Genomic DNA, 60,948 nt, shown 5'->3' on the forward strand with positions numbered 1-60,948 from the left:
CCCAACCCACCCACCCTACCAACCACAACGCTCCTTCCTCACCCCCCTAAACCCCCCCCCCCACACAATAACTACCTCACCCAGCTGACCGACGCCAGATAAAAAGCGGGGGAGGCCGGTGGACGACGACTACTTGGCGCTCCTCTGCCCCTGCGTGAACAACGTAGGTCCCACACACACCCACGTCTACACCCTCACCCTTACCATGCCCGGGTCCCTGCCTCTGTGCCTGCTGGCGGCCGCTGCCCTCCTCCTACCCTCCACCACGGCCTTCTACTACAAGGAGGTCCACCCGCACTGCCCCGTCCACCAGCACGTCAAACTGTTCAACGAGACCGTCCACGTCGGGGAAGTCGTGGTGGTCGTGGAGCCCATAGTCGTCCCTGTCTACCACCTCAGCACCGTCTACCAGACGACCGTCCTGCCCGTCACCAGCCACCTCTTCCACACCGTCACGGCCGAGGCTGTCGGAGTCCAGGTACTGTCTTATCTACCAAGTCCTCTCGAATGTCCACCATTTCCTTATCTATCTTTGCCTATATAGATATATAGATATCCTTATCTACATAGTATCTATATCTTAATTATCTTTTTTTTATCATCAACAGTTCACGGAGACACTGGTCGTGACGACCGCCGTGCACATACCCCTGACCCGGGTGCGAACCCTGACCACCACAGTCACCGACACCGTGGTGCAAGTCTTCACCGACCTCGCCACCAACTACCACAGCGCCTTCGACACCGTGGCCCGGCAGGAGACCCAGCTGGTGGAGGCCACCGAGGTGGAGACGGTCGTGGCGGATGTGACCCAGACGGTGGTGGAGACGCTCCACTCCACCATAGTGGTGACGGAGGTGGAGGAGCGGACCAGCCTGATGGCGGAGGCCTTGAAGGAGGTGGTCACCAGCACCGCCCTCCTCCCTCACCACCACACCAGCACCCACACCCTCACCAAACGGATCACCCAAACCTTCTGCCCCTTGCCGCTTGAGGATATCTAATAAGCTCAGACTACCCTCAGCCCAGGGGCAATATTAAGCTCAGACTACCCTCAGCCCAGGGGCAATATTAAGCTCAGACTACCCTCAGCCCAGGGGCAATATTAAGCTCAGACTACCCTCAGCCCAGGGGCAATATTAAGCTCAGACTACCCTCAGCCCAGGGGCAATATTAAGCTCAGACTACCCTCAGCCCAGGGGCAATATTAAGCTCAGACTAACCTCAGCCCAGGGGCAATATTAAGCTCAGACTACCCTCAGCCCAGGGGCAATATTAAGCTCAGACTAACCTCAGCCCAGGGGCAATATTAAGCTCAGACTAACCTCAGCCCAGGGGCAATATTAAGCTCAGACTACCCTCAGCCCAGGGGCAATATTAAGCTCAGACTAACCTCAGCCCAGGGCAATATTAAGCTCAGACTAACCTCAGCCCAGGGGCAATATCAAGCTCAGACTACCCTCAGCCCAGGGGCAATATTAAGCTCAGACTAACCTCAGCCCAGGGGCAATATTAAGCTCAGACTAACCTCAGCCCAGGGGCAATATTAAGCTCAGACTAACCTCAGCCCAGGGGCAATATTAAGCTCAGACTAACCTCAGCCCAGGGGCAATATTAAGCTCAGACTAACCTCAGCCCAGGGGCAATATTAAGCTCAGACTACCCTCAGCCCAGGGGCAATATTAAGCTCAGACTAACCTCAGCCCAGGGGCAATATTAAGCTCAGACTACCCTCAGCCCAGGGGCAATATTAAGCTCAGACTACCCTCAGCCCAGGGGCAATATTAAGCTCAGACTAACTTCAGCCCAGGGGCAATATTAAGCTCAGACTACCCTCAGCCCAGGGGCAATATTAAGCTCAGACTACCCTCAGCCCAGGGGCAATATTAAGCTCAGACTAACCTCAGCCCAGGGGCAATATTAAGCTCAGACTACCCTCAGCCCAGTAGTCATTTCTAAGCTCAGACTACTACTCTTGGCCTTCAATGTATATATAAAGTGATGTGGATGTGTATGATGGCTTGACGAAATAAACCTATCTAATTCTTTATAGACTTTATCTTAACCGTTTGATTGAGTACATATTCTTTTTTAAAAAACAACTAAGACAAAGCGCTACCTTACTGACGCAGGAGGTGGCGATACTGTTTCTTTTTTAAAAAAACACCGAAGACAAAGCGCTACCTTACTGACGCAGGAGGTGGCGATCCTGTTTACTTTCCATCCGAGAATGGATGAAGGAGAGTCGCACGCCTTCCTTTTCCCCTCTCCATACATCAACTATTCCATTAAGATCCTCGGGAAATAATCACTTACAAAACAAATCTCCCTGTGTCGTATCTCCGGCTTTAGATTCCCTCTCTCGTTTCCCCCCCTGTCAAAGTTTAACTGAATGTCACCAGCTCTGTGTAAGAACAGCCTCTCTGTCTCCCTCCCACCAAACACGTGGGATATAGCTCACATCTACCCTCTGTCTGCTTACTTAGCAGTCGAAGCAAGCGCATGTTACGAATATAAAACAACCACTCACTTATTCTCTTATCATACGTAACACTGACCATTTTGGAGCAGTGTATTATCTGGTTCAAATGAATTGAACAGGCTGGGTGCTTAATGTGCATGTAAAAACACTCGTATCCATGAATATAAAGTATTTGAACACTTCGGGACTGTGTTATATATTCCTGTTTCATTAAAAGGTCTGTTAGTGTGTGCATGGTAATCCTGAAGATCAAAAATCTCTTTCGAAATGGGACTTGTAACAAGAATCATTTCGTCAACAAGCGAGAGAGACGCGTCTAAAAATGATGATGGTGTTTACCATACAGGTCTGTGTCTCTGACCCAGGACCCACAACCACAACAGCACCCCACACCTTCCCCACCACAACAGCACCCCACACCCTCCCCACCACAACAGCACCCCACACCTTCCCCACCACAACAGTACCCCACACCCTCCCCACCACAACAGCACCCCACACCCTCCCCATCACAACAGCACCCCACACCATCCCCATCACACCAGCACCCCATACACTTCCTGGGAGGGTTATTACCTCTGGTTCAGTCGTCTGTTACTGTCTGCAAGCCATCACTCAACAATGGCGAATCTCAAGTAATGTACAAACATACTGTACATTCTAATGCACACATTTTTTTTTCCTCGTTCTTTGGCCATGTTCTTGAGTATCTACAACCCTAATGTCATTATCACCTCTCAATTCTAATCTGTAGCGATCTGAATGCAAAATACATAGACATTAAAAAGTATCAAGTACCCCTTTCCACAGACAACAGGAAGATGTGAGCTCATATACAGTCTTTCAGATGCATTCCGATGCGCGTACCCTCAAAATCTATAGACGAGACAATTAGGCTCACTCGTATATCCTCTTCCACCCGTCTTTCCATTCGTCTCCCCGTCTCTCCCATTTAGAACTCTCCCATTCACTGGGATGAGAGATCCAAACCTTCAACTCAACTCCCTCCCCTCCTCTCCCCATCCCACATGCATTACATTATTCAACTAAGTTCAGAATTTCATAGGAACACACACACATATATATATATATATATATATATATATATATATATATATATATATATATATATATATATATATATATATATTTTTCTTTCTTTCAAACTATTCGCCATTTCCCGCATAAGCAAGGTAGCGTTAAGAACAGAGGACTGGGCCTCTGAGGGAATATCCTCACCTGGCCCCCTTCTCTGTTCCTTCTTTTGGAAAAATTAAAACAAAAAAAAAAACAAGAGGGGAGGATTTCCAGCCCCCCCGCTCCCTCCCCTTTTAGTCGCCTTCTACGACACGCAGGGAATACGTGGGAAGTATTCTTTCTCCCCTATCCCCCAGGGATAATATATATATATATATATATATATATATATATATATATATATATATATATATATATATATATATATATATATATATATATATATATATGTTTGTCTTTTGACTCCGGACACATTAATTCACATTTCTGTTCAACACTACTATGACTAACGAGCCTCATTAGGAAGCAGTGGTTTGTTGTTGTTTGAATTCTGTTATATATATATAAGGTCTTCAAAAGGTGTCTAGACAGAGGAACAAAACATGAAAACAAGCAAAAATCTTGTAAAAAAAAAAAAAAGCATTAAAAGAATAGAGAAATCTTTCATAATGTTAAGAATTATGGATAAATGGAATAAACTACATCAAATCTTTCATAATCTTAAGAATTATGGATAAATGGAATAATAAACTACATGATAATGAAGTTATGATTCAATCTATTCTGACTATCTGGACAACATGCAGAAATATTATGATGTTACATGACAGAGAAAGTCCAAGAGATTGCGCCCCTATGCGTGTAGAACCCCTCGCTCACACACACACACACACACACACACACACACCCTTCTCCCCCGAGCAGGCATTGCAAATTACGTCATTTAGTATTATCATTCTTTATCGTTATCACGTGACCCCTTAAACCCCCTTGATGGGGTTCCTGCAGTTTCGCAAGCTGCGCTACAATCGTCAGCTGGGCAATGATGGATTCCCATTTGAGAGGAGAAAAACTCCGTCCCTCACCAACATCCCACAACCTCCCCACCACCACAACAACACCCTACACTCTCCCCACCACAACACCCCCCTACACCCTCCCCACCACCACAACAACACCCTACACCCTCCCCACCACCACAACAACACCCTACACCCTCCCCACCACCACAACAACACCCTACACCCTCCCCACCACAACAGCACCCTACACCCTCCCCACCACCACAACAACACCCTACACCCTCCCCACCACCACAACAACACCCTACACCCTCCCCACCACAACAACAGCACCCTACACCATCCCCACCACAACAACAACACCCTACACCCTCCCCACCACCACAACATCACCCTACACCCTCCCCACCACCACAACAACACCCTACACCCTCCCCACCACCACAACACCCTACACCCTCCCCACCACAACAACACCCTACACCCTCCCCACCACCAAACATCACCCTACACCTCCCCACCACAACATCACCCTACACCCTCCCCACCACCACAACAACACCCTACACCCTCCCCACCACAACACCCTACACTCTCCCCACCACAACATCACCCTACACCCTCCCCACCACCACAACAACACCCTACACCCTCCCCACCCACAACAACACCCTACACCCTCCCCACCACAACAACAACACCCTACACCCTCCCCACCACATCACCCTACACTCTCCCCACCACAACATCACCCTACACCCTCCCCACCACCACAACAACACCCTACACCCTCCCCACCACAACAACACCCTACACCCTCCCCACCACAACAACACCCTACACCCTCCCCACCACAACAACACCCTACACCCTCCCCACCACCACAACAACACCCTACACCCTCCCCACCACAACAACACCCTACACCCTCCCCACCACCACATCACCCTACACCCTCCCCACCACCACAACACCCTACACCCTCCCCGCCACCACAACACCCTACACCCTCCCCACCACAACACCCTACACCCTCCCCACCACCACAACAACAACCTACACCCTCCCCACCACAACATCACCCTACACTCTCCCCACCACAACATCACCCTACACCCCCCCACCACATCAACACCCACACCCTGACCGCGTTCCTCTGGGGCCTTACAGGCCAATACAACGTCGCCGAAGGCGGAGTCCGGTAACACTGGTATAATATCCTCCCCTCTCGCTTTTAATCTTCCAAAAGAGGGAACAGAGAAGGGGGGCCCAAGTGAGGATATTCCCTCAAACGCTCAGTCTTCTGTTCTTAACGCTACCTCGTTAACGCGGGAAATGGCGACAAAGTATAATAAATAAAAATAAATATATATATATATATATATATATATATATATATATATATATATATATATATATATATATATATATATATTCTCTCTCTCTCTCTCTCTCTCTCTCTCTCTCTCTCTCTCTCTCTCTCTCTCTCTCTCTCTCTCTCTCTCTCTCTCATCGACCAATTTTCCCGAGGGCCCCCTGAGCCCCATCCGACACCCACCCACCCCCTTTTCCAGCAGCATGTCCTTCCTCAATCCCTGTTCCATATTTACATTCTCTCCTGACGTCAGTCCTAGCCAGTCTCTTCCCCGCGACTGTCATTATAACATTCGAAGTTTTTTTCTGTGTCTTTCTTTCTGTTCTTCTAAGTGGCGCCGTCCCCTCCCTCCCCTTCTGTGATGGTGTTCTTTTTGTTCATCATTAAGTCCGTGTGGAACACCTGGCCAAGTTCCCAGAGTTCACTTACGCTTGAGGTCCCGTCCTAATTTCATTATCATTAACAAGCTAGGTTAATTAAAGGTGAGGAGTGTGTGTGTGTGTGTGTGTGTGTGTGTGTGTGTGTGTGTGTGTGTGTGTGTGTGTGTGTTCTTATCTTCCGAGTTATTCATAGTTATTCATTGTTCAAAAGACAACACCGTTCCACTGGTTCATGATTATGGCATCATCTCGGACACAAATACGTTGTTACTTTGAAAAGGAACAAAATTATTGCTGTAATTCCCGCGCCCCTAGCATATATATATATATATATATATATATATATATATATATATATATATATATATATATATATATATATATATATATATATATATTTCATACTATTCGCCATTTCCCACGTTAGCGAGGTAGCATTAAGAACAGAGGACTGGACCTTTGAGGGATTATCCTCACCTGGCCCCCTTCTCTGTTCCTTCTTTTGGAAATCAAAAAAAAAAAAAAAAAAAAAAAATATATATATATATATATATATATATATATATATATATATATATTCCTATGAGTCCACGGGGAAAATGAAACACGATAAGTTCCCAAGTGCACTCTCGTGTAATAATCACATCATCAGGGGAGACACAATCACATGTTTACCAAATGGCGTCCTAGCTTCGTCTCTTCGATGTATATCAACTGACTGTTATATTTCTCTCTTGTGTCTCCCCTGATGATGTGATTATTACACGAGAGTGCACTTGGGAACTTATCGTGTTTCATTTTCCCCGTGGACTCATAGGAATATCTTGATCACGCGCAAAAATTGTGATCCTTTCCTATATATATATATATATATATATATATATATATATATATATATATATATATATATATATATATATATATATATATATATCCGACACTGGCAATGCAGAAAGACAGTGGGAACACGAATAATAAAGTGGACAAGAAGTGAAATTAAATGAATGGCAGTGTAACAGAAATATTCCACGAACGACTATCAATCCGTAAGACTGATATAAACAAATACAGAACGAAAAATCAACAAAGCTTCGAAATGATTCGCTTCGAACACTACCAAACCAGTGGTGGACGAAGGTCACGAATACCTTAAATACTCAGTCAATCACGACCAAGTTAACAAGATGGTCATTATGCACATCTGTTACATTCTCTTAAGGTTGAAAACCCTCAATTTAGAAGAGAATGAATGAATAAATAAATAAATGAATATATATATATATATATATATATATATATATATATATATATATATATATATATATATATATATATATATATAGGGAGCGGGGGGGCTGGAAATCCTCCCTTCTCATTTCTTTTTTTTTAATTTTCCAAAAGAAGGAACAGAGAAGGGGGCCAGGTGAGGATATTCCCTCAAAGGCCCAGTCCTCTGTTCTTAACGCTACCTCGCTAATGCGGGAAATGGCGAACAGTATGAAAGAAAGATATATGTATATATATTTATATTGCTATTGAGTTGGCGACCCAGTGGTCGGGAACACACACACACACACACACATACACAGGTACGGTACGGTACGGTACGGTACGGTGTGGACCACAGTGACGAAGATATAACAAACCATGGCTTAACATTTGGGAAAAGTTGCATGATAATTGATCAAGAGAGATGGGGGACGGGAGGACAAGTCGACCTGACCCCTGACCTGATTCAGGTCGACCTGACCCCCCTCGCCATAGGTCGACCTCACACCTGACCCCACCGTAATCCTAGCCATTACATCATGTCCAGAGTGTGATAAATACTAACCATTGCAACACGTAAATGGCTCGATAAATATTAACTAACAATTATATTATAATACGTAAATACCTCGATAATTACAAACCATTATAACATGTAAATAGCTCTGTAAATACTAACCATTATAACGTGTAAATGGCTCTGTAAATACTAACTATTATAACATGTAAATGGCTCTGCAAATACTAACCATTATAACGCGTAAATAGCTCTGTAAATACTATTTTTTTTTTTCAAACTATTCGCCATTTCCCGCGTTAGCGAGGTAGCGTTAAGAACAGGGGACTGGGCCTTTGAGGGAATATCCTCACCTGGCCCCCTTCTCTGTTCCTTCTTTTGGAAAAAAAAAAAAAAAAAAAAAAAAAAACGAGAGGGGAGGATTTCCAGCCCCCCGCTCCCTTCCCTTTTAGTCGCCTTCTACGACACGCAGGGAATACGTGGGAAGTATTCTTTCTCCCCTATCCCCAGGGAAATACTATTATAACATGTAAATGGCTGTGTAACGCGTAAATAGCTCTGTAAATACTGACCATTATGACATGTAAATAGCTCTTTAAATACTAACCATTATAACATGTAAATGGCTCTGTAAATACTAACCATTATAACATGCAAACAGCTCTGTAAATACTAACCATTATAATGTGTAAATGGCTCTGTAAATACTAACCATTCTAACATGCAAACAGCTCTGTAAATACTAACCATTATAATGTGTAAATGGCTCTGTAAGCACTAACCATTATAACATGTAAATGGCTCTGTAAATACTAACCATTATAATGTGTAAATGGCTCTGTAAGTACTAACTATTATAACATGTAAATGGCTCTGTAAATACTAACCATTATAACGTGTAAATGGCTCGGTATCTCGCTTGCTTTACTGTAATTTCACAACTATGACGAGTGGGTTTTCCAGTTTGCAGAAAATAACATCCACTTTCTCCACCAGAAACATGACTTAGCGAGCGACTGGACATGAATCTAATCAACACTTGTGAAACCCCATGAACAAGGGAGTGGGGGGGGGGAGTCCATTGACAACGTCTTGAACTAAATACGAGAGACGAGGAGAGATACGAGAGGTGGGGAGAGATACGAGAGGTGAGGAGAGATGCGAAAAGTGGGGAGAGAAACGAGAGGTGAAGAGAGATACGAGAGGTGAGGAGAGATACGAGAGAAGAGGAGAGATACGACAGGTGGGGAGAGATACGAGAGACGAGGAGAGATACAAGAGGTGAGGAGAGATACGAGAGGTGGGGGAAAGATAAGACAGTTGGGGAGAGATAAGGGAGGTGATGAAAGATACGAGAGATGAGGAGGCATACGAAAGTTGAGGAGAGATATTCTTAATGTAAAACATAGCCATGAACAGCCTACAGAGACCTCTCAAACTACCAAGCATTTAACAAAACACTCGTTTGCCTTATTCCCAGTCTTTCTAATACACACAGGAGTGTAAACCTTCACAATATGTAAACCGTAGGATATATATATATATATATATATATATATATATATATATATATATATATATATATATATATATATATATATATATGTGTGTGTGTGTGTGTGTGTGTGTGTGTGTGTGTGTGTGTGTGTGTGTGTGTGTGTGTGTGAGAGAGAGAGAGAGAGAGAGAGAGAGAGAGAGAGAGAGAGAGAGAGAGAGAGAGAGAGAGAGAGAGAGAGAGAGAGAGTTGACCCCTCTGACCTCAGCCAGACGTCCTCGGGTTGGTTGGGGTCAGGTGAGAGAGAGAGAGGAGAGGTCATGTCTCCGACTCTAAATCCACTAAAGAATTCTGACCTGAACTTGCGAAGCAGAGAGAGAGAGAGAGAGAGAGAGAGAGAGAGAGAGAGAGAGAGAGAGAGAGAGAGAGAGAGAGAGAGAGACAGACAGACAGACAGACAGGGAGACAGACAGACACAGTCTGTATGCCATCATATAGATAGGCAAAGCAAATGCATTTCCTTCAGTTTGTCCTCACAGGGAAGATCTCCAATGCCAGGGGACCGTTTTCTTTTTTTTTTTTTCGTCATCCTTGTCTGTGTGCCCAGTGCACTGAAGAATGAAAGGAGAGATCTAGACTGGGAATATAACATTTGCACTTCTATTGCCGACATTTCTCAAAACATAAATCCACGTCACGTATTCGTTCTATTTCGGTCGTTTCTACATTGCTGTCTCGTATATCATCTTTTCTGTATTATTTATCATTATTCCCATATCTCTCAAAAAACATACTGACCCCTCAGTAACTACGTTGTTAGAGTAAATACACTGGAACTCCCGTGTTTTCCTCTATCAGTGTAAAGCACTATGTTTATCGGTACATAATGTCCAATTCTTTTTTCTCTCTTTCATTAAGACATTCCTGCAGTATTGTTATCATCTGCTTTCATATCGTCAGCTGATTTTCCGATATCGCTCGCGACACTTGTATTACCAAGTTATTATAAACCAGGAGGTAATTCAGGTCACATGAGACTCATTTTGATCTAGGACTCATCTCTTTTAACCTTTTGTTTCCAGTCAGGTCATAAGTTCCCTCAATCAGGCCACGATTGAAGCCTTACTGAAGTTAAGGTAAAGAAAAAATTTACAAGCCACTCCCGTGAGACAAGATTTCCCCCCCCCCCCCTTTTTTATGTAAATCCAGGCTGTGAATCATTCACTCCAGCAAGTCCATGATGTAGTAAATCATTTACTAAGTTGTGGTGATTTTCGTCTGCTATCATCGCCTCTAGGGACTAGTAGTGACGCTGCAACAGTTGCAAGAACAAAGAATAAATATCTATCACCCTTTTGGAATATTGGAATTACATTTGTCATCTTCCACGATCTATCTATGACTCCCGATGAGAGAGAGAGAGAGAGAGAGAGAGAGAGAGAGAGAGAGAGAGAGAGAGAGAGAGAGAGAGAGAAGTTTGAAGATTAAGCCAGAAGCCATTGGTGTCATTATTTAGCAAACACCTGGCCAGCCGTCAGGATACACATGACCTCACTTACATCAGGCCACTACATCCCCCAGATGGGGTCACCTGACCCCTCATAACGCCCCCCCCCCCCAGCCCACCCCAAGGACAGCAGTTAAATAGCGGCGAGACAAACGTCAGGGCTCAGTTATCCCGAACTGCTGTACGAGTCATACCTACCTCTCGTAATGTTGTGGCTTCTCTTATCCCTGCCCCTTCTTCAGGTGGCTCTTGCCTTTGGCCATTACCCTGCCAAGCTGAAGACCTGCCAGCCAACCCACCACTACATTCCCGCCACCAGGACTGACATCGCCGTGGACCGCCAGTATGTTAAAGGGTTTTCAACAGAAGTGCAGCATGAGTACCTTTACGTCACCAAGCCCTTCGTTAGCCGAGCCCTTCAGTTTCAGACCGTGGTTGTCACGGTATTCCCAGAGCCCTACACCCTAGTGGAGACTTCCTACGTGACGGACATTCATTACCAGATCGACGTGAGCACCGTCCTGGCCACAGCAGTTGTCACCGATACCCAGCATTTCCTCGTGACCGATGTGGTGGTAGAGGAGAAAACCATCACACAGACGAAGGTGCAGGAACAGGTCGTCACGGACACGCTCACACACCGCGACCACAAGACGGTCTTCCGGACCCGTCTCGTCACGGAGACCGAGTTCGTCTTCATCACCCACACGACCAGGGTTCCTCGCGTCATCACACTCACCACTCCACAGGTCGTCGGCCCCCTGGAGACCCTGATCGTCACCAGCTTCGAGGACCAGCTGGTGGACGTCACCGTCACCGTCACAGATAACCTGACTGTCACCTCTTGTTACCCTTCCAGTGTCATCTACAGTCAGTGACCATGCTCAATGTTATGTCACAATGAAGCTTAAATTGATTGTAATGTCCCGAAATGAATCGTGAAAGTAAACTTTCAAAAATTGTCCAACATTTGATTTACTGTCCTGGTGAAATGGTAAATTTACAAATACATATTCCATATTCTGTACAAAAATACAAGCGTATCTAAAGTCTGTAACAGAGAAAAGCAATGAATGAAAAATGAACAGTAGAGTGTTATTCAGTGTAGGAAAACAAAAGCTTACCTAAGCTTAATTCATATAGATTTTCCATTGCTCATTACTCCTACACATTATCTCTACATTCTGCAAAATACATACTTTCATCGCCCTTTCTATCTAGTTGACCTGTTATATATATATATATATATATATATATATATATATATATATATATATATATATATATATATATATATATATATATAGTCTGTGAAGCAACACAACGTAAATTGTGAAATGTATAAAGATAAGTACTGTTAAAACGGAAGGTTGGTAATACAGTACAGGTATACGGAAGGAATGGTTAAAAACTATAAATAAAAAAGACATACATATGTCAGAAGACGACTACAAGATGTGGTTGGGTAACTATGCTTTAAAATCACATACAGGAAGATTTTCGTATACTGGAGAAGCTCATGATGGATTCAATCATTTTCTTTCTTGACAGTTACGATTTCTCAGCTCAACTAAAATATATCACTTAATATGTATGTAATATCTGCAAACCCTACATCTCAAAATTCCATCAGTGGCACTTTTGACGCCGTGAGCCTCGCTTCACTCAAATTGGTGATATAAGTTGATTTGGTTTGGTTAAGTTAAGAGACTTTGTTTGGCTAGACCGTAGATTGTGTTACGTTTTGTTTTAACTAAGATAGGTTGTTAGGTTTGCCATTTTGTGTTAGGTTTGCTAGTTCATGCTTGGATATATTGTTACGTTAGGCTTTGGGTTGCTGAAGTAGATTAATATCGATACGTTGTTTTAGTTAGGCTAGGCTATATTGTTAGGATTGGCAAGGTATACTAATTTCATGCTAGGATATAGTGTTACGTAAGGGTTTTGGTTGCTGAAGTAATTATATCGATACGTTGTTTTAGTTAGGCTATGCTATATTGTTAAGTTTGGCAAGGTATACTAATTTATGCTAGGATATAGTGTTACGTTAGAGGTTTTGGTTGCTCAGGTAGATTATATCGATACGTTGTTTTAGTTAGGCTAGGATATATTGTTAGGCTTGGCAAGGTATACTAATTTATGCTAGGATATAGTGTTACGTTAGAGGTTTTGGTTGCTCAGGTAGATTATATCGATACGTTGTTTTAGTTAGGCTAGGATATATTGTTAGGCTTGGCAAGGTATACTAATTTATGCTAGGATATATTGTTACGTTAGGTTTTTGGTTGCTGAGGTAGATTATATCGATGTTTAGTTAGGCTAGGCTATATCGTTAGGTTTGACAAAGTATACTAATTTTATGCTAGGATATATTGTTACGTTAGGTTTTTGGTTGCTGAGGTAGATTATAGCGATGTTGTTTTAGTTAGGCTAGGATATATTGTTAGGCTTGGCAAGGTATGCTAAGATAGATTATGTCACTTTAGGTTTATGGTTATCGTATTACGTTAGGTTTTTGGCCATGACTACGTTACGTTTTTGGCTATGACTACGTTACGTTAAGTTTGGTTAGGTTAGGTGGAGTTACGACAGGTCTATATTGTGTTACGTTGAGTATATCTGTTAGGTTAGATTGTGTGACGTTTGGATGGTTACATAGAGTTAAGATAGATTATGTTAGGCTGAGCTAGGTTAAATTATATTTGTTTTGGTTAATTTAGGTTAGATTGTGTTACGTCAGTTTGGGTTATGTTAAGGTAGGATAGATTACAGTACGTTAGGTTGGTTGAGGATAGATTGTCTGGTTTAAAGTTAGGCTATACAGTATTATTGGAATTTAAATAATGCTAAGAGAAGAAAAATATAACCGAGAAGATCATGGCCAAACAAAATTCCAACCTACCACCTGAGAACAGATGAACCATCATGGCCAAACAACAATAAACAAATCACCTATGATCAGTAGATACATAATGGCCAAACAACAATGGACCAATTGTCTATAATCAAAGGAAACATCATGGCCAAATAATACCTGGACACATCGCCTTTAATCAGCAGAAACATCATGGCCAAATAATACTGAACATATTACCTATATAATCAGTAGAAACATAATGGCCAAATAATACTGGACATACTTACCTGTAATTAGTAGTACAACTGAACATATTACCTATATAATCAGTAGAAACATAATGGCCAAATAATACTGGACATACTTACCTGTAATTAGTAGTACAAACATTATGGCCAAACAAGTTGATCAATCGTAATCATGTTACTTACCTTGTGCTAGCAGACAGGTGGAAGCCAATTAGTCACGATTCACGTTACTCTTGCGATATTAATCACTTTACAAGTGTTACGAATAATCACTGGTTATCACATTAATCGGTTATCACACTGTACTGGTTATCACACAAGATAAATCACACTCTACTGGTTATCACACTAATCGGTAATCACACTATAATCATATTTTGTACATTATCGTATCACATTGTTTCATTTTCTCGATAATCACTGTAAATCACTGATTGTTACCAGTTTTCTAATCACCAGTCAGGATACATTGTACAATGATAAGCTCATACATCCGCTCTGTTTCCCAGTTAATCACTATTCACAAATCACAAATCACTCAATTTTCTCGTTGGGAACATACCTGAGTCTCACTTGGCTCTGTTGATCATCTGATTCCCATAAGAAATTTACCCATTTACACAATAATTCTTCCCCATGATGTATAAATGTATATATATAAACTACTCACCGAAGTGTCGATCGTATTTGAGGCAATAATGGCGGAGGCGAACTCACCATTGCATTGTTAAAAATAGAGAGATTCCCGTCACTGTCAAAGCCAGTCACAGACAACAGGCCATTGCATGTCCTTTCCTCCCTCTGGCCTAGCAGGAATTGCCTTACCCTCCCTGGGTCGTTGCGAACCATCGCGTCGCTTGTTCCACCTTCACATGATGGCAATTGTGCAATTACAGGGGGGGAGGTGGGGTAATTTTGGTGAAAATTTGATGAGTATATGGCACTGACAGTGTTGCTAAGATGATAATATCGCCTGGGTGATGCTGGGATGTCTCATGAGCACTGAACAGTTTATATTATATGTGATTTCCAATGAGGTGAAACGTTCGGAACAAGGTGCTTCCAAAGTCAATATGGTGTCCTATTGGCTGGATCTCTAAATGGACCTCAAACTACCGAAAAAAAAAGTGGCGTTTCAGCCAGAACAAGATTGAAAGCATTTACATTAGAGAAAATAAATATCTTGGCTTATATGAGCTTCACCACGATACGTAAGGTTTCCCTTGTATTTCATTCCACAGTTTTTTCGATATCAAATTGTCGTTTCGGGACGTTCCTCACTAGTTCCAGCTTTTAGTGATAGGGAGGTATATACGGAACGGGCCAGATGGATGGATGACTATCATAGATTTTTGGCGGAACCCGGAATGAGGAAGGGAAATACGGAACGAATCAGATGAATGACTATCATAGATGACTATAATGGGAGAGTGTAGGGGAAAAATGCCCAACGCCCACAGTGGTAAAGAGTCGCTCTAATATGAAAGTGGACACTGGGGTGAAGGAAATTAGAAAGGTAAACATGACCTGTATAATGTGAAATTTATTTGTTTTCTGTCCGGCACAGTGAAGATGTCTCATGAAAAATTGAGTAAAACCCCTTTATAAGTATACATTAAGTTTATGGAAGATCTGATTTAAACCTATACATCAATTGAGCGGACGTATGTCACTGATAGTAGTATGAATCAAAATCACCATGATGCTAAAGTATTCGAAATCATGGGTATGACAGAAGTATGGGTTTATGGAGACGAAAGAGATGGGGAAAAAATGTGAATGCGTATGTCAAACGAAGTCAAATAGACACAAAGGAGGGATGGTTAGAGAACTTAAATTGAAGACCAGGGACCTGATGGAAAGAAGTTGACAGAGATGAGACGGAAAAGCGTATGTAGATGAGGGACACTAAGACGAGTAGAAAATAACTGGAGATCTAATCAACAGTGGGAAATAGCACAAGAGAGAGAGAGAGAGAGAGAGAGAGAGAGAGAGAGAGAGAGAGAGAGAGAGAGAGAGAGAGAGAGAGAGAGAGAGAGAGAGAGAGAGAGAGAGAGAGAGAGAGAGAGAGAGAGAGAATTTTATACAAGAAGGTTTTATACAAGATACCCATACCAGAAGAGGACTATATGTTTTCTATGAAAGAAGAATGACGATTAGACTAGAAAACGAATGCCACCTTTCTATTGGTAACAAAAGTAAATTAAGATATTGTCTAAAATAAGAAAAAAATGCAGAAAAAAATAGTAATCATCAAGGATAGGGTGCAAAGAAATATACATCTAAATATTTTTCAGACTCACATGACACATTATGTAGAATATTAAGAATTGATTAATCCTTACAGAGAGAGTGTTGGTTTTGATGGTTGGGCTTCAGGCCTATCAACTACCATCAAAGACTTGAACCACCAAGGCCATCAAGGCTGTCAGCGTGAGGCTACCACCCAACCACCCAAATAATCTTGTAACACCTTCTTCAGGGTGTTAAGGCTAATTGTAAGACCACAGATATGTGGGGCATATCTTAGGTACTTGGAGTGTAAAATCAAATATTTTCTAGATTCGTCAACCTAAAGCAGGCTGAAAAGAAAAAGCTATAGTAATCAATTTAATCTGTTTTCTTTAAACAAATAGCAGTATCTGTTATCGTCACTTATTTAGTCGAAACTCTGAAGTATAGACAAATTTCTGAAGTATATGTGAAATATATATCACACGATTCCAATACACTTTAAACATCTGGCTAATTGAAAGATATAATGACTTTTAATCCCTCCTTCAGTAGGTGTTTGCACTGAAGAATCTATGGAAAATACATAGAGAAAGAGCAGAATTTACATGTGGCACTAATAGGTCAAGGGAAAGTATATGATTGGCGTGATGGAAATACCTTGTGGAAGGGGTTGTGAAAATATAAGCAGTGGAAAGTTATTGTCAAGAGAGTAAGACGTATGTGTGTTTAGTGGAAATGGGTTCGTGTTAAGGATGTGTGATGTCATCCATAGCGATATAATTCATTGAAGGGTGGGATGTTCAGGGAGAGTTTTAGAGTGAGGGAGAAGGTATGCAGTTTGCTTGAGGTACGCGAGCCAGGAGCGGAATCATTTGGAGTTTGCAGATGGCCCGGTTCTCGTGGCAGAATCAGGTGAGAAAACTGCAAAAACTGGATTTTGAGTTTGAGAGAGTGTGTAAGAGTGTTGTAACAATAAGCAAATCATGTTTCAAAGAGCTGAACATGGTGTGCTGAAAGGGTTTTGGACACACGGAGAAGAGACTAAGAGGATAAATGCGCCACAGAAGTGGAGGGAAGAATGATCAAGGAGGATGGGGGAACCGAGAAGGAAATGGAGAATAAAAGACGCCTTGAGTTATCGGGGCCTAAACACGCAAGAGAGAGAGAGAGAGAGAGAGAGAGAGAGAGAGAGAGAGAGAGAGAGAGAGAGAGAGAGAGAGAGAGAGAGAGAGAGAGAGAGAGTTGTGTGCGTGGGAGAGGGCGATCTTCGTGATGTAGTTTAACTATGCCCCCAGCTCAATCTGTGGATGTTGAACGTGTCCCTATGAAAAGGTCAAAGAAATCACGGGTAGGTCTGTTGGCCTTGGCTATGGGTGAGGGAACTATGTTTTTTTTTTATGCATTATACATGATGGAAGGAGGGAATTTTAAGAGAAACATTCCGTTTCTTTGTCTGTTCTGGCGCTACTTCGTTACCGCGGAAAACGGTGAATCCGTATGGCCAGGATCGGCACATTTCGAATGTCCGTCCAAACTACCATAAACCCAAAAATCGTATCGTAACAGATTGCTATGTTCAGCAGACGGTGAAATATAAATTTAAATTTATTAAATCTATAGAAAAATAAAAGACTGGCAACTAATTTTCATCAAAAGAATTTGTTTGTTGAAGAAGGAGAGTGTCCGGCCTTGCTATCAATGATCCAGCTTTGTTTACAGTGTCGACGCCGAGCTGTCGGAAATCTGCAAATGGTGTTGAACGGTGCTTTAGTCTGAGGGAAAAATCATTTTTTGACATGTTTCAGCGCGTGTCTCTCGTAAATCCCGATCTGTACTGATAGTGTGTGTGTGTAAGAGAGGCTGAGTGGAAGCAGGGAATATTATGTTCGTCTGACAACTTTTATTTTTTTGTTTTATTGCCACCGCTGTGCAGCTAGCCATGGATCTTGCTTGTTGCGAGGCAGCGGTGAGGAAGGTGAGTATCTCAAGTGTGATGTACACCTTAAAATTTAGCGGCTAAGTGCCTGGTGGTCATGTTTGATATCAGAAGGACTCTTTAGGTAGCTTATGGAAGAGGAAAAACAAGCATATCGAGGGATGAACATTCGGTCGAAGTGATTATGAAGGGAGCTAATAAGATATTACTGATATACATGGGTAGAAATTTAGTTTAGCCGCGCATTTTTATTTACAGTGTATATTGAGTGAATTTGCATTTTTAGTTGTTTTTTTTTATATTGGGAGTACAATGGCATGGAACTGAACATTGTATTGTATTTAATGATATTGAATGTGGTTGCAGTTTCCAAGCATAATGGGATGTTGATGTAAAGGAAGGTAATATTCTCCAGAATATTAACGCATGAAAACTTCATCTAAACACATTTGCAGATAAGATTTCTCTTTATGTGTGATATTACAGTTGAAATATGCTGGTCACACTCATGACTGAAACTGCTCAATTAGTACAGAATATCAGCAAACACAACATATTGAATAGTTGTCCAATCCCACGGCAGCAGATGATTGTGATGTTGGTATATTATGGGTCTCCCTAAACACACAAATCCAGCTTGAATACAAGAATGTGAGGAAATGCAAGTGGAATGCATGAGTTGGAGAAATGCACCTCTAATGGTACATTATTCAGAGGCTCATACAGGAAATGTTATCAAATAGAGCAGCATTTTGCTTTTCTGCGAGTATTTTGAGATTTTCATTAGATCATGCTGAATGCACATCATGATGCTGTTATGGATAATTTGGTAGCAGTCACCGGGTATCATATGAAAAGACGCTTACCACTAATTCACTAAATGTCTTATAGGGCAGAAGGACATTTATTTGTCTTTACTGAATTGAATTTTGCATGATGAATCTTACTTAATTAAAAAGAATGCCATCACGTTGGAATTGAAATTTTCAAATAAAATCATAAAGATAACTACAGAAAAGCCATAAGCTGCCAATGTAATGCATTAAATTTCACTCGCTGACGATCTTTTACAATCTTATAGATGTATTTTGCCACTCCTACTTCAATCCTCATGTATTCCTGTTATTGAGATGTATTTTGGTTTTTAGAGATTTCAGTATATTTCTGTTATTTCAGTTACTAGGTGAGGTGTTGATATTTTTTGTTGATTTTTTTTACAATTGTGTTTAGCTACATATTTTTTTCAGTAATGAATCCCAAATTTTCTTTGATATGCATAACCCACTCTATAATTGCTTCATTTGATATTGTTCAGTGAAGTGTAAACTAACTGTATTTTTAAAACATCGTACAGTACCAGCATTGCAGAGTGAAACCACTCAGTAACCAAAGCTAATAACAATGCAAAGGCAGACTAGACATTTATTCATATAAGTAATTCTACAATAAAGATAAACAAGATGATATTGAGGAAGGTTATGGAGATCACATAATGAAGGTTTAACTATTGTAAAGGTTAATGAGACATCTAGAGATCAAAGGAATATGTGAAAAACTAACCTGACCCAGCAATTTTTTACTGGTAATTTTCTTGTGGTATTTCATCATTTTGATTGTGCATTGACACAAACTTTGGATTGAGTGATAATGTTCTATAAAGAATACATGAAGAACGTTGAGCCTGAGATAGTGTCATATCATTCGTATAATTCTGGTGTGATTGCTATTGACTTTAGGTATTGCATGATTTTTTAGAGAAGAGAATAAGAGCAGCAGAGCATTATACGTTATCTATTTTATTTCATGATATTAAAGTGGTGATAGTGATGAGGGTTATGAAGATCATAGTGAAATTAGTTACAATAAAAGTAGGTGAAAACCTCGTTCAAAAACTCATCATTTTAATTATGTTTGGATGTTAAGTGATTGTTTTCTGCAATATTAGATAAGGTGATAGCAGTGAAGGTTATGTATATCGGGAGAAAATTTGTGGTTGATGAATAAAAAAGTAGGTAAAGCACTTTTTAGATATCTCCAGAACTCGTAAAACCTCATAATCAACCGAATCTATATAAAGCTCAGGTATTAGACAGAGCAAAAGTGCATATGTTTTTTTTATACATGATCACCATTTCCTACGTTCGCGGGAAATGTATGGTACCATTATTACCTTTGCCTGCTGCTTTGGATTGCATGTCCGTGCAAAGTTTCATCTGTTTTTTGACATCTGGTACCATTTGCACGTTCCTCACTCTTAGGTTTAACTTGTATATTTGACTATATTATTGAAAATTTCAATACAACTTAATTGCTAAGGAGGTTGGTTAAGGGTTTCATAGTTTCCTTTGATCTTTTTATTTGGGTACAGTACAGTGTAACATGCTTTTACATTTATTCCACATCTTCCCAGATACTGAACTATGGTTGCATTATTAAGTATTATTCAGTGCAAAATATAAGATGAATTGGTACCTACATTTGGTAATTATATTTCTGTAATCACAATGAAGTATATAAGGCATCATAAACACAACTAGTCATTTCCCAAAACTAAATAGGATGAAGAGCTATAATAGGCTTTGGTAACTGTACAGCTAGAATATCTCCACAGTGCTATTTGCTCCGAACAGTGACCATTTTTACTCTGCAATTTTAGTGGGTTTAGAGAGTACAGTAACAGTTTGTGGAGCATGATTTGTAGCATAATAACATTAAACAAAATTAATTAAAGTGATAGAGTTATTTATATCAGGAAAAATGTGGGATTAACATAAAAAGTAGATAATGTACTTGTGATAAAGAACTTCACATTACATGGAGTGTTAGTAGAAATGTACTAGCATTATATTTGTCTCATGCTCATGTATAATCTTTTGACATCTGCCATCATGTTGATGGTCTATAATTTATACTAGGTCACTAGGATATTGAACATTTAGATAAATCTTGACTGCTCGGAAGGTTTGTATAGGTTCCCATGATTTCTTTACAAATGTGTTTCATCCTTTTATATTAACTCCACTGTTTTGATAACTATGCTACTTCAGTACTGCCATTATCATATGATTCTGTATGAAATATAAGATGCATCAGTTCTTCACAGGTAGTATATTCACAATCACAATGAAATTTGTAAAGTATCGTAGATATGAGGAACCATTTCCCAAAACTACTTTTGATGTGGGGCTGAAATAGAGTTTTATCTCATGTTTTACCATCAGCAAAACCAGTGAAAACCTCACTTAACCCTCCCAGCCCTAGCAGCCAAGATATGGTATAGGTATGCCATTATTGATATCATTTGCTGCTGGAGGCTATGGCATGGTTACATGTGGGAAGGTTAGGCACTTGGGCAAACCACCACTTTTTCAGCTATTTGTTTACATTTGTTGGCAGTTGGGGTGATGCTGAAAGTTAAGATAAATCTCAGCTGCTTTGAGAGGTTTTCACAGACTGGTTATTTTTGCATGTTTCACATAACCTTCTTGTGGATAAGACTCATGATTTAAAACAATATGAAATGAGTATCCCTTGTGGGATATGCACCTCCTAAAGGGTTGATTTTACCATAATTAAACCCTTTATTTTTACTTGTCATCATAATATTTACTACTATTGCCATGTTTGATGTTACAGAATGAAATATAATTCTCCACATGCTCTTCCACACATTTTGCACTGTAAGCACTATAATATCATTGTAAAGCAAAGTTATCAATATCCATAACTAATAGCAGTAAGAAACTGAACTGAACTTTTACCCTATTGTATTCTGCGATGTTGAATAAAGCTGTAGTATTGAGAGTAATGTAGATATCAGAGAAAATGTGGGATTTGATTTATGTAAAATTTGGTGAACGTGAAAAAATCAGCAGAACGAATGGACGCTTCCCCTAGCACCTTATGTATATTGTAAAAATATGCCATTCCAACATTAGCCATGTAACATATATGCACTGTTCTTTTTCCCCTTTCCTAAATACTTGAGGATCTTGTTCCCCTAGAGATGATTTTTATCAATACAGAATGAGAGATAAGCAGCATAGAAATGAGCTCAATGCTATAGTATGCACAGGATGGCTACTGCTCCACTGATTTCAGAGTTATGAGTGGATAGTGTTCCTTTCGTGTATATCTTAACCTGTCATTTACTCCAAGTAGATATATACATTACCCAGGAGACTCCTCTTGACAGATGTTTTCAAATTGAGTCTTGCGCCTCTATATCAAAGCTGTGAACCAAACTTGGGTGGTGGCTGATGTGGCATTGCATGATAATTTCTCCTCACTCACTTATCCAGAGATCTTTCATATCCCATATTAATGTGATAAAGGAAGTAGATTATCAGGAATTGCTACAAATGCTCAGGCAGTACTCCCTTGAATGCATATGGAAGAGGTATATCATCATTTATGCCTGGAAAATCCTGAAGGGTAAGGTTCCCAAACTGTTTGGAAACAACATCCTACTGACATGACAGGCATGGAAGAGTTTGTAAAATACTACCTCTGAAATCCAGAGGTGTCATATATGTAAAAAGAGAACTCCTTAAACATCTGGAGCTCAAAACTCTTCAGCACCTTGCCCTCTGCCATCAGAAGCCACGTGATAGAGAAGTTCAAGAGTGCACTGGGCATGTACCTACAAAGTGTATCCAACCTGTCAGGCTCTAGGGGCTGTGTGGGCCTGAGGGCTGCATCTTTCAACAGCTTGGTTGAACAACCCAGTCCAGCAGCCTGGGCCCAGCCCAGGCTGTGGGGATGAAGACCCTTAAAGATTCTGCAAGGTATCCTCCTGCCATGCCAATGACAGCACATTTTCTTGAATATTCTAGGAATGACCAGGCAGACGATCCTGAATTACTCAATGATGCTCTGTTTTAGATCATGCAGAGAGTGATTTTGATGATACTGATTCTTGTAGCATATGAAATTGATCAAGATGAGGCAGATGTTTCTAGCAATAAAAGTGAAGGTAGTGTTGCCATTGCACACCAGACCATGACGACTGTGCATTTCACTAGTGCAGCTGATAACTTTAGTCTTATGATTTTGCTGCAATGAAAAAGAAATAGTGAATCACAGTCATTATGATAAGAGAACGTTTATAGCATGAGTTTAAACATGATAATAATCTGTAATCAGTATTTTGGTGGGGGTAGAATTAATGATAAGATGTACAGTACAGTACAGTTGCAATTTACTTGACACAAGCCTTACTCTTCGTAATGCGTTGTGCTGAAAAACTTTTGCAAAACTCCTACACTTTATCAGAGTAAAAGTAGTGGACAAATTGTACTTCTGAAGTGAATTTTTTTCATTGTTATATGAATATTTTTGAAAATTTAAGGTTAAGTACAATGCTCAGTTTTGGTTATTTTTGTTATATTTTGACTTGAACATTAATGATTTAGTTATATTTGTCTAACATGGAGGTTAGGCAAGGTTTATGCAGGTTGTGATGACTTCCTATTTGTTTCACCGTCTGTTTTCATTGATATTCAAACCTTCACTGTTATCTTATTTAATATCTCAAAATAGAATTAAGTTTTGCAAATCATGCTCACCAACTCACTTTGCACTCTTTGTATGTATTACATCTAAAGCTAGTTTCATTGCATAGTTAGACTGATGATGTGTCATTCTTTAGGTTTGTCCCATCACCTTATTAACTAGACTTGGCGATTATCAACTTTATTTGGCCCTTTATCAGCAATTTTCTCTTTACCAGATAGAAAGAAAATTGTTGAAAAATTAGAAAAATGGACAGAGGAGATAGGAGAAAAGAAAATAATGTTTTCACTGAAAAATTATACTGGGTACAGAGGGAGTGTTAGGGGCGAGTGGCCATAGTGAAGATGGTTAGCCAGCATCCATGTTTATGCTTCAGTCTGTTTCAAATTACTAACCATAGCTGGGTTTCATTGAGGTAGGCTAAGTTTTCTGCACTAGGGGGGTTGACCCCCCTGGTTATTCAGTTTGGTAAGTTTGATTGGTTCATCTGTTTAACTCTTTTGATGCCATAGTAGTTATCAAGAAGCTTTCCCAAAAGGTGTCTGTCAGTTGTGGAACAAATAACAAGTATTAATATGATTTTTTAGATTTTTTTTACACAGTATTATATATTAGATATCTGACATTAGATTTTTGAAAGAAACATAAAATGTCTAAAGGTTTCATTTTCTCCCAACTAATTTTTGAAAAAATTATCAAACCAGTATTGTTGAAAAAGATTCAGATTGAAGCAAGTTGTATAACAAAGGCATGAAATTTTATTATATATACAAAATAGTTGCATAGTTCCATATTCTTGTTAAACTTTACACTGCATGTATAGTATTACTGTGAAAGTTTCATGGTCATAACATGCTTGAATCTCTCATACAGTATTTACAGAAATATTCTGTTGTTATATCTTGTTCTGGACTACATGCATTCAGTAATGTAATTATTATGTATGGTATGTAACTTACCAGTATAAAGGGTAGCTACATCACTAAATTCACACACATTACATCATTAGGGTGGTGTATGTGCCATCCTTACAAAACAGTTTAAGCTCGATAACAGTTGATCTGAACAGTTTTTATTCACTTACATCGGGAGGTATACCCCTAAAATCCAGAGGTGTGATATGCATAAAAAGAGAGAACACCTTAAACATCCAGGGCCTAAGACTTATCAACACCTTGCCAGCTATTATCAGAGACTGCATGAGATGCATAGTAGAGAAGTTTAAGAATGCACTATATAAATACGTATAGAGTGTGTCAGGCCAGCTAAGTGATGGGGGCTGTGTGGCCTGCAGCTTCCAACTGCTTGGTAGACCAACAACCCTATCCAGCAGCCTGGACCCATCCTGGGTTGCAGGTGTGAAGACTCAGAAAGACTTCAACAGGTATCGTGAAAAAAGAAAAATGAAAGTTAGAAAGAAAAGGATGGAAATTTTAGCGCTTTGATATATGAAATTCACAGTATTTTACCAATTATGTCTAGAACACATTTGAGTGCATTGCATGTACATATCATGTATCATTTCTATAAACCATGTACATAGACATGTCAGGTTACATAGGGACATTTGTATATGAAAAGTTAGATGACTGTAAATTTGATTCAGATTACAAGGCAGTTTGTCTGAAATTTGATATGAATGGTGCAAGAATATTGTGTTTAGTAATACCTCCCAAACCAGGACATTCTGAAGACTAAACGCTGAACATATGGAGAACCTGCCATCTTCTGGGTTACAAGGGAAACAAAAAGACACCATTATGAGTTTAAGAAATTTTGTCTGAGTGGCAGCATTATCACTGCATAGCTTATTTGTTAGAAAAGTGAATGCTAAATGGCTGATGCTCTTGAACAGGCATCTGATTGGCTAGTGGCACTCCCATTATCCTATTTAGCATCTCTCTTGCCCCTGTTATAGTCTGTTTTATTTTGTGCAGATCTCTCATATCATTTCCATAATTTTGTATGAAATTATGTGGACTTTTCATATGGTTTACAATGTTGATATAGTTCAGAAGTGCAATGTATTAACACAGTTGTTTTTTAGTGAGGATGACTGGCCTCATCCTCTTCCTGAAGTGGGGATTAACTCCTGTTATCCTGCTTGCTACGCCCTACCCACATCAGGCTTCATCGGAAGACTATGCTCAGCCTGCTTTTATTTGCCCTCATTTTGTATAAATAAATCCTGATCTTCTGGGCAGTCTTGAGCAGTGAATGTCTATTAATAAAAACATTACACAGCCATCTTGGGTGGATAATGAATGATTAATGGCCAAAAGATTGAGAAAGCATGGCCATATGACAGTATTTAGCAAGTGCAAGGCAGTGTAGTGCATATTGATGAAAGTGCTTTGAAAAATGCATTATTGGATAAATATGTCATTACATATGCTTATATGAATAAAAATACATTGTGATGTGTATATGAAACATTATATAGAAAGAAAATAGTGAGTGCATGAGTGGTCAGAAATAACAGATTTACATTAGGCATGGATTCACTTCGTGGCAGCACTTGCAAGGTATGCTATATATATATATATATATATTTTTCATTACCCAGCTTTTCTACATGTGGAAGGAATTCCTTGTGTATGCATCTAATTGATAGTTTGTTTGATTTTTAAAAATATTTTTGCATAATTTTTCCTTTAATGTGGTTTGAAAAATAGTGATATTTTTACATGCTAAAGAGAAGAAAAGGGCTCATATTAAACTCTCATAACCCTGAACAAAATTATGTTAGATAATTTTTTTAGATAAAGGATAGTTTCACAAAATTTATGTATATGTAAATATTTGTTTATGGATGGGGTTGTTAGAGAGGTGAATGCAAGAGTTTTGGAAAGAGGGGCAAGTATGCAGTCTGTTGTGGATGAGAGAGCTTGGGAAGTGAGTCAGTTGTTGTTCGCTGATGATACAGCGCTGGTTGCTGATTCATGTGAGAAACTGCAGAAGCTGGTGACTGAGTTTGGTAAAGTGTGTGAAAGAAGAAAGTTGAGAGTAAATGTGAATAAGAGCAAGGTTATTAGGCACAGTAGGGTTGAGGGTCAAGTCAATTGGGAGGTAAGTTTGAATGGAGAAAAACTTGAGGAAGTGAAGTGTTTTAGATATCTGGGAGTGGATTTGGCAGCAGATGGAACCATGGAAGCGGAAGTGAATCATAGGGTGGGGGAGGGGGCAAAAATTGTGGGAGCCTTGAAGAATGTTTGGAAGTCGAGAACATTATCTCGGAAAGCAAAAATGGGTATGTTTGAAGGAATTGTGGTTCCAACAATGTTGTATGGTTGCAAGGCGTGGGTTATGGATAGAGTTGTGCACAGGAGAGTGGATGTGCTGGAAATGAGATGTTTTTTTGAGGACAATATGTGGTGTGAGGTGGTTTGATCGAGTAAGTAATGTAAGGGTAAGTGAGATGTGTGGTAATAAAAAGAGTGTGGTTGAGAGAGCAGAAGAGGGTGTTGTGAAATGGTTTGGTCACATGGAGAGAATGAGTGAGGAAAGATTGACCAAGAGGATATATGTGTCTGAGGTGGAGGGAACAAGGAGAAGTGAGAGACCTAATTGGAGGTGGAAAGATGGAGTGAAAAAGATTTTGAGTGATCGGGGCCTGAACATGCAGGAGGGTGAAAGGCGTGCAAGGAATAGAGTGAATTGGAACAATGTGGTATACTGAGGTCGACTTGCTGTCAGTGGATTGAACCAGGGCATGTGAAGCGTCTGGAGTAAACCATGGGAAGTTGTGTGGGGCCTGGATGTGGAAAGGGAGCTGTGGTTTCGGTGCATTATTACATAACAGCTAGAGACTGAGTGTGAACGAATGGGGCCTTTGTTGTCTTCCTAGCACTACCTCGTGCACATGAGGGGGGAGGGGGTTGTTATTACATGTGTGGCGAGGTGGTGATGGGAATGAATAAAGGCAGACAGTAATAATTATGTACATGTGTATATATGTATATGTCTGTGTGTGTATATATATGTATATGTTGAGATGTATAGGTATGTATATTTGCATGTGTGGATGTTTATGTATATACATGTGTATGTGGGTGGGTTGGGCCATTCTTTCGTCTGTTTCCTTGCGCTACCTCGCTAACGCGGGAGACAGCGACAAAGCAAAATAATGATAATAATAGTGATAAAAAAATATGTATTTATCGGTTTGCAGCAGGGGTGTGTGATGTCTCCATGGTTTTTTAATTTGTTTATGGATGGTGTTGTTAGGGAGATGAATGCAAGAGTTTTGGGGAGAGGGGCAAGTATGCAGTCTGTTGTGGATGAGAGGGCCTGGGAAGTGAGTCAGTTGTTGTTCGCTGATGATACAGCGCTGGTGGCTTATTCAGGTGAGAAACTGCAGAAGCTGGTGACTGATTTTGGTAAAGTATGTGAAAGAAGAAAGCTGGGAGTAAATGTGAATAAGAGCAAGGTTGTTAGGTACAGTAGGGTTGAGGGACAAGTCAGTTGGCAGGTAAGTTTGAATGGAGAAAAACTGGAAGAAGTGAAGTGTTTTAGATATCTGGGAGTGGAAATAACAGTGGATGGAACCATAGAAACGGAAGTGAGTCACGGAGGGGGAGGAGGCGAAAGTTCTGGGAGCATTGAAAAATGTGTGGAAGGCGAGAACATAATCTCGGAAAGCAAAACTTTGTATGTTTGAAGGAATGGTGGTTCCAACAATGTTATATGGTTGTGAGGCGTGGGCTATAGATAGGGTTGTGCAGAGGAGGGTAGATGTGTTGGAAATGAGATGTTTGAGGACAATATGTGGTTTGAGGTGTTTTGATTAAGTAATGAAAGAATAAGAGAGATGTGTGGTAATTAGAAGAGTGTGGTTGAGAGAGCAGAAGAGGGTGTATTAAAATGGTTTGGTCAGTGGATTGAACCAGGGCATTTGAAGCATCTGGGGTAAACCATGGAAAGTTTTGTGGGGCCTGGATGTGGAAAGGGAGCTATGGTTTCGATGCATTATACATGACAGCTAGAGACTGACTGTGAACGAATGTGGCCTTTGTTGTCTTTTCCTAGCGCTACCTTGCATGCGTATGGGGGAGGGGGTTGTCATTTCATGTGTGACAGGATGGTGACGGGAATGAATAAAGGCAGCAAGTATGAGTTGTGTACATGTGTATATATGTATATGTGCGTGTGTGGACGTGTATGTATATATATGTGTATGTGGGTGGGTTGGACCATTCTTTTGTCTGTTTCCTTGCGCTACCTCACTAACGCGGGAGATAGCGACAAAGTATAATAGATGAATAGATAGATATTTATTTATTCTTTATTATAGTTTGTTGCTGTCTCCCGCATCAGCGAGGTAGTGCAAGGAAACAGATGAAAGAATGGCCCAACCCACCTACATACACATGCATATACATACACGTCCACACACAAATATTTATACCTATACATTTCAACGTATACATACACAGACATATACATATATACACATGTTCTTAACTCACACTTACTACCTTTATTCATTCCTGTAGCCACCCCGCCATGCATGAAATGACAACCCCCCTCCCCCGGCACATGTGTGAGATATCGCTAGGAAAAGACAACAAAGGCCACATTCGTTCACACTCAGTCTCTAGCTGTCATTTATAATGCGCTGAAACCACAGTGCCCTTTCCACACCCAGGTCCCACAAAACTTTCCATGGTTTACCCCAGACACTTCACATGCCCTGGTTCAATCCATTGACAGCACGTCGACCCTGGTGCACTATATCTTGCATGCCTTTCACCTGCCTGCATGTTCAGGCCCCAATCGCTCAAAATCTTTTTCACTCCATCCTTCCACCTCCAGTTTGATCTCCCACTTCTCCTCGTTCCCTCCACCTCTGACACATATCCTCTTTGTCAATCTTTCCTCACTCATTCTCTCCTTGTGACCAAACCATTTCAATACATCCTCATCTGCTCTCTCAACCACACTCTTTTTATTACTACACATCTCTTACCCTTTCATTACTTACTCGATCAAACCACCTCACACCACATATTGTCCTCAAACATCTCATATCCAACACATCCACCCTCCTCCGCACAACCCTATCTATAGCCCATGCCTCGCAACCATATAACATTGTTGGAACCACCATTCCTTCAAACATATCCATTTTTGCTTTCCGAGATAATGTTCTCGCCTTCCACACATTTTTCAACGCTCCCAGAACTTTTGCCCCCTTCCCACCCTGTGACTCACTTCCACTTCCATTGCTCCATCCGCTGCCAAAACCACTCCCAGATATCTAAAACACTTCACTTCTTCTAATTTTTCTCCATTCAAACTTACCTCCCAATTGACCTGTCACTCAACCCTTCTGTACCTAATAATGTTGCTGTTATTCACATTTACTCTCAGCTTTGTTCTTTCACACACTTTACCAAACTCAGTTACCAGCTTCTGCAGTTTCTTACCCAAATCAGCCACCAGCGCTGTATCAACAGCGAACAACTGACTCACTTCCCAAGCCTTCTCATCCACAACAGACTGCATACTTGCCCCTCTCTCCAAAACTCTTGCATTCGCCTCCCTAACAACCCCATCCATAAACAAATCAAACAACCATGGGGACATCACACACCCTTGCCGCAAACTGGCATTCACTGAGAACAAATCACTTTCCTCTCTTCCTGCTTGTACACATGCCTTACATCCTTGATATAAACTTTTCACTGCTTCTAGCGACTTGCTTCCCACACCATATACTCTTAATACCTTCCACAGAGCATCTTTATCAACTCTATCATATGCCTTCTCCAGATCCATATATGCTACTTACAAATCCATTTGTTTTTCTAAGTATTTCTCACATACATTCTTCAAAGCAAAACCTGAGCCACACATCCTCTTCCACTTCTAAAACCACACTGCTCTTCCCCAATCTGATGCTCTGTACATGACTTCACCCTCTCAGTCAATACCCTCCCATATAATTTCCCAGGAATACTCAACAGATTTATACCTCTGGAATTTGAAAACTCACCTTTATCCCCTTTGCCTTTGTACAATGGCTCTATGCATGCATTCTGCCAATCCTCAGGTGCTTCACCATAAGCCATACATACATTGAATATCCTAACCAACCAGTCAACAATACACTCACCCCCTTTTTTAATAAACTCCACTGCAGTACCATCCAAACCCGCCGCCTTCCCAGCTTTCATCTTCCGCAAAGCTTTCACTACCTCTTCTCTGTTTGCCAAATCATTCCCCTTGACCCTCTCACTTTGCACACCACCTCGACCAAAACACCCCATATCTGCCACTCTATCATCTAAGACATTCAACAAACCTTCAAAATACTTACTCCATCTCCTCACATCACCATTACTTGTTATTACCTTCCCATTACCCCCCTTCACCAATGTTCCCATTTGTTCTCTTGTCTTACACATTTTATTTACCTCATTCCAAAACATCTTTTTATTCTCCCTAAAATTTAATGATACTCTCTCACCCCAACTCTCATTTGCCCTCTTTTTCACCCCTTGCACCTTTCTCTTGACCTCCTGCCTCTTTCTTTTATGCATCTCCCAGTCATTTACACTGTTTCTTTGCAAAAATTGCCCAAATGCCTCTCTCTTCTCTTTCACTAATAATCTTACTTCTTCATCCCACCACTCACTACCCTTTCTAATCTGCCCACCTCCCATGCTTCTCATGCCATATTTTTATAGTTATCAAAATTCAGGTTGCTGAAAAAGATGAATTCAATATTGGGCAAAAAAGTGTAGAAAGCAGGATCTTACCACCAAAACATTGCTCAGCATGAGAATTTTAGCAGTAGCTAGTAGGCTGACTGCAGGCAAGAAATTGTCAGCTTCATGTATGATTGTTCACTCATGTACTACACCGTAAATATCTATTGTTTGATAACCTGTATTTATTTATAGGTGTACTACATGTTTCAGATTCAATCTGTATTGTAAAATCAACATGAAGTAAGGGCACAGTATACCATATGGCCTGCTAGATTGACGGTGATGTTTTTGGAAAGAAGTAAACATTTATTTTATGCTTGTCTAAAAGTGATAGAAATAGTGAAAGCTTATTGAATTACTGATGATAATAGATGATAAATTTTAACATAGTAAAGAATGAGAGAATGGGAGAGATTAAGCAGAAATCTCTTTATAGGCATGGCCTTGATCACAGGAATCACCGCTTGCAATTTCATGACCACTTGTTTCTTAAATGTATTATGTGATAGCTGTTTTGAAATAGGAAATTACAATCTTTTAAATTTGGTTTACCTATTAATAAAGTAGAAGTCTGCAATAATGAAAATTTAATAAATAGTGACAGTAACATACATTTGATAAGAATCAACCATTTAATTTGCACTTGCATAAAAGTGATGAAAACAGTAAAAGCCTGATAGTTACTAATAAGCTATTAATGATACTTATGTTCATACATACAGGTACATTTTATGTTTACAGTATCATTATTCCTTCATAGAATGATCATATGTCATTTATATTTGTTAAATGTCATGAAGGAAAATAACCAGGTGAATGTTCTATATTTACTACAGAACTGTATGCTAGTCAGGTTACACTTAAAACACTTGTGCAGTCTCCTAAAAGGAAGTTTACCTTCTGCTTTACCTTCACTCCAAGCCATAACACCATGCTCTAGTGCATCCCATAGTTCAAAAATTCCAAGCATAAAAGTGTAGAATTTTGCTGTGGTCTTGGACATGTTGATATCAGCACTTATGAATCAGCAGATGCTGCAGCTAAAGCAGCTACACCGAGCAATTTGTATATGAGAGTTATACCTCACTGTGGTTTAATGAATAAGATTCATAATCATGTTGATGTAAAAGGTAAGCTAGATGCCACTTGGAAGCCCAAAGGAATGTCAAACTACAGAGTACTTGAAAAGATGTTTAGTAAGGCATTCCTTATGCTAGAGTAGTCATCATTTTGAACAGTTCTCTGTTGGTTGAAGTTAGGTCATAATATGTCGACTCATGGTCATTCATGGAGAGGAGGAGACATGTTCCATTATGTGATACCTACAGATGCAATAAGACCATGAAGTGCGTTTTATTGGAAGGCCAAAAATATAAGAGTCTTTAAGGCTAATATGAATTACATGTTATTGTAACAATAGAGAGAATAAGAGCACAGGATTGGAGAAATTGTAGAGATTGAAATTAATGTAGGAGGACTTGTGATTTTAAAGGAAGCCTGAGTATATGAGAGTCTTAAGTTTTTAAATATCTGTTAAAGGAAGACAAATTGTATCATTCTCTGTGAGTAGTTTTAAGTTTTTACTTGTATTTTTTCAAGTTGAGAATTGCTGAAAAACCATAAAGTTGTAGCAGCACTGTACAAATTCCACAAAATCCTTCACACAGTAATATTCATTGAGATCAGTCCAGAAGTGTGATATGTTGATTTTGAAATTAGAAAAATTATTTCTTATGCTGGTTTCTTTCAGCCTATTAAGCATAATTTGATTTCGGATCAAGAATTTGGTACTCCCCTCACAACCAGGGCTGTGTGCCAGACCCTTGATGTAAAGAGAGTGGCATCTACTTTGGTTTGCTTAAGATCCTCCTGCTGGATGAAATTGTCATGATGAATCCATGGCATAGATCTGGTTGCCTTATCTTGAGTAACTAAGTGCAGACTGGATTGCATTCTCTGTATTCTCTGTGTTTCGTAGAAGGTGACTAAAGAGGGTGGGAGCGAGAGGGCTGGAAACCCTCCCCTTCTTGTATTTCAATCTAAAAGAGGAAACAGGAGTCAAGCAGAGATTCCTCATCCTTCTTGAAGGCTCAAGTCGGGATGTCTGAATGTGTGTGGATGTAACCAAAATGAGAAGAAAGGAGATATAAGTAGTATGTTTGAGGAAAGAAACCTGAATGTTCTGGCTTTGAGTGAAATGAAGCTCAAGGGTAAAGGAGAAGAATGGTTTGAAAACTTCTTGGGAGTAAGGTCAGGGGCTGGTGAGGCAACAAGAGCTAAGGAAGGAGTAGCACTACTCCTGATGCAGGAGTTGTAGGAGTGTATGATGGGGTGTAAGGAAGTTAGTTCTTGATTGATGTGGGTAAAAGTAAAAGTGGATGGTGAGAGATGGGTGATTATTGGTGCTTATGCACCTGGTCATGAGAAGAAAGATCATGAGAGACAAGTTTTTTTGGAGCAGCTGAATGAGTGTGTCAGCAGTTTTGGTGCACAAGATTGGGTACCCAATTGGTGATGGGTGATTTGAATGCTAAGGTGAGTAATGTGGCAGTTAAGGGTATAATTGGTGCACGTGGGGTATTCATTGTTGTGAATGAAAATGTTAAAGATCTTGTGGATTTTTATGTGCATTTGTCTGTGTGCAGTCACTGGAATATCATAACATATGATTGGTTGCATTACTAACATAATCAGGCATCATACATGGGTGTGTGGATATTATTACATTAAATATCTAAAGCTTCTAGCAGTATCCAAAATAATGTGGCATGCATCCTAACACAACTGCTGATAGTAATCAAACATCCCAATTCACAATTGCAAAGGAATTCTTGTCAATGCCCTTAACTGATTGACATGTCACAAACAATATCCAGTAGTTCCTTCCACAGAGCGTGATACTGACAGGTGGCTTCACCTCACATCTCTGGTGCTAAAAGTTCACTTAAGTGAGTACAAACTGGTAACACATGTTCTTAGCTGGATTTTGAGTAACTCATCTGCAGCTGGGTCTCTGGGCATGAGTTTATCTGTGGCCTTGCGATGGACCCTCATCATCACACAACTAAGACTCTTTTCAGCTGGGACCCTGATTGGTACCCTACAGGTGCTCGACCCAAACAGGTGCCCAGTATTCCTAGTAGATGTTGAATGCTGTCCCCCCTGGGCTGGGCGACAGTCTCCCTTCATTCACTCGATCTGCATCTCATCTTGACACAGCTTTCTCAATAAACTCAGACTTGGACAGGATGTCTCAATGGGGTAGGCAAAATCTAAGTCAAGTTTGATGCCTCCAAGACCCAGTTTTTATCCATCTCTCTGTATTGAAAACTCATCTCAACTCTTGTCTCTCCTTTGATTGTTCTGTAATTTCACCTCTTAAGTATTGAGAAAACTTGGTATTACTGTAACATCCACTCTATCTTGGAAATCCCACATTGCAGGAATAGCTAAGTTTGCCTCTTGATAAACTGGATGTCCTGTTTAGATGTCGAAACTTCTTTTCTTCTGAACAGTTGCTCCGTTTATATAAAGGACTGATTTGTCCTTGTATGGATTACTGCTTTCATGTCCGGAGTGGTTCACTTTCCATCTTCTATACGTAATACTTTGGTTTTTACTCCTGAGAGCTGGCTGCTTGTGTGCCCCCACCACTAGCTAGACCGTGCAATACTTGGCAAGTTGCTGCATCACATGATTACTGTTTCACCATCAGCAACTCAAGGGTGGGCCATTTTGATAACTGCTTCTTTTCCTACACTTCAAAGGTTTGGAACTCTCTGCCTTCTCATGTCTTTCCCAGTCACTATCTCTTGACACATTTTTTAACGCAGGTTTTTCACTTCTTCCAAAATTCATAAATACTTCCCTTGTCTTTTCTTTTTTCCTTTCATAATTCCCTGTATATTTTGAATAAGGCCTGGCCTTGATTTGAACTTTTCCTCCTGTCTGTGACTGGAGCCATAAAAAAATTATTTAAAAAAATCACCCTGCATTTGCCACCCTATCATCAAACACGCTTGACAGCCTTTCAAAATTCTCACTTCATCAGTACCTTTTACCATTTTTCCCCTTTATCATTGTTCTCATTTGTTCTCTTGTTTTTAGTACACTGTTAACCTCTTTCCAAAAGATCCTGTTCTCCCTGAAGTTTACTGATTCTCACTCACCCCAACTCTCATTTGCCCTCTTTTTCATCACCTGCACCTTCCTCTTGTCCTCCTGTTTTCTTTTTTTACATTTCCCAGTCATTTACATTCCTTCCCTGTACATACCACTCATATACCTCTCTCTTCTCTCTCACTTGGGACTTCTTTTCATCATCCCACTGCTCACTACTCTTTGTAACCTGCCCATTACCCACCTTACACATGCCACACACACATCTCTCACACATGCCAGCACTGTTTCCCTAAGTACCTCCCTTTCTTCACTTCCTCCCCTTGCTTCGTTTACTCTCACCTTTTGCCATTCTACACTCAGTCTCTCATAGTATTTCTTCACATAAATCTCTTTTTCCAAGCTCACTTACTTTCACCACTCTCTCCTCACCCATCACATTTCTGCTTTTCTAAAAACCTCTGCAAGTCTTCACCATGGCCTCCATAAGGTTATGATCAGACATCCCACCAGTTGCCCCTCTTAGCCCATTCACATCTGAAAGTCTCTATTTTGCATGCCTATGGTTAGAATGTAATCCAGTAGCGTCTACTGACCATCTTTTCTACTCACGTATGTCAAGTTGTGTATGTCCTTTTCAAACCACATATTCCTAATCACTAGTCCTTTTTCAGCACACAATTCTACCAGCTATGCACTATTACCGTTTGCATTATTGATTACCTCATACCCCCCAGTTATACCCTCAGCTGCCGCATTACTCACCTTTATATTTTAAGTCTCCAATCAGTAATACCAGGTCTCTTGCATCAAAACTGCAGACACGCTTATTTAACTGCTCCCAGAACACTTTCCTCTCATGATCTTTCTTCTCATGGTTAGGTGCATAGGCAGTAATTATTACCCATCACTCGCAATCAACTCTCTTATTTTCCCACATTGGTCCAGAGCTCATTTCCGTACAGTCTTTCACACTATTCCACAACTCCTGCTTCAGCAGTAGCACTGCCCACTCCTTAGTCTTTACCTTCCCACCAACCCCTGACTTTGCTCTCAGACATTTCCAAACAGTTCTTCCTCTTTACCCTTGAGCTGTGTTTCACTAGAGTCACAATATCCTGCTTCCTTTCCTTAAAAGTACTACTTATCTCTCCTCTCTTCTTTTCCTGGTTACATCCACACACATTCAGACACCCCAGCCTGAGCTGTATATATATATATATATATATATATATATATATATATATATATATATATATATATATATATATTTTTTTTTTTTTTTTTTTTTTTTTCATACTATTCGCTATTTCCCGCGATAGCGAGGTAGCGTTAAGAACAGAGGACTGGGCCTTTGAGGGAATATCCTCACCTGGACCTCTCCTCTGTTCCTTCTTTTGGAAAAAAAAAAACGAGAGGGGAGGATTTCCAGCCCCCCGCTCCCATATATATATATATATATATATATATATATATATATATATTATCCCTGGGGATAGGGGATTAAGAATACTTCCCACGTATTCCCTGCGTGTCGTAGAAGGCGACTAAAAGGGGAGGGAGCGGGGGGCTGGAAATCCTCCCCTCTCGTTTTTTTTTTTTTTTTTTTTTTTTTTTTTTTTTTTTTTCCCAAAAGAAGGAACAGAGAATTGGGCCAGGTGAGGGTAGTCCCTCAAAGGCCCAGTCATCTGTTCTTAACGCTACCTCGCTAATGCGGGAAATGGCGAATAGTTTGAAAAAAAGAAAGTATATATATATATATATATATATATATATATATATATATATATATATATATATATATATATATATATATATTCTTTCTTTCTTTCAAACTATTCGCCATTTCCCGCGTTAGCAAGGTAGCGCTAAGAACAGAGGACTGGGCCTCTCAGGGAATATCCTGAGGGAATATTCCAAAAGAAGGAACAGATTTTTTTTTTTTTTTTTTTTTTTGCTTTGTCGCTGTCTCCCGCATTTGCGAGGTAGCACAAGGAAACAGACGAAAGAAATGGCCCAACCCACCCCCATACACAATGTATACACACACACATCCACACACGCAAAATATACATACCTACACAGCTTTCCATGGTTCACCCCAGACGCTTCACATGCCCTGATTCAATCCACTGACAGCACGTCAACCCCGGTATACCACATTGATCCAGTTCACTCTATTCCTTGCCCTCCTTTCACCCTCCTGCATGTTCAGGCCCCGATCACACAAAATCTTTTTCACTCCGTCTTTCCACCTCCAATTTGGTCTCCCACTTCTCCTCGTTCCCTCCACCTCCGACACATATATCCTCTTGGTCAATCTTTCCTCACTCATTCTTTCCATGTGCCCAAACCATTTCAAAACACCCTCTTCTGCTCTCTCAACCACGCTCTTTTTATTTCCACACATCTCTCTTACCCTTACGTTACTTACTCGATCAAACCACCTCACACCACACATTGTCCTCAAACATCTCATTTCCAGCACATCCATCCTCCTGCACACAGCTCTATCCATAGCCCACGCCTCGCAACCATACAACATTGTTGGAACCACTATTCCTTCAAACATACCCATTTTTGCTTTCCGAGATAATGTTCTCGACTTCCACACATTCTTCAAGGCTCCCAGGATTTTCGCCCCCTCCCCCACCCTATGATTCACTTCTGCTTCCATGGTTCCATCCGCTGCCAGATCCACTCCCAGATATCTAAAACACTGTACTTTCTCCAGTTTTTCTCCAATGAAACTTACCTCCCAATTGACTTGTACCTCAACCCTACTGTACCTAATAAGCTTGCTCTTATTCACATTTACCCTCAGCTTTCTTCTTTCACACACTTTACCAAACTCAGTCACCAGTTTCTGCAATTTCTCCCCCGAATCAGCCACCAGCAAACAACAACTGACTCACTTCCCAAGCTCTCATCCACAACAGACTGCATACTTGCCCCTCTCTCCAAAACTCTTGCATTCACCTCCCTAACAACCCCATCCATAAACAAATTAAACAACCATGGAGACATCACACACCCCTGCTGCAAACCAACATTCACTGAGAACCAATCACTTTCCTCTCTTCCTACTCGTACATGTGCCTTACATCTTCAATAAACACTTTTCACTGCTTCTAACAACTTGCCTCCCACACCATATATTCTTAATACCTTCCACAGAGTATCTCTGTCAACTCTATCATATTCCTTCTCCAGATCCATAAATGCTACATACAAATCCATTTGCTTTTCTAAGTATTTCTCACATATATTCTTCAAAGCAAACTCTTGATCCACACATCCTCTACCACTTCTGAAACCACACTGCTCTTCCCCAATCAGATGCTCTGTACATGCCTTCACCCTCTCAATCAATACCCTCCCATATGATTTCCCAGGAATACTCAACAAACATATACTCTGTAATTTGAGCACTCACCTTTATCCCCTTTGCCTTTGTACAATGGTACTATGCAAGCATTCCGCCAATCCTCAGGCACTTCACCATGAGTCATACATACATTAAATATCCCTACCAACCAGTCAACAACACAGTTACCCTCTTTTTTAATAAATTCCACTGCAATACCATCCAAATCCACTTGTCTTGCTGGCTTTCATCTTCTGCAAAGCTTTTACTACCTCTTCTCTGTTTATCAAATCATTCTCCCTAACCCTCTCACTTTGCACACCACCTCGACCATAACACCCTATATCTGCCACTCTGTCATCAAACTCATTCAACAAACCTTATATATATATATATATATATATATATATATATATATATATATATATATATATATATATATATATATCTTTCTTTCAAACTATTCGCCATTTCCCGCATTAGCAAGGTAGCGTTAAGAACAGAGGACTGGGCCTTTGAGGGAATACCCTCACCTGGCCCAATTCTCTGCTCCTTCTTTTGGAAAAAAAAAAAAAAAAAAAAAACGAGAGGGGAGGATTTCCAGCCCCCTGCTCCCTCCCCTTTTAGTCGCCTTCTACGACACGCAGGGAATACGTGGGAAGTATTCTTAACCCCCTATCCCCAGGGATAATATATATATATATATATATATATATATATATATATATATATATATATATATATATTGATTGATTGAGAGGGTGAAGTCATGTACAGAGCATCAGACTGGGGAAGAGCAGTGTGGTTTCAGAAGTGGTAGAGGATGTGTGGATCAGGTGTTTGCTTTGAAGAATGTATGTGAGAAATACTTAGAGAAAAACAAATGGATTTGTATGTAGCATTTATGGACCTGGAGAAGGCATATGATAGAGTTGAAAGAGATGCTCTGTGGAAAGTATTTGGAGTATATGGTGTGGTAGGCAAGTTGCGAGAAGCAGTGAAAAGTTTTTATCAAGAATGTAAGGCATATGTACGAGTAGGAAGAGAGGAAAGTGATTGGTTCCCAGTGAATGTCGGTTTGCGGCACGGGTGCGTGATGTCTCCATGATTGTTTAATTTGTTTATGGATGGGGTTGTTAGAGATGTGAATGCAAGAGTTTTGGAGAGATAGGCAAGTATGCAGTTTGTCTTGGATGAGAGGGCTTAGGAAGTGAGTCAGTTGTTGTTCGCCGATGATACAGCGCTGGTGGCTGATTCGGGTGAGAAACTGCAGAAGCTGGTGACTGAGTTTGGTAAAGTGTGTGAAAGAAGAAAGCTAAAAGTAAATGTGAATAATAGCAAGGTTATTAGGTACAGTAGGGTTGAGGGACAAGTCAGTTAGCAGGTAAGTTTGAATGAAGAAAAACTGGAGGAAGTGATATCTGGGAGTGGATTTGGCAGTGAATGGAACCATAGAGGCGGAAGTGAGTCACAGGGTGGGTGAGGGGGCGAAAGTTTTGGGAGTGTTGAAGAATGTGTGGAGGGCGAGAACATTCTCTCGGAAAGCAGTAATGGGTATGTTTGAAGGAGTAGTGGTTCCAACAATGTTATATGGTTGCGAGGCATGGGCTATAGATAGGGTTGTGCGGAGGAGGATGGATGTGTTGGAAATGTTTGAGGACAACATGTGGTGTGAGGTGGTTTGATCAAGTAAGTAATGAAAGGGTAAGAGAGATGTGTGGTAATAAAAGAGTGTGGTTGAGAGAGCAGAAGAGGGTGTATTGAAATGGTTTGGTCACATGGAGAGAATGAGTGAGGAAAGATTGACAAAGAGGACATATGTGTCATAGGTGAAGGGAACGAGGAGAAGTGGGAGACCAAAGTGGAGGTGGAAGGATGGAGTGAAAAATATTTTGAGTGATCGGGGGCCTGAACATGCAGGAGGGTGAAAGGCGTGCAAGGAATAGAGTGAATTGGAACAATGTGGGATACTGCGGTTGATGTGCTGTCAATTAGTTGAACCAGGGTATGTGAAGCGTCCGGGGTAAACCATGGAAAGTTTTTTGGGGCCTGGATGTGGAAAGGGAGCTTTGGTTTCGATGCATTATACTTGACAGCTAGAGACTGAGAGTGAATGAATGTGGCCTTTGTTGTCTTTTCCTAGCGCTACCTTGCTCGTGCAGGGGGAGGGGGGTGTCATTTCATGTGTGGTGGGGTGGCGATGGGAATGAATAAAGGCAGCAAGTATGAATTATGTACATGTGTTTATATGTATATGTCTGTGCATGTATTTATATGTATAGGTATGTATATGTGTGTGTGGACGTATATGTATATACATGTGTATGTGGGGTGGTTGGGCCATTCTTTCGTCTGTTTCCTTGTGCTATCTCGCTAATGCGAGAGACAGCGACAAGGTATGATAAAATAAAAATGAAATATATATATATATATATATATATATATATATATATATATATATATATATATATATATATATATATATATATATATTTTTTTTTTCATACTATTCGTTATTTCCCGCGATAGCGAGGTAGCGTTAAGAACAGAGGACTGGGCCTTTGAGGGAATATCCTCACCTGGCCCTCTTCTCTGTTCCTTCTTTTGGAAAATTAAAAAAAAAAATAAAAAAACGAGAGGGGAGGATTTCCAGCCCCCTGCTCCCTATATATATATATATATATATATATATATATATATAGAGAGAGAGAGAGAGAGAGAGAGAGAGAGAGAGAGAGAGAGAGAGAGAATGAGCAGGTAAGGTTTGAAAGAGAGGATATATGTGTGTCGCAGGTGGAGGGAACAAGAACAAGGAGACTGAATTTGGAGATGGATGAATGGAGTGAATAAGATTTTGAGCGATAGCGGCCTGAACATGCAGGAGGGTGAATGGTGTGCAACAGATAGAGTTAATTGGATCAGTGTGGTATACTGGGGTTGTTGTGCTGTCAGTTGACTGAACCAGGGCATGTGAAGCTTCTGGGGTAAACCATGGAAAAGTCTATGGGGCCTGGTTGTGGATAGGGAGCTTTGGTTTCAGTGCATTACACATGACAACTTGAGAATGGATGTGAGTGGATGTGACCTCTCCTCATCTCTTCCTGGCACTACTTCACTAATGCAGGAAATGGCGATCAAGTATGAAGGTAAGAAAAGAAAAGTTACACTGCAAGTTAAAAGTTTAGAGGTGAAGGCATTGTGAGTATTTATGGCATGGCGACCTGAATTAGAATTGGTCAACCACTTTTTGTTATTGTTTTGGAGGTTGGTGTGAAGTATTTTGTGAGAGAGAATGTGTTGGGGATAGTTTCAGATGCCTTATTGATGTCTGTTGCCTCTAGTAATGTGAGGGAGTAGGGTTGTGGTTGGTTGAATCCATCAAGGATATGTTTGTGACGTATGTACATGGTATGGGGGTAGAATGTTTGGGTCTGAAGCCATGTTGTGTGGATGAGTGGGACGTTTTTGATTCTGCTTTGTATCATTTTTTCACAGATTTTCAGTACTGAGGATTGAAGTGATGTGTGGCAGTAGGAAGAAGGGGAGTCGGGTACTTTGGAGGGTTTTAGGTTTGTTGTTACGTTGGCAAGTTTCCAGATGTTTGGGATTTTGTTGTGTAGTCAGGAGTAGTTGAAGATATATCAATAAGTACTTTGATTGCAAGTGGGCCATAGTGTTTTGTATGAATTTCTAATATGTTGTTAGTGCCTCTAGTAGGAGAGTTCTTAAAGTTTTGATTGTATTGCTTGAATCAGTTAGAGTGAAAGATGGACGGGCAGTTGTTTCAGGATAGATTTTTTGTGTTTTTTATGGGTTGGTCGGTTTGTGGCTCATTTTGAGTAGTGTTTCATGAGCATATTTTCCTTGGGAGAACAGATTTCATTTGAATAGATCGTGAGGTCCTCATGAGTAGTGGCTGGAGTAGTGTGATAAGAGTAGATTTTCTTTGATGTGCATCATAGTTGGTTTTTGTTAGTGTCCCTTCTCTTTCATGATGCTTATAGGTGCTGTCTGGAAGTGAGAAACTTGGTTTTGAAGTAAGAAAGCATTTCTCTGTTGGAGGCAGAGCCCTATTGACATCCATTTATTTTGGCTTCCTTCCTTTCCCCTATTCCTTTTTGAAAATGTGTTTCTTCAGTTTTGACAACAATAGGTCCGAGGTGCAAACTTTCATGGTTAGTGAGTCATGAAGGTTGGTGGTCAGGGGGCTCAATCTTACCATTGTAATATTATGCCATAGTCTTATAGATATCAAGTGATTGAAAAGTGTGAAATTCAGGTTGACACACCCTGTTTTAGTGATGTAAAATGATGTGTTGAGAACAAATGCTCTGTTTAGTGCTTATAGGTCTCTGCCTCCAATAATACAGTTGATTTTCATTGCTCAAAACTTATATTTATAGCCCAAGAGAGACTGTCTTGACTCCTCAAATTTTTTCACAGTTGTCTTATTAAATGTCGTACCAGTGGATAGTAATAGGTTACTTTGTAATGTGATTTCTTATTATTTTTTCATGCTTTCAGGAATATTACCTTGAATGAACTAGAAATTTCATCAGAAATAACATGTATACATCAAAAGCAATTGAATGTCCATTTCAAGACTTCTCTGCTGATGATAAAGAAGATAAATCAGGCAAAATTGATCAAAGGTCTTTTCTACGTGCAGAAGATGGTAAACGTAGAAGTAAAAGAAAGCTGCAAAATCAAATTAGAATACCTTATGTAAATGATGCTTATGCCAATGGTGAAGAAGACCCGATTACAGATGATGATCCACCTGTTCAGAGTTTTTTATCACTTGTAGAGATAAAAGAAGGTGAGTTATTTTTCTTCAAAATGTGCTTTCAGTTTGGCAACTTTCAAATCTAAGATACTGATGAGTTGATGCACATTAGCTTGGATAATTTTTATTAATTTCACCGAATGAATCTGTTTACTAAACTTTTTAATCTCAAAAAATATTTATCTGTTTGTACTGTATTATGTTTGTTACTTTCCTTTCAGAACTGAGTGTTGCATGCAGATTCATACACATATGTTCACCAGATATATATTTTTTGAGTAAGACTCACTGATGATTGTTGAAGTTATGAAGAAGTCTTATGTTGGTTAAGCCCTCACTTTTGTTGTGCAGTGTTTGCACTAGAAATTGAACGTATGATCCTAACATGAATTGCTAGATCAAGATAAATATGAGGGGAAAGGCAGAAATAGGAAAGTGAAATAAGTAAGAAAAATTCAGTAATGAGAATAAGTGTGATATAAAGAAATAGGAAAACAGTTTCTTCAGTGGAGAGCTTTAAGTTGAAAAATTTGATGAACCACCAGTGGAAGTGCTTTCTGAGTGTGGTTAGAGATAAGAACCATATCTTGGAAAAAAGGCAATCCCTTTACTTTTCCTTTGGGAGTGCTCCTAGATGTAAATAACTCCATCCCATTGACACTCTCTGAGCATTTATTTCTTACTTTGTTTATTTTCAGAGCCCCCAGACATCAACAGCTCTGGTGGTAACGGTAATGGTGCACACCCCACATCTCTGGATGACACTCTCTCTTCCAGTGAAAGTAGCAGTTTTTCATCTTCTTCCTGTCCTGTGTATCCTGATTATGAAAGTAAAACTGCCTTGGACTTAGTAAGTTTGTTTTTGTTTCCTTTTCCATTATTACTTGAATTGTACATTGAGAGGTTGTCACAACTTTGCACTTTTTTTGCTGAAAGACTTTTTAAATCCTTAACAAGTTTGAAGAATGTAAGCTTTGAATATGTACAGTGAGTGCAATTATGCCTATACAGAGAAATTTCAAAACACCCTATCCACATCCAGGCCCTACAGACCTTTCCATGGTTTACCCCAGACGTTTCACATGCCCAGGTTCTGTCCATTGACAGCACATTGACCCTGGTATACCACATCTTTCCAATTAACTCTATTCCTTACACGCCTCTCACTCTCCTGCATGTTCAGGTCCTAATCGCTCAAAATCTTTTTCAGTCCATCATTTTACCTCCAACATGGTCTTCCGCTTCTCCTTGTTCCCTCCATCTCGGATGCATATATCCTCTTTGTCAACTTTCCTCACTCGTTCGTTCTATATGTCCAAACCATTTCAACACACCCTCTTCAGCTCTCTCAACCACACTCCTTTCATTACAACACATGTCTTTTACCCTGTCATTACTTACTTGATCAAACCACCTCACATGGCATATTGTCATCAAACAGTGAGTGAGCACCCTAGAATACAGTCACACCTCTCATTGTTTCATGTTAGTGGTAATATATCATAGTATAATCATTAAGCATGACTGTGATCATTTCTTATATGTGCTATCTTATTATGTGGTAGGATTATTAGGAGGTAATTATTGTCTTTTTTTGTTGTATAGGCCACTGCCAAACCCTGATCTTCATATTGTCCTAAAACAGGTAGCCGAAAGAGAAAGTATTGTTCCATGCATAGAAAAAAAATGCTTTCAATTTTAGAAAAATAGAAGAATTCTTCCTTTGGAGGGTGTTCTGTTTTAATGAGCTTTCTTCCTGCCTTTCCCTATTTTTGTGGTCGGTGGACACAATACAAGAGAGTTCCCCTTGCATACTGCCAGTTTGTTGGCAGTACAGCTAATTGGCTGTGGGATTGTAGAGTAAATGACGTGCTTTTTTGGTCAAGTCGTTAAGAGTTTTAATATTATTGTGAAAAGTGATCCGATGAGCTCTTAATAGTAGGTTTAAGTTTGGGAGGAAACATCCTTTTAAAGAAGATAAAAGATTTTGATGATAGATTATTTTCAGTAGCATATTTTGTGTTGAATACATGTATGTTTTTGATATCAGATCTCAACTTATATTTATTATTATCTGTTTCTGTAGCTGTACGATTCGATGAATGTAGACCCTGTAGTACAAATAAAACTCAGTCAAGCAGCTGCAGCACAGAGGGCACGTCGTCGTAGGCACTTAGAAAGAATGACTGAAGAAGAGAGACAAGCAAAACGTGCCAGAGCTGCTGCACAGCAAAGGAAAAAACGTCAGCAGCTGCTAGAATGTATGACTGAAGAACAACGACGAACATATCGTGCTGCTATTGCTGAAGCGCAGCGAATACGTCGCCATATTCGGCTTCAGAGAATGAGTGAAGAAGAGAAGCGAAGACAGCGTTCAATAGAAAGTGCTTTATCAGCTAAACGCCGTCGTCTTCGCCAGGAAAAGATGACTGAAGAAGAACGTCGAGCTTATCGTGCAGCAGCAGCTGCAGCACAAAGAAGAAAACGCTTGCTCCAAAAGGAGCGAATGACTAATGAGGAATTGCAAGAATTTCGTGCTGCTGAAGCTGCCCGACGACGCCGTCTTCGGCAAGAAGCAAACACGACAGAAGAGTCAAGCTCAGAGCATAGACCAGCTGCAGTGAGAAGAGTAAGCCGGCCACGTCATAAGGAAAAATGGATGGAAGAAGAACAACTTGTACAATATGCAGCAGCTTCAGCACAGAAAGATTTATACCATTATGGGAAGGATGTTACTTCAAATGTTCCACATGCCTCTGCAGTGGAAGGAGAAACCACACCAGAAGATCTGATGATGCAAATACTGATGGTAAGTAGTGAATGCCTCAGAAAAAAGAATTATAATATTGATAAAAACTGTATATATATATATATATATATATATATATATATATATATATATATATATATATATATATATATATATATCAGTAACTATATTTACAGATGTTGTATATATATCACTAAATATATTTACAGATGTAATGACCACTTTACAGTATTTCAGTTTATCTGAACCTTTTGAATTTCAATTGAACTGAAAAAGTGTAAAGTGGTTAATATATCAATGAATATATTCATGTACAAATGTTTTTGCTGGGTTTTTTTTTGGGTAAGTGTTCATTGCTGATCTGATATATGCTTGTGGTTCAGAAGTGGTATAGGATGTGTGGATCAGGTGTTTAATTTCAAGAATGTGTGAGAAATACATAGAAAAACAGATGGATTAGTATGTGGCATTTATAGATCTGGAGAAGGCATATGATAGGGTTGATAGAGATGCTTTGTGGAAGGTTTCAAGAGTATATGGTATGGGAAGTAAGCTGCTAGAAGCTGTGAGTTTTTATCAAGGATGTATGGCATGTGTACAAGTAAGAAGAGGGGAGAGTGAATGGTTCCCAGTGAAAGTTGGTTTGTGGCAGGGGTGTGTGATGTCTCCATGGCTGTCTAGTTTGTTTATGGATTGGATGGTGAGGGAGGTAAATGCAAAAGTCTTGGGGAGAGAGGCACATATGCAGTCTGCTATGATATGAAGGCCTAGGAGTGAGTCAGTTGTTTGCCGATGATACAGCTCTAATGGCTGATTCGAATGAAAAACTGAAGAAGTTGGTAACTGAGTTTGGAAAAGTGTGTGAAAGGAGAAAGTTGAGAGTAAATGTGAATAAGAGCAAGGTTATTAGGTTCAGTAGGGTTGAGGGACAAGTTAATTGAGATGTGAGTTTGAATGGAGAAAAATTGGAGGAAGTGAAGTGTTTTAAATATCTAGGAGTGGACTTAGCATTGAATGGAACCATGCAAGCGGAAGTGAGCCACAGGGTGGGGGAGGGGGTGAAGGTTCTGAGAGCAATGAAGAATGTGTGGAAGGAGAGAATGTTATCTCAGAGAGCAAAAATGGGTATGTTTGAAGGAATAGTAATTCCAGCAATATTATATGTTTGCGAGGCATAAGCTCTAGATAGGGTTGTATGGAGGAGGGTGGATGTGTTGGAAATTAAATGTTTGAGGACAATGTGTGGTGTGAAGTGGTTTGATCAAGTAGGTTATGAAAGAGTAAGAGAGATGTTTGGAAATGGAAAGAGTGTGGTGGAGAAAGCAGAAGAGGATTTGTTGAAATGGTTTGGACATATGGAGAGAATGAGTGAGGAAAGATTGACAAAGAGGATATATGTGTCAGAGGTGGAGGGAATAAGGAGAAGCGGGAGACCAAATTGGAGGTGGAAGGATGGAGTGAAAAAGACTTTGAGTGATTGGGGCACATATGCATATCAAAATATACATGCATATAAATACACATACACAGACATATACATGTACATAGTCATACTTGCTTGCCTTCATCCATTTCCGGCGCTACCCCGCCCCACAGGAAACAGCATTGCTTCTCAATCTTGTAATGCACGCATATCTGATGTAAAGTATTCACCATCATACCCAGAGAACCAAAACTTGGACCATATGTGTAGCAACCAGGTAGCCCAACCCCCACACCAGATGAGTTAAATAGCATCTATTTTGTAACCACACGCTGATTCACAGATCTTGCTGATGTGTCATTTGTCCTTTTCAAGGTGGAAACAATGCTACACATACTCTGGACAAGGAAGGAAGGCTTTTCAGTCGACTCCCTAGGCACTACATAAATGTGTATATAGCTCAGCCATGTATGTACGTTTGATATTTGATGTTTAAACTTGATATCTGATGCAAACCGCTCACCTCCATACCCCAAGAACTGAAGCCTGGACCATCTGTGTGGCAGCCAGGCATCTACTTCACTAACGCGGGAGAATATATATATATATATATATATATATATATATATATATATATATATATATATATATTTATATATATATATATATATATATATATATATATATATATATTTGCTTAGAAAAGCAAATGGATTTGTATGTAGCATTTATGGATCTGGAGAAGGCATATGATAGAGTTGATAGAGATGCTCTGTGGAAGGTATTAAGAATGTATGGTATGGGAGGCAGGTTGTTAGAAGCAGTGAAAAGTTTTTATCGAGGATGTAAGGCATGTGTACGTGTAGGAAGAGAGGAAAGTGATTGGTTCTCAGTGAATGTAGGTTTGCGGCAGGGGTGTGTGATGTCTCTATGGTTGTTTAATTTGTTTATGGATGGGTTTGTTAGGGAGGTGAATGCAAGAGTTTTGGAAAGAGGGGCAAGTATGAAGTCTGTTGTGGATGAGAGAGCTTGGGAAGTGAGTCAGTTGTTGTTTGCTGATGATACAGCGCTGGTGGCTGATTCATGTGAGAAATTGCAGAAGCTGGTGACTGAGTTTGGTAAAGTGTGTGAAAGAAGAAAGTTAAGAGTAAATGTGAATAAGAGCAAGGTTACTAGGTACAGTAGGGTTGAGGGTCAAGTCAATTGGGAGGTAAGTTTGAATGGAGAAAAACTGGAGGAAGTAAAGTGTTTTAGATATCTGGGAGTGGATCTGGCAGCGGATGGAACCATGGAAGCGGAAGTGAATCATAGGGTGGGGGATGGGGCAAAAATCCTGGGAGCCTTGAAAAATGTGTGGAAGTTGAGAACACTATCTCGGAAAGCAAAAATGGGTATGTTTGAAGGAATAGTGGTTCCAACAATGTTGTATGGTTGCGAGGCGTGGGCTATGGATAGAGTTGTGCGCAGGAGGGTGGATGTGCTGGAAATGAGATGTTTGAGGACAATGTGTGGTATGAGGTGCTTTCATCGAGTAAGTAATGTAAGAGTAAGAGAGATGTGTGGAAATAAAAAGAGCGTGGTTGAGAGAGCAGAAGAGGGTGTTTTGAAATGGTTTGGGCACATGGAGAGAATGAGTGAGGAAAGATTGACCAAGAGGATATATGTGTTGGAGGTGGAGGGAACGAGGAGAAGTGGGAGACCAATTTGGAGGTGGAAAGATGGGAGTGAAAAAGATTTTGAGTGATCGGGGCCTGAACATGCAGGAGGGTGAAAGGCGGGCAAGGAATAGAGTGAATTGGATCGATGTGGTATACTGGGGTTGATGTGCTGTCAGTGGATTAGATCAGGGCATGTAAAGCGTCTGGGGTAAACCATGGAAAGTTGTGTGGGGCCTGGATGTGGAAAGGGAGCTGTGGTTTCGGGCATTATTGCATGACAGCTAGAGACTGAGTGTGAACGAATGGGGCCTTTGTTTTCTTTTCCTAGCGCTACCTCGCACACATGAAGAGGGAGGGGGATGGTATTCTATGTGTGGTGGGGTGGCGATGGGAATGAATAAAGGCAGACAGTGTGAATTGTGTGCATGGGTATATATGTATGTGTCTGTGTGTGTATATATATGTGTACATTGAGATGTATAGGTATGTATATTTGTGTGTGTGGACGTGTATGTATATACATTTGTATGGGGGTGGGTTGGGCCATTTCTTTCGTCTGTTTCCTTGCGCTACCTCGCAAACGCGGGAGACAGCGACAAAGCAAAATAAATATGAATGATATATATTATCCCTGGGGATAGGGGAGAAAGAATACTTCCCACGTATTCCCTGCGTGTCGTAGAAGGCGACTAAAAGGGAAGGGAGAGGGAGGCTGGAAATCCTTCCCTTTTTTTTTTTTTTTTTTTTTTTCCAAAAGAAGGAACAGAGAAGGGGGCCAGGTGAGGATATTCCCTCAAAGGTCCAGTCCTCTGTTCTTAACGCTACCTCGCTAATGTGGGAAATGGCGAATAGTATGAAAGAAAAGAAAAGTGAATCATAGGGTGGGGGAGGGGGCGAAAATCCTGGGAGCCTTGAAGAATGTGTGGAAGTCGAGAACATTATCTCGGAAAGCAAAAATGGGTATGTTTGAAGGAATAGTGGTTCCAACAATGTTGTATGGTTGCGAGGCGTGGGCTATGGATAGAGTTGTGCGCAGGAGGGTGGATGTGCTGGAAATGAGATGTTTGAGGACAATGTGTGGTGTGAGGTGGTTTGATCGAGTAAGTAATGTAAGGGTAAGAGAGATGTGTGGAAATAAAAAGAGCGTGGTTGAGAGAGCAGAAGAGGGTGTTTTGATATGGTTTGGGCATATGGAGAGAATGAGTGAGGAAAGATTGACCAAGAGGATATATGTGTCGGAGGTGGAGGGAACGAGGAGAAGTGGGAGACCAAATTGGAGGTGGAAAGATGGAGTGAAAAAGATTTTGAGTGATCGGGGCCTGAACATGCAGGAGGGTGAAAGGCGTGCAAGGAATAGAGTGAATTGGAACGATGTAGTATACCGGGGTCGACGTGCTGTCAATGGATTGAACCAGGGCATGTGAAGCGTCTGGGGTAAACCATGGAAAGTTGTGTGGGGCCTGGATGTGGAAAGGGAGCTGTGGTTTCAGTGCATTATTATATGACAGCCAGAGACTGAGTGTGAACGAATGGGGCCTATGTTGTCTTTTCCTAGCGCTACCTTGCACACATGAGGGGGGAGGGGGTTGTTATTCCATGTGTGGCGGGGTGGTGATGGGAACAAATAAAGGCGGACAGTATGAATTATGTGCATGTGTATATATGTATGTCTGTGTGTGTGTATATATATGTGTACATTGAGATGTATAGGTATGTATATTTGCGTGTGTGGACGTGTATGTATATACATGTGTATGTGGGCGGGTTGGGCCATTCTTTCGTCTGTTTCCTTGCGCTACCTCGCTAATGCGGGAGACAGCGACAAAGCAAAATAAAAAAAAAAATAGATAGTAGCAAATAGAAAAAATAAACTTTTTTTTTCTCAACAGTACACCAAGACCCTGAGTAGTGCTCAGGATGCATTCCTGTAAAAATGAGCATGAATCAAAGCAGCATTAAAAGAGGCCTTAATTGCATTGTACATAAAGGGATGTGTTCATGACAGCATTTGTATGTTTTACATTGAGCAGTAACTGTGGGCTTTCTTGGGATATCGATGATAGTTCTAATGATAATACAGGTGGCAAACACATTCTACATTAAAAAGAATATTTATTTTGATAATTGATATTGACTGGCCATCATTGTCTTGTTGATCCTTTGCTTTCCTCTTCTGCAGGTGGGTAAAGATCCCATTTCCTTGATGATTGACTGGCTTACCCCTTGAATGATGAGAATCATATGTAGCTGACGGACCATGGCATTGTGGGAGCTGTAAAGTAATCATAACTTTCGCAGGCTTTGTTTGAAGTGTGTACCAACATCATGACATTTGTATAATTGCAAGGTGTGGACTTGATTCCTGTTTTATGTAGGCAGCTTGAAGAGCGTCTCAATGATGCCCCAGACAGTAATGCACACCCTCTTCCACCATTCTCCACCTGTCCTTTGGGGATCTACACATTCAACATTATACCACAGACATATAGAATATGTTAGCTAACTTTCTGTAAATATCTTTTGTTTTACATGTATTTCTTTCATTTTATAATGAGAAACAGAAATTTGAATGATGCACACCCACCAAAATCCTCCTCCATTTCACCACTTCCCCAGGGAATCTGTGTGCTAACTTCACTGTTATACCTTGGCTGTGTAAGCTTTATTAGCTCACTTTTTTATATTCCCTGGGAAGCAGAGAATTTGAAGACCTTGCTTTCTGTTTATATTGTGATCAAAGTTTTGCAAGTTGCCTGTCATATAAAGGATAAAGGATCTGAGTCTGATCTTCCACCTAGATACCATTAATGAAGTAATGGACTGGGCAAAAACTTGTAATTCCCTGCTCAAAAATCATTTGCACTCCTTCCCTGTATCACTGAACTGCATCTCTTTTCTCTTTTTCTTGCAGATTTACTTCTTTATCCCTACACTCACTACCCTTTCTAATCTGCCCACCTCCCGCCTTTTGCTTGCCAAATGCATCTCTCGCACATGCCATCACTGCTTCCTAGTAGGTTGAAACTTTAAGTAAACTCATTCGGTAGCAGTTGGTAGGAATATTAGATAGGAGCCTATGGAAACACTCCACTAGAGATGCCCTCTGCCATTGATCTGTTAAGGGTGAGGAACTAAAGGCAAAGAAGCGGCAGTGGAGTCCAATGGAAGTGGAGACTCTTTTGTCGTGGCCACCCCTTTGAGGGAGTTCCCAAAGGGAATGGGTGTCAGAGATATAGGTAGATAAATTTTTTTTTTTTTTTTTTTTTATACTTTGTCGCTGTCTCCCGCGTTTGCGAGGTAGCGCAAGGAAACAGACGAAAGAAATGGCCCAACCCCCCCCCATACACATGTATATACATACGTCCACACACGCAAATATACATACCTACACAGCTTTCCATGGTTTACCCCAGACGCTTCACATGCCTTGATTCATTCCACTGACAGCACGTCAACCCCGGTATACCACATCGCTCCAATTCACTCTATTCCTTGCCCTCCTTTCACCCTACTGCATGTTCAGGCCCCGATCACACAAAATCTTTTTCACTCCATCTTTCCACCTCCAATTTGGTCTCCCTCTTCTCCTTGCTCCCTCCACCTCCGACACATATATCCTCTTGGTCAATCTTTCCTCACTCATCCTCTCCATGTGCCCAAACCACTTCAAAACACCCTCTTCTGCTCTCTCAACCACGCTCTTTTTATTTCCACACATCTCTCTTACCCTTACGTTACTCACTCGATCAAACCACCTCACACCACACATTGTCCTCAAACATCTCATTTCCAGCACATCCATCCTCCTGCGCACAACTCTATCCATAGCCCACGCCTCGCAACCATACAACATTGTTGGAACCACTATTCCTTCAAACATACCCATTTTTGCTTTCCGAGATAATGTTCTCAACTTCCACACATTCTTCAAGGCCCCCAGAATTTTCGCCCCCTCCCCCACCCTATGATCCACTTCCGCTTCCATGGTTCCATCCGCTGCCAGATCCACTCCCAGATATCTAAAACACTTCACTTCCTCCAGTTTTTCTCCATTCAAACTCACCTCCCAATTGACTTGACCCTCAACCCTACTGTACCTAATAACCTTGCTCTTATTCACATTTACTCTTAACTTTCTTCTTCCACACACTTTACCAAACTCAGTCACCAGCTTCTGCAGTTTCTCACATGAATCAGCCACCAGCGCTGTATCATCAGCGAACAACAACTGACTCACTTCCCAAGCTCTCTCATCCCCGACAGACTTCATACTTGCCCCTCTTTCCAAAACTCTTGCATTTACCTCCCTAACAACCCCATCCATAAACAAATTAAACAACCATGGAGACATCACACACCCCTGCCGCAAACCTACATTCACTGAGAACCAATCACTTTCCTCTCTTCCTACACGTACACATGACTTACATCCTCGATAACAACTTTTCACTGCTTCTAACAACTTTCCTCCCACACCATATATTCTTAATACCTTCCACAGAGCATCTCTATCAACTCTTATCATATGCCTTCTCCAGATCCATAAATGCTACATACAAATCCATTTGCTTTTCTAAGTATTTCTCACATACATTCTTCAAAGCAAACACCTGATCCACACATCCTCTACCACTTCTGAAACCACACTGCTCTTCCCCAATCTGATGCTCTGTACATGCCTTCACCCTCTCAATCAATACCCTCCCATATAATTTACCAGGAATACTCAACAAACTTATACCTCTGTAATTTGAGCACTCACTCTTATCCCCTTTGCCTTTGTACAATGGCACTATGCACGCATTCCGCCAATCCTCAGGCACCTCACCATAAGGTGAAGATTTGTATGGGTTTTCAGAAAAGAAGAGTGAATGTTGGGGTGAAGAGGGTGGTGAGAGTAAGTGAGCTTGAGAAGGAGACCTGTGTGAGGAAGTACCAGGAGAGACTGAGTACAGAATGGAAAAAGGTGAGAACAATGGAAGCAAGGGGAGTGGGGGAGGAATGGGATGTATTTAGGGAATCAGTGATGGATTGCGCAAAAGATGCTTGTGGCATGAGAAGAGTGGGAGGTGGGTTGATTAGAAAGGGTAGTGAGTGGTGGGATGAAGAAGTAAGAGTATTAGTGAAAGAGAAGAGAGAGGCATTTGGACGATTTTTGCAGGGAAAAAATGCAATTGAGTGGGAGATGTATAAAAGAAAGAGACAGGAGGTCAAGAGAAAGGTGCAAGAGGTGAAAAAAAGGGCAAATTAGAGTTGGGGTGAGAGAGTATCATTAAATTTTAGAGAGAATAAAAAGATATTCTGGAAGGAGGTAAATAAAGTGCATAAGACAAGGGAGCAAATGGGAACTTCAGTGAAGGGCGCAAATGGGGAGGTGATAACAAGTAGTGGTGATGTGAGAAGGAGATGGAGTGAGTATTTTGAAGGTTTGTTGAATGTGTTTGATGATAGAGTGGCAGATATAGGGTGTTTTGGTCGAGGTGGTGTGCAAAGTGAGAGGGTTAGGGAAAATGATTTGGTAAACAGAGAAGAGGTAGTGAAAGCTTTGCGGAAGATGAAAGCCGGCAAGGCAGCAGGTTTGGATGGTATTGCAGTGGAATTTATTAAAAAAGGGGGTGACTGTATTGTTGACTGGTTGGTAAGGTTATTTAATGTATGTATGAGGTAGATAAATAGCTTCCCTAAATACCTCCCATTCCTCACACTACTCTCCTTGCCTCATTTACGTAAAGTATTGATGAAAAATGAGGAATGATTGAAAAGAAGAATGTTGAACAAATGAGTGGGGAGACTCGTATAATCAAAGATAAAGATTGGGGGTATGGGGTTCCTGTTGTAAAGGAAAATGGTAAACCACTTGTGGAGTTGTATGTTGAAGAAGGGCTTGTAGTTAGGAACATTTAGTGAGAAAATAGGAACATGCATAGTATATGGTAAGCGGGCATTACTGGATTATGCCCATAATTGATGGTTGTTCTTAAAGAGAGACATTTGGATGTAACTGTGCTAAAAGGGGCAACTGTTAGGTTATCTAATCACTTCTTGGTGGATACAAGGGTGAAAGTTTGTAGAGGCATAAGGAAAAGAGGACATGATATAGGTAGGAAGAGGGTTGTGAAAGTGAGTTCACTTAAAAGAGAGGCTTGTGTGATATCAGATATCAAGAAAGAATGGGTGAAGAATGGCAGAATGCTAGAGTAAACAAAACTAGGGGAGTGGGTAAGGATTAGCAGGTACACTATTCAAGAGAGGCAGTGCTGACATGAGAAACAGTGGTGTGTGGGATAAGGGCATGTGAGAAAGGGTCATAAGTGGAGGGATAAGGAAGTCAGGTTATTATTGAAGGCAAGAAAAGAAATTTAGGAGCATTACCTACAGGGAGTGTTTAGATGCACAAGACAAAGTGACAGGAGATCAAGAGGAAAAGTAGGGGCTGTAAAAGAAAGCAAATGTGTGGTAGGGAGAGAAAGTATTAGCAGATTTCATGGAAAAATAAAATGTTTTAGAAGAAGACAGACAGTGTGAGGAGGAAAAGAGAGTAAACAGGGAAGTGGAAAAAAAAAAAGTGAAGAGATGAAGGGAGAGTATATTGAAGGACTGTTGAATGTGTTAAATGATAGGATGGCAGATCTGGAGTATTGTTAAATGATAGGGTGGCAGATCTGGAGTGTTGTTAAATGATAGGGTGGCAGATGTGGAGTGTGTTCGAAGTAAGGATATGCAAAGCAAGTCATGGTAAGTGATTTTGTAAAAAAAAAAAAGAAAAAAAAAGAAAAAGAGAGGTAGCAAATGCCTTGCATTAGATGAAGTGTGGCAAAGTGGCTTGAGTAGATGGGATTGCAGTTGAAATTCTAAAATAAAGGGGTGACACATTCACTGATAGGTTATGATTTTCATTGTATTTATGGCTCAAGGTGAGGTGCCTAAGAATAGACAGAATTCCTCTATAATACCATTGTATAAAGGTGAGGGAACAAAAGTGAATGCTCGAATTATGAAGTATAAGTTGAATGACTACTCCAAGTGAGTTGTATGAGAGTGGTGATAGAGAGGGGTGGAGTTATGCACTAAGCACCAGATTGGGGAGGAGCATGATGGCTTCAGAATGACAGAGGGTGTGTGGATTAGATATTTACCTTGAAGAATTTGTGGGGTTTTATATGTGGCATTAATAGATCTGGAGAAGGCATATGATTCAATTGATTGAGATTCTTTGTGGATTTTGTTACACATGTGGAATATGGGAGGAAAGCTGCTCGAAACAAAGAGCTTTCATCATGAGAGTATGATGTGTGTGTTAGTAGGAAGAGAAGAGGGTAAGTGGTTCCAAGTGAGGGTAGGTCTGCATCAGGGGTATGTGGTGTCATCATGACTTTAATCTGTTTGTGGATGGTGCTAGCAAAAGGTCTTGTAGAGAGTTGCAAGTCTGCAGTTTGGGTGGGGAGGGTTCTGGGAGGTGAATCATTTGCTGATGAAATCGCTCTGGTAACAGATTCGAGTGAGAAACTACAGAAGCTGGTTTCTGAGTTTGAGAGTGTGTAAAAGGTAGAAGTTAATATGAAATTTAATGAGCAGATGAGATTAAAAGTAAGGGTATTACATCTAGCAATGGAGAGAACATGGAGGAAGTGGAGTGCTTTAGATAGCTGGGAGTAGAAATGGCAATGGGACCAAGGTAACTGAAGTAAGCCATATGGTGAGCGAAGGTGCAGAAATCCTAGGTGCATTGAAAAAATGTGAAAAAAGAGCTCATCTCTGAGTGCAAAGGTGGGTTTGTTTGATGATATAGTTGTCCCAGCTATGTTGAAAGCATACAAGGCATGGGCCTTAAAGAAAAAAGTATGGAAGAGAATGGATGTGTTGCACCTGAAATGTGTGAGGACAATATATGTTATGAGGATAGTTGATTGAGAGCAGTAGGTGATGCTTCAATGGAGCTTATTGAACTAGAGTTACCTGCTCTGAGTCCAGCATCTAAATATGTCAAAGTCATTTGGAATCATGTAAAAATAAGTCTGCATATACATGATGAATATGGACCTAAAGTTATTTTTTTGAAATGTTCAAACCCCATGTGAAATTCTTCAAATAAGTCCTATATATTCTGCTTGTGTATTACATTAGCCCCTTTTTTCTTCTCTTTTAAGTCACCGACAAAAATACACATCAATGCCAGCCTTAATTGAAATATAGGGAGGATTATGAAAGGGAAAAAGAGAGGACAGAGGAAAGTATTTACAAATTCCAGAGGAAGCAAAAAACCCATTTTTTACAATGCGTCAGGTCAAAATTACTGGGAAAGACATGAAAAAGTAGAGAGTTCCAAAGCTTGAAGGTGTAGGGAAAGAAACAGTTATCAAAACAGCATACTCTTGAGTTGCTAATGGCCACACATGTCATGTGAAAATAACAGAAAAGATTGATGATAAAAAAATTAGCACTTAAAAAAATACATAAAATAATGAAAGAATATAGTTGCTGCTGAACACTGAAATCTGACCAGTGAGTCCTAGCAAGGCAGATTTTTGGCACTTTAATGTTAATCTTCACAAGAAGGGAGCAGGTTAAAGGTTTCTGAAGCTCATGAGACATCATCCCAGACAGAAACTGTTTTTCATTCAACAAAACATGCATTTTTCTGTAACTCAGGTGCCTCATATACCTAGTGTTATGAAATGCCTCATTTATATTTGTTTTTATTTTGCTTTGTCGCTGTCCCCCGCGTTAGCGAGGTAGCGCAAGGAAACAGACGAAAGAATGGCCCAACCCGCCCACATACACATGTATATACATACACGTCCACACACACAAATATACATACCTATACATCTCAATGTACACATACATATACACACACAGACATATATGTATATACACATGTACATAATTCATACTGTCTGCCTTTATTTGTTCCCATCGCCACCCCGCCACACATGGAATAACAACCCCCTCCCCCCTCATGTGTGCGAGGTAGCACTAGGAAAAGACACCAAAGGCCCCATTCGTTCACACTCAGTCTCTAGCTGTCATGTGATTTTTATTATTTATTGTATATCAGTACTTTTTACTTTTTCAGCAGGCACAGCATGCAGCAGCCCTTCAGTATACCGAAGGACAAGATCAAGGTGTAAAGGCAGAATCAGTAGGAGCATGTTATTCTCAGCAAGACAGACTTCAACATTATTCTCAGCAAAACAGAATGGTTGAACAACAACATCACTTGAATACTTGTATGACAAATCAGCCTTATAAAGAGATGCCACAACACGAGGGAAAGAATTTCTTTTACTAGTTGCAGTTGATTGCTGTATTAATTGCAGGTAGAATAAATGTTCAGGGTTAGTAAATCATGAGATGTGTATGGCTTGGAATTTTTTCATACAATTTAAAATTTCAGTCAGTTGTACCACTGCAGCGTCAGAATAATGTTTTACAATTTTTCCATATCTTTCCCACTTCAGAATGAATTTACACTGGATACAGAAGGAAGAAATTGGTGTTCTGTATTTTGTATTACAACCATCTTGATATATTACATTTTTTGAAAGCTACAGGCCAAACAAGTGGTAAGTCAAAACACTGAGGTTGCACTGAAGAAAGCCATTTCGTGTTTGCATAGTCTTATGATAAGTATATTTATCCATTTAAAGAAATTGCAGTAGGACATATGACCATATAGTTTAAGTTTGAATTTTAACAATTGTTTTAACTGAAATTTAAAACTCCTGTATATTTATAATGCTCCACACTACCACTTGGATGTAGTGAACTTCAGAAAAGTGTCAAGAGGGAATATACCATTTACATGTTAAGTACAAGAGAGGATAAACATTGTCAGTAAAAATTTCATTTTCTCTCATATATGCAAGCTTTATTTGTTTACTGTCATCCTTTGCTGCTCCATCTGTATTCCAAATTTGATACCTTTTAAAATGAAGTACACCATAGATTCTCATTTTGTGTTCATATTTGAATAGCATCATTGTGAATTTTAGGATTTTGAATAATTGAGAATCAACCATACCCAGCACTGTACTTCCTCTACATCCAGTATTAAGTAACCTTTTTAGTGATCAGAAAGTATCAAGCATTAGTAAGTTAGAATTAAGAAGTTTTTTATAAGCATACAAACCATTATTTTCATTTGTGTATGACACTATGAGGAATCTTTTGCAGTAGTTAGACATGATACAGATAATGCTTGTTTCCATTAGGTTAGATGAAGAGAGAACTGTAGTCTCTCAGAATGTAGATGATCATGAGTTAGGTACTTTAATATTTCTGTACATTTTATTTTGGAATTGTTCTTACTCAGAAGGACTTGATTTGTATTTGATGCTGCTTTAATAATAGTCCATGAAAGCTGTACCCAAATATATGTCAGATATACATATACATATATCATTTTCCACGCTCAAAATAAGTATATGGACTTTCCATTAAGCTCTACTTCAGTGTATTGATCTCAACATTTCCTGTACCATAATTTAATGTGCTTAAAGTCCCTTCTATCCCTATCAGCTCCTGCAGCACTTAGGAGGCTGGCCATGGCAACTGTTTGAGACCATAAAGTTCAGCGATGTGCTTGTGTCTATGCATAGAAAGTGCAAGGCAGTTCAGTAGTAAGTGCTTGCTCTTTTCTCTATGATAGTTGCACCATGGAAGTTAAGGGTCTTGGCATATGTTGAAACGGTCTTTTTTTGTGACAGGTGATGTCCAGAGCATGAGCTGGAAAGTGTGACTCGTATTTGTTTCAGGAGTGTGGATTCTTTTATATGTATGTCAGGATGGTTTGAGTTTAAGACTGATTTGGGAGATTGGCTTATTAGTGTTTACCTGATTATTTCAGCTTTTGTTTTATTCATTTTTGTTGGGTGTAGGTGGAATACATTAGTAGAAGTTACTAAAGTGCGAGACAGGGATAAACTTTTTCTTTTTACTTGGGTTGGATGGTAAGTAATACAGTGGTTAGGGTTGCATAGAATTCAGTACCGAGCATGTTAAAGTAGAATTGTACTTAGGAGGATCTTTTTTTCATTTGGAAGGTGTTTGTGGTTGCAAGGCAGCCAGTGATTGTTCTAAATGCACTATTTTGTGTGCTTTGTAGTATTGACAGGGCTAAAGACCAGGTAGACGGAGCATAGTTTAAAGATGAGTGGATGAATCGTTTGGCATATTAGATGCACCGCCATATAAGACATATACCTGATTTTTGCAAGGAATATCTTGGAAAAT

The 60,948-nt window shown here is 40.2% G+C and overlaps 2 protein-coding genes across 7 annotated transcripts; both read left to right on the top strand.

Annotated features, from left to right (window-relative positions):
• The first annotated feature begins 112 nt into the window (after positions 1–112).
• On the top strand, positions 113–2,048 carry LOC139752634 (uncharacterized). The gene is made up of 2 exons (XM_071668386.1): positions 113–478; positions 609–2,048. The coding sequence occupies exons 1-2, from the start codon at positions 206–208 to the stop codon at positions 1,002–1,004; spliced, it is 669 nt and encodes a 222-aa protein (XP_071524487.1). The 5' UTR covers positions 113–205; the 3' UTR covers positions 1,005–2,048.
• Positions 2,049–18,122: 16,074 nt separating this feature from the next.
• LOC139752872 (uncharacterized) lies at positions 18,123–60,104 on the top strand. 6 transcript variants are annotated; one of them, XM_071668877.1, is made up of 7 exons: positions 18,123–18,400; positions 25,923–26,400; positions 43,601–43,895; positions 44,561–44,712; positions 45,949–46,671; positions 48,431–48,523; positions 58,790–60,104. In XM_071668877.1, the coding sequence occupies exons 3-6, from the start codon at positions 43,643–43,645 to the stop codon at positions 48,500–48,502; spliced, it is 1,200 nt and encodes a 399-aa protein (XP_071524978.1). In that variant the 5' UTR covers positions 18,123–18,400; positions 25,923–26,400; positions 43,601–43,642; the 3' UTR covers positions 48,503–48,523; positions 58,790–60,104. The 6 variants fall into 6 exon arrangements, with proteins under 6 accessions (XP_071524978.1, XP_071524979.1, XP_071524974.1 ...); XM_071668878.1 differs by having other exon boundaries at positions 18,152–18,400; positions 58,793–60,104; XM_071668874.1 differs by lacking the exon at positions 48,431–48,523 and having other exon boundaries at positions 18,155–18,400.
• Positions 60,105–60,948: the final 844 nt, after the last annotated feature.

This window comes from Panulirus ornatus, chromosome 13, assembly GCF_036320965.1.
Source record: "Panulirus ornatus isolate Po-2019 chromosome 13, ASM3632096v1, whole genome shotgun sequence".
NCBI lineage: Eukaryota > Metazoa > Arthropoda > Malacostraca > Decapoda > Palinuridae > Panulirus > Panulirus ornatus.

Bases quoted from the DNA above. Each gene is read 5' to 3' on its own strand.
- LOC139752634 (XM_071668386.1), top strand. From the start codon at position 206: ATGCCCGGGTCCCTGCCTCTGTGCCTGCTGGCGGCCGCTGCCCTCCTC. The intron at 479-608 runs GTACTGTCTTAT...TATCATCAACAG, and splicing joins CCGAGGCTGTCGGAGTCCAG to TTCACGGAGACACTGGTCGT.
- LOC139752872 (XM_071668873.1), top strand. From the start codon at position 43,643: ATGTATACATCAAAAGCAATTGAATGTCCATTTCAAGACTTCTCTGCT. The intron at 44,713-45,948 runs GTAAGTTTGTTT...CTGTTTCTGTAG, and splicing joins GTAAAACTGCCTTGGACTTA to CTGTACGATTCGATGAATGT. The intron at 46,672-58,789 runs GTAAGTAGTGAA...TTACTTTTTCAG, and splicing joins TGATGATGCAAATACTGATG to CAGGCACAGCATGCAGCAGC.